The 72,089-nt window shown below is 34.9% G+C and overlaps 1 protein-coding gene across 1 annotated transcript; it reads right to left on the bottom strand.

Annotated features, from left to right (window-relative positions):
* Positions 1–16,267: 16,267 nt before the first annotated feature.
* LOC118179447 (zinc finger BED domain-containing protein 5-like) lies at positions 16,268–68,344 on the bottom strand. Its single transcript, XM_085826520.1, has 2 exons — positions 68,197–68,344; positions 16,268–17,742 (listed from the first exon to the last, which is right to left on the bottom strand). Exons 1-2 carry the CDS (start codon positions 68,342–68,344, stop codon positions 16,268–16,270), a joined length of 1,623 nt encoding a protein of 540 aa, XP_085682646.1.
* Between the last annotated feature and the right edge of the window lie 3,745 nt (positions 68,345–72,089).

Genomic DNA, 72,089 nt, shown 5'->3' with positions numbered 1-72,089 from the left:
TCTCGTGACGAAGATACCATAGGGAGAAAACTAATTTCACTCGCTAAATTCAACGGAGGGGAGAATTAGCTTAATTATATACACATGGTAAGGGGGCCCCGATTTTGAAGTAGTTTGAGTAAAAATGCTTGCAGTTTTTGCGACAGATCTGGTAAGAAAACACGATTATTTTTACGTCGTTTTCTGAAAAAACCCGTAACGCTCGGGGGGTTAAACTCCATGGCATACCGGTAAAATGTTTCTCCATGGCATACCGGTAAAATGAAAATATCTTGGGCTATTACTCGACAACAGACTTTCTTGGAACATATCAGAACATGTCAGGAATCTTAAGACTCGAATTAGCATCCTAAGCAACAACATGAGACCCATGACTTCACATAAATGGGGTATCTCATCTAAGCTACAAAAAATTTGGCATAGAACCGTTACAGAAAGAGTAATAACTTACGGAGCAGCAATCTGGGGTGGCGAACTTACCTCTCATATAAAAAGATCCCTGCTCTCTATTCAGAGACAGCAGCTACTTCAAGTATGCAGGGCATATCGTACCACGTCAACACTAGCCCTACAACAACTAGCAGGAATTTCTCCCCTAGATTTGATAGTAGAAAGGGAGGCAGCTATCGTAAGGGTTACCAGGCTGGGTCAAACTTCAACACTCTGGGGTCATAGTTATCACCACTTGGACTACGAGGATCAAAACAACTGCAAAAACTTTCATCCAGCAGCTTTTAATCTCTCCGACAATATCAGTATAAACGACATACCAATTCAGAGGTACAGTAACAACCTTTTCACAGATGGCTCCAAAACTGAGAACGGCACGGGCAGCGCCTTCTGTAGACTAGAAAATGGAGTTGTAACATTCGAGTGGAAAAGGAAATTAGGCTTGAACAACTCGGTATACCAAGCAGAGCTTCTAGCTATCAGTGCTGCAATTAGATATGCGAACACATGTCAACAGGAGAAATTCTCCATACTCAGTGATTCTTCATCAAGTCTGGCGGCTATCGCAAGAAAAAAACAGCCGGAGTCCTTTGGTATACAGAATTCAGAAACAGCTTCTGACAATGCCTATTTCGCAAAGACCCACTTTAAAATGAGTTCCCGCTCACACAGGGATTCAAGGCAATGAAGCCGCTGATCTACTGGCCAAGCAGGCAGCCAACTGCACGGATATATTAGAAAGACCGACTAAACATCCTTGGTCTCATATTAAGCGAACAACTTTGACAAGTCTGCTACAAAATTGTCAAAGTAGATGGACAGAGGCAGAGGTAGGACGAAGGACATTTCGCTTACTGCCAAAAGTTAACATAGAAATAAAGACCCACTGTGCTAGCCTAACACAGTTCTTGACAGGTCATTGATCATTCCCAGTATACCTGAACAGATTCAGACTTAGGGATACTCCTTTCTGCGAATGCGGAGAGGAAGGCGATACGGACCATTATTACTTCCATTGTGTACATACAAGAACCTGGCACTTGAAGAAACCAGCGGACTGTGACTGGACAATGTGCACTAAAAACACACTCAAAAACAGAATAGCCCTTGATAAAATAGAGAAAATCTCAAGACAAGAGCAGAAACAACCGTGGATAATATTATAATGTTTCAAATGTTCAGAACTTAAAGCAGATAAACAGAATAACGCTTAGTGCCTTGCAGTTATCAATATGTAAAAACTGTTATTAGTATATAATATTCAACTTTGTTACTTTGGAGTCTTCCCCGCCGTGATGGTGTATAATTTCGTTTGGTTCATGTCCGTGGTCAGAAGCCATCATAGCGGTGCACTCACTCACTCAGTATGCAGATATGGAGCTGGCTGCAAGCGAAAGGTATAAGTCAGAGCCTGTCCCTTTCGCCATCGCCATTGAGAACTTGGGCAACAATAATGGAAGAGGGTTATCACGGCCAGCTTCGGACAGCGTAGGACGACCTGCAGCATCGCATACAGCAGCAAATGTGGCAGCTGTCTCAGATATGATCATGGCGAACAGGCGCAAAATGTTCAGCAAGATGCAGGAAGAGACAGGGCTTGCGCAAGGAACAGTGCAGGCGATTGTGCATGGTGATTTAAAGATGACAAATGTGCGTGCAAAGTGGGTGGACCTCGGACTACCCCTTGCTTGACAAAATGAAGGACGCAATCAATGGCCAACATTAATAATCTTCTGCCGAATTGCATGCACTTCTCCATATGTGGTGCGCCAACACCTCAGAGACTGGTTTACCAAAGCTCCTTCGGTACCTCCCAGCCAGATGATAGAATTGTATTGACATGGGAGGAGATCTAACTGATGCACTATTAGTTTTTTTTTTTTAATAAATTGTATTCCGCTTTGCGGCAGCATTTGCGCCATTCATTTCTGTACGACATAAGTATATTTAGGTAACGCCGATCCCCTCCTAACCAAAGCAGTAAATTAGAAATAGGAATTAATTATTTGTTACATATCCACCGCTCCGTCTATTATAAACAAAGCAGTTTCTTTCAAGAAGATATACAATGAAATTTAATTCTGTTTAAGCTTTCACTGATTTTAAACTACATATAGCGCAGGTGTGTACGAAAAAACTAGTGGGCAAATAATTAATTACAATTTTTTTATAATAAACAGTAAACATAATTTTGAAAATCCACAGTGTCATCGAATTGAAAATTCTTTCCATGACAGATGCAGTTCATATAGAATTTTGATATTTTTTTATTAATTTGAAGGTCTAATTCCCGAAGTAATTGGCAGTGCAATCGTTATACGTTGTATTCATTTCTTTAAAAGTTAGTAAAGTGTTATGGCAGGTTTGCTGTTATATTTGGTGAACATCAGTGATAAATGCTGATGGCTGCTTAATGCATAGTCACCCATTTTTTTTTTTTTTTTTTTCCCATTTTAGATCCCGTTTGCCACCGGTCTGGCTATTATTATGTTATGCGCCCTTGCGGCAAATATGTCATTGGGCAGGATACATCGCAAGATTACAGCGATTTCCAGGCAATACATGCGTGGAAGGATGAACAGCAATGGACGAGAATATCATGCATTTTATTCGGAAACAGAGTATTTGCGAGATTTCCTGCATGACTAAGTCTCAGTGAATTACTAAATGATTATTCTCTACAATACTGAAATAATGATTGACTCGGTGTTTTAAAAATTTAATCTGCATTTTGTTTTATGGTTTTGTTTTTAAAGTTAAATTTTTAAACAACAAATCTGTAATTGATATGTACATTTACAATGACGGAAGTTCCCACAGACCACAATTATCTTCACACAAACTCTTGTAAAAGTAAAATATTATTAGGAAAATAAAATATTCTAACAACTGTTGCAGTGCCAAGTCATATAAATAACTAATTCTATTTATGTTATTTGTATATTACTATATGTACCATTTATTACTAAATTTCTAAGTATTAATTTACTTTCATTAATTTACATTTACTAAAAACATTCTGAAAAAGAACTTCTATAAGTCTAGTGTCCGTCAAAGGCGGATTCAGAAACGAGCGCGATCATGAGCGCTTTTATCGCATTTTCCAGAACGGAAAGGTGAATTACGCTCTTTCCAGCATGAAAGTTCCTGTAGGCAAGACTGACTTTTTCTGGACGAAGTACGTAAGTGGGATGACTTATAAAGAAAGAACCCAAATTAAGTTGCAGACAATGACATATTTTTGGTTTCGGTTACTTAAATTTGAATATGTATGTATGATGATTTGAATACGCAACAAACCGGATATTCGGAGATATATCGGAATGATGTTTCGCGAATGAGATCACTTAGGAACACTAGAGCCTCATCTTCGATTCAGATAACTTGATTTTCTAAGTATAATATGATGTTCCTGTCTTTTATCTAACAGCTAAATGGCTAAATGTGTAGGAAACTCGTGAACAGCTAAGCGAATAATCGCTTTAGTTCATGAAAAGAGACGTAAACTGAAGATGTGTTAATTACCCTTTATTCTTCAAAATATGAGTGCACAGTCAGCCCCTTTCTCAGAGCGTACAACAAAGCCTCTACTTGGGCTCAAACTCAAAGTAATCAGAAATAAAACTTAACTAAAAAGCTATAGCCGAAACTATTAAAATTCTAAGTAGTTGGCACCGAAATACCTAATAAGCTGGCGAAGTACTAAAAGGCCTGCAATATGGCCGAGCTTAGTAACAGCTTAGAGAGAGACGCAGCCAAAGAGCGAATCTTGCAAGTCAAACTCTGGGGTTTTGTAACGAAGTCAGTGGAATTTCCACTTAAATAACATTCTTACTCATTTGCATTAAACGCAATTCTAAAAACACATTCTGGTAGGTAAGCTAAAATCACGAAAGACAGGAAAGTATCTTTAACTAAAATTAACTGTTAAAAACTTGGGATAAACCTTCGATAACAATTAGGAAGAGTGACAAGATAAAAGGCTTCTATAGCATACAAAAATTGGATTTTCAATGAAATGTCACATAGAACCTTTATATTAGGACAGTGATTCTCACATTGCGCTATGGAGACAAAGAGTAATTTTGAAAATTAATATTTCTCTTCAGCTTCGCTTAGGTCTCCTTCATACTTGCTTTGGTCCGCCAATTTCACGCCCTTGTTTTGATTCTTCGCTGTTAACGCTGCCTTTACATCGGGAATCTAGGCAGCTCTGATTGGACCATGTCCATATCGGGTTGATGTGGCTTTATTTTAAATTCTAACTGCATCTACTTCTAATATAAATCTTTAAAATATGTTGAACTAGAGTATAATGTAACAAATAAAAGAAATTTTTGTTATTGGGAAAAAAAATTCTAAATTCCCTTCAAAGCAATTGGAGATATCAGTAGAAATCCTGAAGTTTCACGATTTGAATTTTTAGCGCTTAGCGAGTGAATTAAAAAAATTCAGATAAACTGTTTTTTTTTTTTAAATTTCCGTTACACATGGTGCGTAATGATTCATTTTTAAATATATTTATATGTTTTATTAATTAAATTTGCGGGGATAATATATTTCAATATCTTTCTACTCCAGTCTGAACCTTAAATGTAACCAAACATTGCCTTAACAATAAACATTGCCTTAACAATGAATCACAGCTATTAAATATTACTTACATTAACTTTGATAAACCTATACTTTAATTTTGGATAACAAAAACTGTGTTGAATAGTTAAACGGATTCCATACTTTTATTACATAGTTAGACATTTGTCTATGTCCATTTTGCGCGACCCATTTCTTTTTCAAAGAACTAGATTCTAAGTAAAACGTTTACTTTGATTGCCTGCGAGTGAAATCCGATAGAAGGCGGATCTGTTCATTTGTTGACGAATAAAAGCTAAGCATTCTTTTAGCAAATTAAAGATGTAAATCTTGTTGTGTACATAAAAACTTCTTCGAAGCATAACGTGACCGATTTAAGTCCTTGAGCATTTTTAATAACCAAAAACACTGGTTTACTTCCAGCTGAAACCTTCCGTTGGAAACTTTAAAATAATTTTGAGTTTCGGAAGCGGATAAAAGAATTTCACATTTAGAAAGTTGGTTTGCGATAACTATTTATATGTTTCACTAACACTTACATTTTGATCTAGGCAAGTCACATAAAATTAAACTCAATGTGGCATAAATCAAAAGTACTATTTTAGCTCAGTTAGAGAAGTGTCCGCCATTGCCTCAAGATAGGTAGTTACTGCTATATTCAACTCGGAGAAAAAATTACACTCTTGTCCATAAATGAAGGATAATTCGGAGTCACGCGGAAATCGAAATCTAAAATAAATATATCACCTGTAAAATCACTACACACATCTTCAAGAATCATATGCAAATTTCAGGAAATAACCAGATGACACCGATGGTACGTCACAATGACGAGAGTGTAAGAGAGTGATATATAAGGAATACAGGCAAAGAAGTAAAATTGTTTGCAGGCGCTTTATAAGAATTTCAGTGCAATAACCAAATAGTTATGACACAAAGAACGCATTTGGATGATTTTTTACGTGGTAGAATTATCGGCTGTCTGGAATGTGGGCGTACCCAACTGGAAGTATCAGACGAACTTGGAATTGCCCAGAGTGTCATCTCCAGGCTTTGGCAACGATTCCAAGATGATGGTAATGTGACTAGACGTTACAGCACAGGTCGCCCCAGAGTTACAACGGCGAATGAGGACCGGTATTTGGCAGTTACTGCCAAAAGAAACAAGCGGAGCACAGCCTCAGACCTGTCTCGTCAGCTCTCTTCAGCCACTGGAGCGACAATTTCAAGGCAGACCGTGTATAGAAGCTTAGGGCAGATTGGTTTATATGCTATGCGTTCCACTTACTGAAACTCACTGTTGCCTGCGGTTAGCCTGGAGTAGAAAGCATGCAGTGTGGACACCGCAGCAATGGGCTTGTGTGATGCTTTCCGACGAGTCCAGGTTTAGCTTGCAGTCTGATTCTCGCCGGACATTCATATGGAGAGCTCCAGGTACCCGTTACGACCAAGAAAACATCATTGAACGACACCGTTACGGTGGTGCAGGAGTGCTCGTTTGGGGTGGAATTATTCTGGGTTCCAGAACTGATCTGCATGTTCAAATTGGAACGATGACAAGCCAAATCTATCGGGACGTCATTCTGGAACAACATGTACGTTTGTTTCGGGGCGGCATGGGCGCACAATTTGTGTTTATGAATGAAAACGTGCGTCCTCACCGTGCAAACATCGTAAGCGAATGCCTTCAATCGGAGGATATCACCCGTATGGACTCGCCAGCATTCTCACCGGACTTGAATCCAGTAGAGCACGTGTGGGACATGCTTGGCCGACGTGTTGCAGCCCGTCAACTTCCTCCTACATGTCTACCAGAACTTCGGAGAGCATTGCTTTTTGAGTGGTGTATATCCCCCAAGATCCAGCATGCCTAGGCGTTGTACGGACTGTATTGCATCGTCTGAGACACATACAATGTATTAACAATCATACCAACCATGTAATATTGGATTTTTGTAAATAGGTATTTTTTGTAATTTGCTCCAGGGAGAAAAAATCCCTAATTATTTTAATAATATAAAACATATAACATCTTTTTTTGCTCTTTACCTTTTGTTTAATAAATAAGCTTTACAAAAATGTCAAATTTGTTTTCCTTCTAACTCTTTCTTTGCCTGATTTTGCATTATCCTTAATTTATGGACATGAGTGTAGATAGTGCCTACGCACGGGTTACTGGCAATTTCAAAAAAAAAAAAAAAAAAAAAACTCACGAGCTTATGGATATGGTTTCCCAATCAGATGTTTAAATTTGAATTCAACTTTATGTGTAAAAATATTTAAATAAAAGTAGAAAATAAATCGGCCTTATCCTTGTCACACTTTTATTACAACAAGTCAACTTTTTATATTTGTGTTGTATTTTCGGTTATAAAAGGCTTAATAAACTTTAATTTCGATCTTTCACCAAACTTGCCTTGTAATTACAGGCACTAATGTTTAAGAAAATTAGATAATTTTGAGTGTTAGTTGTTGAGGCTGGGTTAATATACAAATCTAACAGATAATCTCACAGATAGTTCAGCTTTGTAATAACGTTTAACCAATTCAAGCGAGCGCAGATTTTAAATTAGGTTCCAATTCTGTTTGTTATATTTGAGTCTACAAAGTAAATGTTGATGATACAACATAATAGAGTCCATGTTATATTACATTGAACCTAGTTTCATAATTATCATTTCATAGTAAGAAAAACCACTAATCCCATAAGCAAGTTGTCTTGAAGTAGAGGCCATCGTAGCAATCTTACGTGAAAAGCGAATACATTATCCCTTCATTTAATTAGAATTAATCTGACATTAATTGTTATGGCAACGGTTTCTAGAAATTTTAATGCTTTAATGGCTTTGTGTTCAATTTTACATTATTTTGATTAACGAACATTAAACGAACATGAATAGGGGCCCACCAGCGGCCGAGCGGTAAAGTCGCTAAACACTGGTAGTTCGGTCCGAGGTTCGAATCCCGCGAACGGGCTGGCTGCATGGGCGTTTTCGTGGTTTTCTCCATGTGTAACGTGTATACGAGCCAGTTTCCCTTAGAAAGTCCTCCACGAAGGCATCCCTCCCCTCACGCAGATAGCCCTAGTGCGCTTTGCCATAATTAAATACACCACCACACAACACCGAACATGAATAACGCTTCTCAAAAATCTGCAAGCTGTGATATACACCTATTGAAAGATTTGAAGATAGAGATTTGCTTATTTATATGACTGAGAATCCAATTTTTATTAGAAAATTTTATTTTCATAATTATGTTTTACTTTTATCGCAACTTTTATAATGACGATTGAAGCTTCAGGTTTTTTTAGGCATTAAATCAGTAAGAAATTTGATTACAGACAAGTTGATTAAAATTAAATTCAAGAAAAATGTCTTATAACAAAACGCAGATCAACTTTAAACGCTCGGAATCAATTTTCCGTTCCAATTTGAGACACGTGAAGGAAGCTTGTAGAGATTAACAGTTAAAAGTTATAATTGTGATTTGGTCTCAGGAAAGTACTTCATTTCTGTTCCTTAACAAATGTATGATATTATCGTTCATTACTGTTGATCAATACCAGTATTTATCTGTGATAAAGTTTCAAGAAACTCTGTGATAACAGTTTACTTAATTTAAAAAATGAATGCAGCTTATATAGTTTGGATTGTCAAATACTTTGGAAATTTAGTTCTTCAGATTCCAAAACATTTCAGATTTCTTTCGAAATGCATTTGACTTCACAACAAGTTTCGAGTCGATGGTGCCATGGATATTTTAAATCATATTTAGCGTTCCAGATTACAATATTTATGATAGCAAGTACAAAAAAACTTGGTACTCACCAGTTTTTTCGTACACTGTTGTCCTTTATGTATTTTAAAAAATAGAAAAAACGCCGAAAACATCCATATCGTTGTAGAAACTTCTTTAATCAAACTGTTCTGCGTATTTTAAGCAGAGCGGTGGCTTTTATATTAATTGATGTTTCGCTACTTTTATTCTTTTATTTTTTTACCCTGTTGTTTACCGCCAAGCACTTTAGGAAATATTTCGGAAACTTGAATGAAAGCGCATGTTCCGATGACTGTGCACTTGACGTAAACCTCACAGAATTTAAAGAAGTTCTAAAATCCTTAGGAGTGCTTTTCCAAACCCCCACAAGAGGTAATTATTAATTAAAGTATTTAAATAATAGTTTAGGTTTGCTGCTAAACTTTCAAATATTAAAACGTGTTAATTATCTATATAGTTGTTCTCGCAAATTTTCTACATTTTTTTAACCTTTTCGAAGATACGTTCTTTTTCATTTTTTGATTAGACCTGGATCAAATTACTGGAGTTCAGAAGTTTACCCCCCCCCCGCTGATGATAGGTCCCCCACTATAAGGAAAAAAGAAATAACATTTAATTTTCACCTACTCCAATAATACACGAAGCTACATATATACTGTGACAATTAATCAAAGAAACATAAACACTCAGATACTCGCTTGAATGTAGGCTTTCAACAGTTATATCAAAGAAGCTGGTTTTTCTTTGAAGCTTTAATGCTTTAATTGAAACATCTTCATGAGTATATGGCACAGGTAAGGAGTGCAACCGTTTACCTTCCCTGCGCCATATACTCATGAAAATGAGATATTTTTGGCTACACAGCTATTTTCCACCAATAGTGGGAAATCGTGAGCTCCCAAATAAGCGAATCACAAAATTGTGTACGTTTCATTCAAAATCCTCGGAATGGCTGAATTTGATTTCTGAAAGAATTTTTTAAAAAAGAATTGTAATGGTTTAACTACTTAATTCCAAATTTCCTCAAAGTGTACTATAAATAAGAGTGCATATCCAGAAAATTTAAGTGAATCAAAGATTTACTTGATTCAAATGACGAGTTTGCGAGCAGCTGTAAATGCACCGTGGTACGTCTGAAGTTCTGGATCTGGATCGTCAGTTTCACTTCTGGCCTCTGCTACAAAAGAGTATACTATACCAGTAAATATCTTGGCTCTTGGACTGACTGGCTGACTGGCAGGTTATTGCCGGCGATGCAGTCTTGTGAACTGCGTATCCGGCTCTATCAAACTAGCCACAATGGCGACATCACGATAATTCAATCGTCACGTTAATACAGCAAATAGGAAGTGGCAAAAAGAGGGGACCGGTATCATTTGGTCAAGAGGGTCAAGGTTATGCACAGAGGTGGAAACGTTGCCATATAATGCAATACAAACTATCTACAAATATATACGAAATTTATCAAGTGGGGAAGTTTGAGTTACAGAGGTGGGCCGCGAATAGACGTAGGTCTATATCCTCCATTAATATGACTTAGTTGAAAGTCTGGAAAATATTCATGTGATCACATTTAAGTCCCTTATCATAAAAGTGCCTATTAAGTTTGCGTATGTGCTCCTCAAGTGTATCCAGCAGCAAGTCATGATGAAGAGTTAAGTTACTAACATACACATGCTCGTTAGGTAATAGTACGAAGCACTGTATTCTGTATTAGTTGCATCCTTTTAATATCCATTTTACCTATCGTCGACCAAGCAGGCGATGCATATGTGATGATTGGCCTAATAGTAGAAAATTAAACACTTTCTTCTTAGGTCAAGGTTTGAAATTTTCATAGAAGGGGCTTTAAGCTATTAATAACATGGAACGCCTTTTTGCGAACATGTGTGATGTGGTCCTTCCAGGTAAGTTGTTCATTAATTACTATACAAAGATAGGTGACTTTTCGAACTTTTAGGACTACTTCATTAAATAATGTAATATTCTCCTGCATAGGCGACTTGATATGTTTTCGTCGCACTATGAGCAAGTTAGATTTTTGGGCGTTTATAGATATTCTCCACTTTGTGCACCAGTTCTCAATGCTAGGCATGATGTTCTGCAGCTTACGAATAGCAAAATTTGCTTTTGCGGACTTAACAGCCAAGGCTGTGTCGTCCGCGTAACATCCCAGGAAGAAATTTTTATCTAGCTGCGACATAGGAAAATCTGCTACAAACAATAGATACAAAATTGGACCTAAATTGGATCCCTGAGGGACCTCCGCATTTATTGGCCTGATGCTGGAGTGATCTTTTCCAATAGCCACCTTAAAATTTCTATCTTGGATGAAGGACACAATGAGCTGAATTAGCTCTCTCTAGATATTATAATGGATTAATTTGTAGATAAGACCCTCATGCCAGACGCGGTCGAAAGCTTTCGCCACGTCTAGCATGAGGACTGCCACATTCTGTTTCTTATGAAGTGCGTCTCTGCAAAACTCTGTAAGCCTTACTAACTGCTTTGTGGTGAACAACTTGCTTCGAAACAGGAATTGCTCCGGGGTGAGGACGTTCAAATAAGGCTTTAATCTGTTAAATAAATTAATCTGTTCTGCTCTTTCGTAAGTGTTACCGAAGCCTGAAAGCAGACTGATAGGTCTGTATCCATCAGGTTTTTTTTATCTTTGCCGGGCTTTGGAAGAAGTATGACCTTCGCATGCTTCCATTTGACGGGAAAGTAACTTAAATTTACACTTGCATTTATGATGCTAGTATACATCGTGATGCAACTGACAGGCAGATTTCTAATAGCCGTGTTACTAATCGTGTCATAGCCAGGTGCCTTTCGTCTCTTTAATTTCTTTAATATCCTGGTCCTCAGATGCAAATTTTGGGAGATTTCTGACTGTTTATCTAGTCGCGTAGATAATAGCAAACTTCGTAGGTAACCTCAATATTGCGTGGGATGTGGTTTGGTATAAACTGCTGTTCTAGGTATACAGACAGTACATGTGCTTTTGCGTTGTTAGTAGTGGCAATGTTGTTGTCAGTATAAATAAGCCTGTTGCAAGTAGCAGTACCTTTAAGGTTTTTAATAAACTTCCATAGCGAATCGTCCTCTGGGTTTAAATTCAGGATCCTTTCTTCCCAAACCTCATTTCTATGCTCAGTAATTTTCTTTTAATGAGACTGTTTAATTGATTTAATTCTCTCTTAACCAGAGGACTCCAAGTCACTTTTCCTTAGCCGGTTTCTATCTTTAATTAAGTCCCTAATGCTCTACCGGCCTCAAGTCCCTACCGACAAATTGCTCCTTATTAACCTGACGAGAAACTGCAAGTGTTATTAACTGCAGTGTTTATGCTGTCTGTCAAAACATCAGTGGCTGAATCTATATCATTTCTGGTCCTTAGACTTCCAATATTTGGGGGGGGTCACCTGCAAGATGTCTTTGAAAAGGTTCCAATCAGTAAGATTAATTTTCTCGCAGCTTCTTTCTTTGGCCATACGAAGTGTAACGAGGACCGGCAAATGATCAGAAATCAGTTCATGCACAACTTCAGTGAACATCGGAATTGAGGTGTTAGTAACTAGCAGGTCGAGGATATCTGCCTGATGAGGATTATCAGTACGATATGTAAATTCTGCAGGCGCTTCCAATTTAATTGGGTAATTGTTCAAAAAGTCATACAGGGTTTATCCGTTTTTATTTGTAGAACGACAACGCCATTCTCTGTGCTTAGCATTGAAATCGCCTGCTAAGATAAACTGGTTCTGTTCAGGACAAATATTCTTAAGAATGTGAATGTCCTCCTTGAATTTCACTTGAGGAGGATTGTAGAAGGCACTAAAATATATGGTACCCAGAAAGGGTATTAAAACTGAAACTGTAACTAACTCATGGGAGTTGTTTCTATCCTCGGCGATTAAGCATGACCGAAGGGAATTTCGAACGTATACCGCAACTACTCTCCCTCTGTGACTCAGCCTGTCACAACGATATACACGAAAATTGTTGATCCTTAGAGATAACTTAAATATAAACAAAAGTTTCAAGAAAATTTGTGATACATCTTTATAGTAACGGCCACCAAAATTTAATTGGAAATCGATTGAGATGTAACATGCATCAAAGTAGAAGAAGAGCACGTGGCAAGATATTAATCTTTATTATAGCAGTCCCCTAAATTTAATTGGTATTCAACTGAGATGTAATATGCAGCAAGGTATAAGAACACACGACAAGATTTCAGGAAGATATTTCAGTTGATTAGTGATTTAGTCTTTGGGGGGGGGGGCTGCTGTAAGACCGAAATACCAAAATTGGTTACTAGATTTATTTTATATTATTTTCTGTATTATTATTATTACGTTTAATTTTACAAATGTAAACATGTTTTTAGAAACAACATTACAGAAAAGTTCCATTTTAATTAATGTGAATGCTGCACTTGATGTATTGATGCACTTTTTTAAGTGTTCCGCATAAAACTGCTTGGTTCTTATTAGACTACTTCATGCGAAAATGCTCAACCTATTTCTTTTTTTACATTGAAAATTTTCATCTTGACTAAAGAGTACATCTACTATGTTAAAAAAAAGAGAAACTCTATAACATTATATGATAACTTTTATTTTGGAATATTTCTCTTTGATAATATTTAATTCCCAAACTCCCATTTTCTTATTCTCATTTTGAATGAGACTTCTGCTTGAACATCCTCCTTCAATGTAATCAACTCTTCTTGCATCATAATATCTAGATCAAATATATTGCAATTCAGAGGTTCCATGAGCCACTGACAAATTTAAATTTTCAATGTCTTGGAATTTTTAAATTTACAAGCGTTTTGTATATAACAATACGTTTTCTGAGAAAGTTTGCATTCTTATACTTTTGGTTGTGTTTTATTTGTTCCTGCATTTATTCTTTTATGCGGTACTTTTGCATAATTAATTTATACATTTTGAAAATGTAATTTTAAACTTCTATTAAGTAATTTTTTATGTATTTTCCCCTTATATTTATTTTGTATGATTTTCTTCCTTACCACATGTGTAGTTTTATATCAATAAACGATTAATTGTACATTTTTTATTCAATGGGGGCTTGATTATTCTTATAAATTGTAGGTGCATATTTGCTATCGACCCTTTTGATCCTCATTGACCTCTGGGGGTTCAATAGCAACGTTCTTAAAAACCAGCTATTCTTAAAAACTATAAATATCTAGTTATGGCTATTAAATGATTCTTAATTTTAATATGTAGCTTCTGCCAACAACGTTTGGCTACTCCTACCTGCATACATTAAGTGTGATGCCAAGTTCAATCTCCATGTTAGTACATTTGTTTGACACACTGCGATTTTACATGGACATTTTTTACATAGAATTTTTAGATGTTTCTAAATAAAAAGATGGCTCTTAATATTAGAACTGCTGATGATAAATAAATATATACTTCAATCAAGAAAGAAAATCTGCCATTTTGATGAATCATTTGCTTTTATTTTAAGTAAATCAAGACCTGTTTACTGAAAAAGGCTTGAGAATCCTCATTCACCAATTTCAAAAGCAGAATGCAATAAGGTTTAAAATTTTTAGCAGGAAGTATATCTTGAGTCTACATAGTCACAAGTTACTTACATATGTAATATATTGCTTGCATCATATGTTTCTAAAAGCTTCTTTTATTATAGAAATGTAGAAAACATTTAATAAATTATACAGCATAATTACCAGCTTTTAAATCTTAAAAAAAGGAAGGTTTTTTTTCATGCTCTGTAGCAACACCATTTCAATGCAATTTGCCTAATTTAAGTTTCATTAACTCAGTAAATTTCATTTATTGCTGGGAAACGTTTTGCTTACTAAAGACAAAAAATTAAAAACAATGAGTTTCAATGATCTACCAGGAGATTGGGAGATGTAATGAAAACCTGAGAGAGATAATAGCTACTATATACAGACACACACACACACACACTCGCCCCCAAAAAAACTGAGTTACGAATTTTTAAAACCATGACAAAGAATTTATAGTTCTGTTAACTACTTTAAACAATATTTTGGCACGTAACGTTTATGAAAGTTGGTTCAAAATTGATGTTAGGGAGAATTTAAGTTTTCTTATTCAGTTTTCACTGATAAAACTTCATTAAAATACATGCTTTGCAGGCTCTTTGTATGGAAATGTATGTCACACTTCTCACCATATTTTGCTTTGAGGATCAATTGATTCAGCTCAACTGGCTTATGCTGTACAGGGTGGTTCAAAACTATATGTCAAAAATGTAAAGGCAAGTAGAGGGTACCTAAATAAGCAGATTTCGTATAGGAAAATGTGTGCAGTAATGCCGCATTGAGCCGGTAGAGATTGCTGATGATTACGGCGTATAAAAGCGCTATCCTAACTGGATTCTGTATTTTCCGTATGGATCTCGAACAGCATGCATCATTACACCAATGCAGAGCTTGCCGACATGCATTTCATGTATAGGGCTGCACAAAGAAATGAATTAACTGCTCAAAGAATGTACAAGGAGCAATTTTAAGGGGATGTCTTACTTAAACCAGCTGTTCACAGACAAATGTGGTTCCAGCATGATGGAGCCCCAGCTCACTTCAGTGGGAATGTCAGGAATCACCTGGACGCTGTCTATGGCCAGCACTGGATAGGATGGGGAGGAATGCGTTCTCCTGATTTAACCTGCTTGAATTTCTTCTTTTCTGGTCATATTAAAGGCTTCGTGTACAGGAGCCCAGTCACATCTGTAGAAGATCTTGTTTCCCACTTGTCTGTTGTTGCTGGACATATGCTCGACATACCTGAAATCTTTTCTAAAATACGCTGATCCATGTGTCGCCAATGAATTTTGTATCTCTGTTGGTAGCCACTCTTTCAAATGCCTATTGTAACTGTTAATAATTTTTTTCTTTCGACTTTACTTGTCTTTTCAGTTTCCGGTGATTCATACTGCTTTACGTGCTAGTGCTTTAATGCGACATTACCACACACGCATTCCTGTATAAAATCTGCTTATTCAGGTCCCCTCTGTCTGCCTGTACATTTTTGACATATAGTTTTGAACCACCCTGTGTATGTACTCAGGAAAAGTTGTAATGTAACACAAGATGATATTCTTGTTCTAAAAAATTACCAAACATCACAGAAATTGTTATATTGCCTATTTTTAAAAAGACGTACTTTACAAACATTGATATATTTATTCTTGTATAGCAGTGATTCTCAGCCTGTGGGGAGCGTCCCCTAGGAGGGCGCGAGCACACTAATGGGGGGAGCGAGCATATCCAAGAGAAAATGTTATTTAAAAAAATATGATTAAGTGACTGAAAGGAAAGAACACACACATACCAAACAAAATACATTTCGACATATTTAATAATTAACTTATTAAATTAAAACAACTTAATTAAAAACAAATTTAATAATTATTAGTGACTTCCTTGGGCCTGTCTTGCAGAGCAAAGTTTTTCGAAGGAAGGTTTAATATTAGAAACAGACACTCTCAGTTCTTTTTCTATATTTAACTGAGATCTATATTTTGTCTTCAAAGAAGCCGCCGCAGAAAATCCAGTTTCACAAAGGTAAGCTGTTGAAAATGGTAGTAGAACGCGAAATGCTCTTGTTTTTAGTGCAGAAAACTCATCATCCACTCCTGTCCAAAATTCAAAGAGTGATTTCTTACTAAATTGTCTTTTGGTTTCACCGCTTGCCGTGAAGTCTATGAAGGTTTCTTCCTCTTCAATTGAGAGTCCTTCGGGAGTATTTTGAAATGGATCCCTCACCCACTTGTAACTTGATATCAGTTTGTCGTCAGCAAGAAAGTACTTTTTAAAATTCTTTGCTAGCATTGCTAAATGATTTTCAATGGTTACAAAAACAACTTTTACATGTTGTTCTTCAGCCTTGTAAGTTTTAATATAATCATTCAAATTTGCAAACATAGTTAAATCTTCTTGCTTTAAATTTCTGCTCCACAATTCACGTTTCCTACAAAAAGCATTAACTTTATCACTCGTATCCAATATATGCGTATTTGCTCCTTGCAGTTGAAGATTCAAGTTATTTAATTTCTCGAATATGTCGACCATGTAGCTCAATTTCATCACAAATAAACTATCACGAAAATTCTCAGCTTCCAGTCTGTTTTCATCTTGTAGGAAAACGGCGATTTCTTCTCTTAATTCATAAACACGTTGAAAAAATTTCCCTCGTGATAACCATCTTGCCTCGCAATAAAATAGTAACGCTGAATGTACTGCACCCATGTCTTTACAAAGTGCGGAAAAGATTCTTGATTTCAGGGGTCTCATTTTTATATAATTTACTACGGTTAGAACCGTAGTTAACATAATATTCAAACCAGGACTCATTTCTTTGGAAGCCAAAGCTTCTCTGTGGATCATGCAATGTGTCCAGACGCACTGTGGCGATTTTTGTTTCACAAGTGCTTGAATACTTTGGAATCTTCCGGACACAGAACGAGCACCATCGGTGCATATTCCGACGCAATTTTTCCATTCTATGTTTTCCTTGTTCATAAAACAATTTAATATAGCAAATAATGCGAGTGCTGTTGCTTTGAGTTCTATTGGTTTGCAGAAAAATAATTCTTCTACTACTGACAAATCATCACAAAATCTAACATAGGCAATGGAATGAGCATCTTTATTACTATCTGTTGCCTCATCGAGTTGTATTGAAAACAATTTGTCACGTAACTTCGGCAAAAACTGACACTCTGCATCTTCAGCTAGATCAGAAATTCGACGGGCAACAGTATCATTTGGAAGAGCTATAGACTGCAATTGTTTTGCAAAATTATCTCCAAACATAATTTCTACAATCTCAATTGCGGCTGGCAAAATAAGCTCTTCACCAATGGTATGAGGCTTTTTACATCTGGCTATTTTATACGAAACTTTGTAAGAGGCAATTAAAGCTTTTTCATTCGCAAAGTTTTTTTAAACAATGATTTTAATTATAATTCGAAGAATTATCTGTGTTTGTTTACGTACTCACTATGAAGCGTTTCCAAATGTCGTTTAAGTTTATTAGGTTCCATGCTGTCTGCCGCCAACATTTTTGAGCAAATGATACACAGGGGCCTTTTTTCTTCATTTACTTAAGTACTAGTGAACCCAAAATTCAAGTATTCTTGAGAATATTTTCTTGATTTTATTTTCGGAACCACGCTCGTCTGTGCACTTGTTGATGCTTGTCTATCGTCTAATGCTCGCTTACGCCCGCTTAAAAATTTATCCATAATTCTGCTGCCTTGAATATTTAATACGGTGAATTGCAATTACACGAAAATATATATAACATTCAGAATAGATTCAATAGGATCGACTCGAATGAGATTGTCTGGAATTGAAATTAGCGTCATAGAACTTTCTCCTTCTCCCTATGAGAAAACATTTGTTCACATCTGCGCACGCTCCTAACGTAACTTTTAACTGATCAGACAAATTCCAGACAAATCGAAACTTCTCGCGAAACCGTGAGAATGCCCGACATGGCGGGACGCAAGAGCAATAAAAAGACATAGGATTCTTGTTTTTTCAATGCTGAGGATAGGTGTTGCAAAAAGTCAATAAATTTCCGTATTCTTGGTAATTTTTAGAGTTTAAAATTAAGGTTGTAGTGTAGGTTTAGCGCCAAAATACTCAAAATACATTATTATTGTATACATTTTACTGTATGCTGTGGGGAGGGGGGCGCGATGAAAATTATGATTGAAAGTTGGGCCGTGAAAACTAAAAGGTTGAGAAACACTGACTTAATATGTTACGTAAATGACTTGCCAGTGGATATATTGAATGGAAAGATAAAAGAAAAGATACAAACTTTATTTGCAGCCCTAAGTATATAAATGTAATCTAGTAATATAACCTAGTACAACCCAGTAATTAAAATGTTCTCGTCAAAAGACTTAAAAGCTAAATGAAAGTAAATATATATATTTTGTTTACTGGTGTAATACACTGCTGATCGAAAGTACACACTAAATGCAAATTCGAAACTTAAAAGTCCTGGAATTTTACTTGTCGAAGCTCAACTGTGATTGCAGAAACTTTTGGGTTCGTGGGAAATGTACAGGAAAAAAAATGAAATAACTGTTAGTAAGATAGGTGATACCTGCCGAAGAATGATGATTTGACAGGAACATAAATAGACGTAAATTCTGATTAATTTTATAAATAGCTGAATATATTTCTTGGTTTCTTGTTATCGTTCACCCCAGATAGGTTGCCGTATTTTGTAAATATACAGATGCGTCACTTGCCTATATGTCTATTCGATATACGATACATTCTGTTATGAGATTTCCGAACTAATTTCTTCATATGTTGAACAAATATCTCCTGTACCAGGTTTCTGTGAATCCCTTATAAATCGCTTAATTACTTCTTATAAGTATATCCAAAGATGAAATATTATGCTGCCTATAACCACTTTTGGATTAATTTATAATGACTTTGTGTGCGAATGGATTTCTGATATAAAAAATATTTCATGATTTGTACCATCGATCTGTTTTTTCCCTGATAGCATGTTAAACATTTTACAACATATATATATCATTATTATTATTATCATTGTTCTGGTATGTGTTTTGGAGTTTGACTGTCTTATGGACCGCCCAGCGTAATTATTGCAAGTAGTAAGTTAATTGCTGTGCTACGGCTACGGCAACTTTACTGTTATATATGTAACTGTACCTATTACTGTTATTAATCATAACTGTAATATAGAATAGTAGACTAGCAATGTAGAAAAAAGGATGTTTGTGTACATCTCGTAATCATCATTGAGCACTTATCCAACATATAAAAACGGTGCATTTACTATGACCGAACTATTGCACAGGGCAACTTTGTTGGCTCCTTGAACTAAAGCCCTGAGGCACGTGACATAGTAGAATTTCAGACTGGGAATCTCATAAGGAAACATTGGAGGCAAGGAGGATAGAGGGAAGGGGGCCACAACCGCGCTGGGCGGAGAAAAGCAAGACGTCTCTCTGCAATGCCGTGCCATATGTCGAATACTAGCTGCGCTAGTATGGCAGAGCGTCATTATTCATACATCACATGATATATTCCCGAGATGAGAGACTGCAAGCACTGCTCGCTCACTTGGGAAAAACCTGTATTATTTTATTTTCTGTATAATATTCGTATTACGTCCATATCGCATTACATTATTCCAACATTGCAGATTCGCAAAACTGAAACTTTACTTACGACCTAAATTTTCTTAGCGCCTTCGCCTTAGGGCATGCGGCGCATACAGGGCATTTCTATAAATATATAAATAGGTAGTTATGTATTAATAAACTGGTATGCACTATTAAAATGTATCAATAAAATACTTATTAAGTACTTTTAATCTGTAACTGAGCACTGAATAACTGAATAAGAGATAAGTCACTCTTAAGAGTTAGGTACTCAAAACGAAACGAGTTGGCGAGGTATCACTTCTTATATCTTTCTACCCATCCCTCATCGTAAACGGACTGTGCATGCTGAAGATCGTCAGCATTCAGGCGACGCAGTATTTAAACAACGGACAAAGCGAATTCCTCACTTTTCCTCCGCAATGCGAGTGATTGAAAGAATTTCATTCTCCAGCATACTAACACGTCATAACTACAGGGGAAGAATATTTCGTAGTTCTTCAAAATTTAACATAATTTCTTGCTACTTAATAGGACATTAGAGGCAAGTTTTCTGTTTCGAGGTTTCCATTGCACAAGGCATTTAATTTAAAACTCTATTAGTACCCCTTACAAGCTCCATATGATAATGTATTATTCTGCAGAACTAAGGATTTTTTTTTTTTTAATCTGAAGCAGCAAACACAAATAACGAAAATTAGCCGGTTAGTGGTTATCATGTCAAAGAAAGGAACCTTCTATCGGTGTCCTTTTTATTCTTCAGTAGTGGCAGAACAAGTGCTTGGAGTAAAGATGAAATAAACAAATTCCCCACGTTAGCAAAAAAAAAAATAATTGAACACGCGCTAATTATTGCGCACGAAATTTTTCCTGGAAGACTCTGTATAAAGTTGCCTTGCAAGCATCAGCGCCGGAATATTCCACCATGGGCTACGTTACGTGTGCATTCCTATCACAGAGGTTATGGTGGAAATATAAATTTGTTATTAATATTAAAATTTAAATTAAGCAAAGCACATACTTTGCCTCAAATCTGGAGCGTTGTTCCAGAAGAAAAGATGCCTTGTCCTTACTACCCTCGATATTCACTGCGCATTATTCACAGCTTTCTCCTCCTTCAAAATGCTGTTTTGTCTGTACATTTTAACAAAAGCGAGGCTAAAACGCCCTGGATAACTAATTAATATCTGATTGTGTTTATATTTTAGTTCACCACAGATGAGTAATATTGATGATAAATGTATAAATTGATCGATAGAGTTCCTTATCAGGTTTCTTTCCCCTAGTTTGTCATAATTTATGTGACTCAACTAGGTACGAAAATTTGATTCGGAATGTAAAAGAAATATATGTATTCTGTAACATTATTTTTTGTAAAGTTTAATTTTTTTTAATTAACAAGATCTGTAACCAATGTTTGCACTTATTTAATGCACGGAGTTCCAAGCAATTTCACTCATCATCCTACAAGCTGCAATAAACACAAAAACACAACTCTGAAAATGAAATATTCTAACAAGGATTGTAAAGCCAAAGGCATATAATTAGTCTCATCTGTATGCTCAGATCATTCAATATGATTTCTCTCACAGCTTATAGATTTTCAGATGAGTTACTCACGCTCGTTTTAATGGTAATCAAAATAATGTAAAACTGCAATTAAAAAGATTAAAATTTCGACAAATTGACTAAATGAAAAATATATTCGCTGGTCGCTTAAAATTGCTTCAACGGTACCTAGTTCCAAATTGCAAGACGGGTATTCCACACACGGATAATCGAGAATTAGTATAACATTCTACAGCAAAATAATGCAAATTCCTGGTTTTTTTCATATAATGCATTCATGCTGTCAGATTTATTATGTCTAATCTTATAATATTATTGTAGAATTACTGCCGGTAGAAATCATTCCTTGAAAATGAAGGCCCCTTGCCACCTTCTTGATGCCTAATTTCAAATGGATAATTCAAACGTGGCCAAAGGAGAAATATTAAAATTTTCAAAAATTCGTGTTTACGGTTTTTTATTACCTAGATTTACCACTGCTAACTAATATTATGATATAATAATATATTAATAATTAGTCAAATGAAATTTATGTGGCTTCGTGTCAACCACTTGGTATTTTTAACGCTGTGTTTGAGCAAAAACAGAATATTGTTTATTTAAGCTATAATAAACATCCTACAGTAACATTTAGTTATTGTACATTGTTTTTTATCAGCATTTACGAGCTGAAGTTTCGTCTTCGTAAACTATCCATATTGGTGTTTTTCATGCTCCTATATTGTTTTTGTATATAATAATGGAAATTACAATTGGGATGATCAGTTCCATAAAACTCTCAGTATTCTGCAATCCTAACCACATGACCAATGGTGCCCCAAACATACAAGAAACAAACAGGTATTTACAAGTAGGAATGATTTTCGAAACGTTTGCTTGAACAAAACTCAAAACAAAATAAAACAAAAGGGTCGAATCAAAATGTTAATGCTTCATAAAAGTGTGCAGGATAATGTTAGATGTAAAGCCAGTTTTCGTTTCCCTGGCAGACGTACTAGGAAGTTTCATAAATGAAAGTTTTCTCTTTTGGTGGGATAGTGGCTGTGACCTATACATCGAGCATTCATTGCTGGACAGTACGTGTATAATTATAGATAGATAGAGATAAGTAATTAATAGAGTATTTGACATATATAAACTCATCATTCAGATCTTCGAAAGTGTTCAAATAGTAAAAACACGATACCGTATGCTTCCACCACTTCACTTATGATGTATACTATGCCCATATGAGGTACTTCTTCCTGTTAGAGTTAACTAAATCTTAGCTATTGAAATATAGCATTTTCAAATTCTTTCCATTTGAATTTAACATGAATAATTTTACTCTGATCTCTCTCTTTCTTTTCTGTTTGTTTCTTACTTCTAGCCATCTATATCCAGTTCTATATCTTCTACTTGTGCCTCTGATATTTAATGTAACGGCATTTTGCTTTAGAGTAAATAGATTTAAAATAATTAAAAATTACATTCCTATTTTCAAAATACTTTTATTAATATTTCAAGGTAAACATTTTGATATTCGTCAAATGAAACTCGAACCTAAAATTTAATTTTTATTAAATCTTTAATCTATTTCCAGCACTATGCATAAAAATGCCCATTCTTGTTAAAATAACGAAACTGATTTCAGATTTACTAGTAACGAATCAAATTGCAAATTGCTTAGATGACATTTTTCAGCTCTCAGAATACATTCCATTTAACTATGCAGTAAATCGAATGATTGTTTGCAGTTAACAATATGTAAAAAGCTGTTTGGGCCAGGTCGAGAAACATGTGGTTTACATCTGGAGGAAACGAATGTTTGACAATGTCTATATACTATATATAAACTAATAATTAGAAACTTCCGCGTAATGCCCTTATGAAATAATTCACTGTATATTAGAAAAGTACGAGAAACAGACGCATATTTTTTCGAATGAAAAAAATCGAAAAATTATCTGCTTACTAAAATCACAAATCTCAGGCGAACAACATATAAGGCCTTGTAAGGCCTTATGTGTTGTTCCTTATAAGTTATGTGAATTTCCTTATAAGGCCTATTAAATTATACACACTTTTTGCTGCTGATCATTTAAATTTATTTCTTCGAATTGCTCTTTCAAACTTGAATACCCGATTCCTAAAAGAAAGTTGCTGATTTTGAAATTACGTATACTGCACAATTTTGGTCGTGCGTTTATGAATTTTTTCTAATTTTATTTCTTTATTAGCGGAAGTACCCGATGTCAATTAAGTTAGATTGAAAGCAGTGTATCTAACAACAGAGAGAACGATACCGTTGTAATCCTTCTCTAACGATGTAAAAAATACGATTCATAGTTATACATTTTTCAGTCTGGTGCGATATGCAACCCCACATAAAACATTTCGATAGAAAAATATAATTCTCTCTCATTGTATCGGAAGCAATGTCACTCAGCTTTTAGTGATTTTCGTCTTTCTAATCAAATGGCCATAACAGCTCAAGTTCCACCCAATATTTCATCTATATTCAACTTTAGTCGATTTAATGTCGCAAAATATTTATCATAATTGATCAGAAATCAATAACGCAAACAAACAAACACACAAACAGACATTCTTCTTTATATATATAGGTTATGTAAAATTTACAAATTTTTTTATTAACAAAATGTACGATTTGCAAGCGAGCAGTAGCAACACTTTTCGAAATAAAACAATTCTATCTCTAACACCCGAGACTGTTACCTCTAGGAAAAATGAGTGCGAAAATTAGAACTTTCAGAATTTTTAATTAGTATTTTCGTTCATGAAAGTGGTTAAGATGAGAATAGTCGAAATGGCTTCCCTCGAATTTTCGGAATCGGGAATAACGTATTTAATGTTTGGGAAAGCTATTTTTATTTCATCTTTTATCTATTTTCGTATTTTAACAAACTCTAGGATTTGAAAGAGAGCAATGGTAACAACTTTCGAAATAAAGCAGATTTTCGTCTCCAGCGTGCGAGACTGTGTCCACTCGGAAAATGAGAAAGAAAATTATCGTTTATGCGAGTTTTTAATTTATAGCTCTGATTTTAGCTACTTTATTTTTTTTTTTTTTTTTTTTTTTTTTTTTTTTTTTTTTTTCAGAAAAGTGACGTCGACCTAATTGTAGAAAGTTTGGTGGTGATAGCTATAGTAGTGACCGAGTTATGAGAGGACAAACACACAAACTTTCTTTTTTATATACTATATAGATAACAAGTATGAAACTTTCCCAAATGTAAGTATACGAACCGCGAGACTGTATTAAAATTTGGATTTACTTATTTGTCAAAAAAGAATTTTTTTAAAAATTTGACATCGCCAAAACATGAATATTTTCGTGATTTAAAAACATTTCGATAACTGGAAGTATATTACTACAAGCAACGATTGCAAACATAAAGGTCGTGTAGGGACTTTTAAGCCGGATAAAGGATGTTGGTGTACATATACGTGAGCATATACATATACGGTTGGTACAGCTAACCTGCAATATAAAGAGAGAAGCAAGCCTACTCTTTAGAAAATTTCAATATTCTTCGGCTAATCGTTTTTGAGTTATGCGAGATACATACACACATATATTATATCTACATACATACAGAGAACACGAAAAAATCCCTTTTGAATGCATTATAAAATATACTATGAAAAGGAAGAAGTCTTTATTATGTCCGTATGAGATGTCGCACAAAAATCATCCAAATGGATTCAGATATGGACAAAATGGATATTTCCACTGAAATGTGATACTTGAAAATTTTCGTAATTATAATACTTCCTTTTTATTGTAAAATGCAGTAATAAAATATTACCTAAATGGGAAATCTTAAAAAGATGAGAATTAGTACCAGAATTCCACAGCTATACTTTTAAGAAGTGGTCGTAAAAAAAAGTGGTTCGCTGAGATCTTCGTTCTAAAAGTTCAAGCAATAACTAAAACATTTTCGAATAAATTGTGTGTGAAAACTGTATGTCCCATCGTTCAAAAGTAGTGGACTGTAAATTCACTTGATGTTCCCTCAGTGTAGAACCCAAGAAACCTCAGAGTCATAATGTTGACCGAAACTACTTTATTGGCTTTCAAACATTAAGTTGGCTGAGGAACGGCGAAGAACACTTTGAAATCTCCGACTTCAGTAGCGGCTCACCAAGTAAACTCAGGAGAACCTCTGCTTAGTTGAAACTCACCGCAACTTAAAAGCTCTAAACCCGAGCTTTACGATCCTAACAAATTTGTGTCTGCGCCTCTCCTCGGTACAAAGAGAGAAATACAATTTGCGTAACATAGAACTAAAATATTTAATCCTTTGCGGCGCACTGTACGTTAAAGTCGGAATTTCAGCAAGAAACGTTGTATTCAGTCTATTTAGTCCTAAATAAGTATACAGGTAAAATGTTGTAAAAATTGCACTTACCGTTTTAATTCTGTGGGTGTTCCATGAGGTGGAACACTGCGCCGCCAGAGCTTTTAAAAGTGCGACTAAGCGAGCATTGCAGTGAAGCACGAAAATGAGTAGAAGCGTTTGCATAAGAATGAAAAAACTCTGTATTAGGGCTGTATACATGGTTTCCTGGATATACACAATATTCTTGAATATATACGGATAAATGAGATACATATCTATATACACAAGTCCTATATACAAAAATGTTTATAAATTTTCCTATTTCTTAGCTTCGTGAAATTATTCAAAGCAAGTCACACCTTTTTGATGGAAGCACAAACCAACTAAGATTAAAATAATTAACTACGATTAATATTAACAAAAAAGAAAAATAAGCTTATAATATATAGATACACGAAAAATATCTACACAATTATTGAAAATAAACGGGAATGAGACTAAAAAGACAGCAAAAAATTCGCGTAGGTCTAAGTAAAGATGAGTCAAGCTACTAATAAAATTCCCGCCTAAAAACTACCCCCAAAAATTTCGAGATGCCAATATTAATGCTTCCATAACACAAAAACCACCTCGGCCCTCAATGCTGCTTTGTTTGAATTCATTCCCTCCCCAAAAAAAATCAACGGAAACAGAAAACGAAAACAACGGATGTTCTCTCCTAACAGCACAGATGTTCTGATTAGTAAGAGCATGAGATTGCTAAAGGCGCAGTGTTCCCGCTAATGGAACACCTGGTTTTATTCAATGATTCTGCGTATGATTTTTGTATGAAAGATTAAAAAATAATTTGGAGTGCAGCCAGCAAAATTATGCCTATTTTTTCTCCATATAAAATTTTTATATCATTAAAAAAATAGAGAAAATTACTTGAAAAAAATGGATTTTAATAACACATAATAAATTAAAGTTATGTGTCTCCTTGTGATATGCTGCTATCTACGGTTTAAAAAGAAAAGTTCAAAGTATATTATAAAAGCATTTTTATCTATTTACGGTTGAATTTAGAGGCTTTCGAAGCGATTCAATTTGGGTGTTCCATGTAGTGGCACACTGAGACACAAAAGCTTAACCATATTTTAGAATCATTTATAAAAATATATAAATGTAAAGTTAAATATAAAATATTCGTTTCAAAGCGATCGTTGACGATTCCATATCTCTTTAGTCTTCCGTTGCATCTTAGAGAGACATTGTGAAAAACCTCGACAAGAGGATTTATTGTACCTATATTTTCTTTTTGTAAAATTCTGCGTTTACATTTTCTAGATCTAAATTTAAATTTGATCTTTCTCAAAAAAATAGTGTGAAAATGAATGCATTTCCGTTAATAATCTATTCCGTTAATAACTCTATCTGGCTGCAGTGGTCCAGAGGTAAAGTCGTTGAACGCTGGTAGCTAGACCCAGCACAAAAACACGCTGCTTGAGAATTTTGTGGTTTTTCTAATGTGTAATGTGCGTACGAAACTTTTCCTGAGAAAGTCCTCCCCAAACGCTTCCCTCCCCTTAGGAAAAGAGCCCTAACGTGCTCTTCCAATAATCCAATAAATATAAATACGGTACTGAAATATTACGTAGTTTATCCTGACTTGTGTCATCACAACTAACGAATCGCAACATGCAAAGGATACTTATATAAAAGGATTACTTTGAAGTCTTAATTTTATTAAAAGAACATAATATTAGAAATTTCAGACATGCATTAAACTTTTAAATACATTTAATCTAAAGTAAATGCTCCTTTTCCCTTTTTTAATTTTTTAAAAATATATTGTTCATGAAGAACTGCCAATACAACTTTATGAAATGACTTAATTAAATAATAACGTTTAATAGTTCAGTAAATAAATTTAAAATTCTCTTAAAATAAAAAATAAAAAACTGCGTAGTATTCCCATACGTATCATTAATTTTCTACTTCCTTTCAACTTTTCAATGCAAGAGTTCCTTCTTGGATTTTTAGCAAAAAATTATTAATGAAAGGAAATATATGAAATATAGAGGTAAAAATATTCCTCATTCTTACTCGCACCTAGAATTCATTACTCGAATACGCACCAGCACCTTTTAAAAGTAGAAAAGATATATCTGCAGAATAATCGTCATGCAATTATTTTATTTACTCTCTTTTATAGGAATATATTTTCCACGACGATATATTTAAACTGCGAAGTTTTGGAACCGCTTTCTGTTCTTCGTTGTTTTGTACCACGATTGTTTTCTTCGATGATGTTTTAGACTTACGATATGTTTTCCTGCCTTCTTTTCTCCCACATGTTTTCTACAACGAAGTTTCCGTCTTACGTTGTTTTCTCCGCTACGTTTTCGTCCGCGATGTCTTCGTCGGACCTCCTAGAATTCACTCGCAAGCAAGCGAAGTAATCGTTCCATTTATACTCTTGTCCTTCGAAAAATAATACCTGGCCCATTATGGATTTATGCAAATGTACAGAGACGTATAAGATTATGGGGTTCATTTAAAAATGACTTTTCAGTCCACTTTCATATTAGTTTGATTACCATTAAAAACGAACATGAGATAGGTGTCTAAAAATTTGCGTCTTATAATTAGGAATTTTTGAATAAGATTACAATCAAATTTTTTTTCTTATGGTTGGCACTTGCCTATGTCGGCATCGTCCTGCCCTAAGGCCAGATCGGTAGTCTCTTTATCATGGAGGCGCCTAGTAGGCGGGCCATCATTGCCTCCTATGAAGGGACAGACAATTTTACATCCATGCCTTCTCCGGGATTCGAACCCGAGCCCTTCGGTATCGCACTCAGTTTTCCCTAACCACCATAACGCTAAAAAAGGCTTGCAGCTACAGATTTGATTTTATTCTTGACTTATCATTATTGTCGTTAGAATATTTTATTCTCACAATTAAATATTGTTTTTTTTTTTTAGCTTGTACAACGATGATTCAAATTTTAGTGTTTTTCCAGCATCGAAGCGGTTCGCACATTGATTACAGACATATTGTTTAAAAAAATAAAATTTACGAAAAAAAAAATGCAGATCAATTTTTTAACAGTGGGAATCAATTTTTCGTAACTATTTCAGTAGTGTCAGTTAGGTCAGACTTGTAGAGATTAATATTAAAATATTATAACTGAGACTCGGTCTTTCAGAAAGCCTCACATGTACTTTCTCTCTTTCCATAACAATGTATGTTATTGTCGTTATGATTGATCAATACCAGTATTGATCACCGGTAATTTTTAAAAAAATCTGTGATAACTCTTTACCGACTTTTAAACAAAGGAATGAAGCTTATACATAGTGAGCTGTCAGAAAATGTGTCCTTAAACGTTTAAAAATATTTCATATCTTTTAATGAAATACATCTGACACTGAAGCATGTCTCCATTCGATGATGCCACCGATGCTTGAAATTATATTAACAGTTTCAGCATGTTTATAATAAAAATTGTAACCAATGTGCTACTCACTAGTTTTCTCATATACTCCTGCGCTTTATGTACTTTAAAATTACAAACGGCTAAAACTGTGTATCTGTTCACCTTGTTTATTTAATCAAACTACTTTGTCTTTAACTGACAGAGTGTTGGCTTTATAGTAATATATACTTCTCACACTTCTGCTGCTTTGTTTTGTGTTTAAAATGTTTCTTCAGTTTTATTTGGACCGTAAACGCTTCTTCTTGAAGCGTTTACAGTAATTCAGAAATCTGATTAAGAATGTGCGTGTTGATGATTGACTGATTCAGATTCTTGATTATTTTCTGATTAGATCTCATTTGCATCTGCAAGAAGTGCCAATAATTAGGTAATAAATCTATGCAGACCTTTCGTCAGAACTCGTTGGTATGCAAGTAAATAAAATGCTTACACAAATGAATAAAATACTCCTCATATTACAATTTCGACGTTTCATATACAGATAATTTGACTAAAACCTGATAATAATTTATATTTTCTCTCTCATTGTAATGTTTCTTTATACTTTTATAAACGTTCTTCCAAATAAATGTTTCCACAAAATTATTACAATAGGTTCTCAAGCATTACCCTCTTAACCTTCTAAAACCGGGCCGAAATTCTCATATTATAGCTCTCAGACCAGCGCGATCCGAAACAGTTTTGCCTCCTCTTTGACATTTTCCTAATGAGAAAAGTCGTCAGTTCCCCTCCATGGATAAAGTATATTGACGCGAGACGAAACCTGCGTTTTTTGCAAAAATGTAGCTAAACTGATAAGAAGAGGGAAATAGTGCGTAGCCAGCGGCTACTCTGAGCAGCGACAATGGACCACCCAAAGATCTACAGATAGGCGATTCTCTAAAATGGGGAGGGCATGGATGGTACGACAGTTGTACCAATGCCGGCGTCTGAGAAAGTCATTCTCCTTGTACAACTGCTGTACCAGCCGGCTTCGAGAGGTTAATCGCATTTACGTTTACTCGGCTGGAGAACTCAGTAAAGGACTTCTTACCACAATGCCCACGGTTGGATAATCTTCGGTTTCTGGCAAGTACTATCTTAGCTGGTAAAAGGCAGCAGACCAACAATAAAGTGCTATTCACATTCAATGTTCCCATGTTTAGCTATTGTCTATTTTGCCTTTCTGCTCACTTTTCGAATATTTGATTTTGAGTGAAACGATCGTTAAGATAGTAGGTGCTTTGAAATTTATAATCATTCATCCTTTGGTATTTAATTAGGAAAATTCTCATCGGAAGACTCAGTGTGAAAGTAATTCAGCTAACAGGGAATTGTAACCAATGTGCTATATGCGGTAGAATTACATTTGCATAAAGGTATAAAACCGGCCCTTTAAAAGAGCTTCAACGTTTCCATATGAACGTGTATTTCTGTTGAAATTCAACTAGTTGCAAAAGCACAAATCTTCATAATTTATTTTGAGATGGCGGAAAAACAGTGCTGATGTGTTATCAAGCTAAAAAAAAAAAAAAAAAAAATGGGAGGACTGTGCTATATCTCCCGTTCTACTGGGCCGATTGACAAAATTCAAACTGCGTTTTTCATGTCTCGAAAGCGCGACTTAGGAATATATTAGATTTATACATAGCACTATTCTAACATAGGCATCTAACATAGGCATGTGTTGAAATCTTACTCCAGCTTTGGATTAGCGCGAAACGTGATTGTTTACAAGCTCTTTTGCGATTTCTAAATTTCTTTTGACTTTTTTGAATGTGTTTTTATTATAACATTGCAGTTTTTGTTTAGTATTTTTATCACCTGATAATTATGGAAAATTGTGAGGAAGATGTAAAAAATAAAAGATCTTCTGGTCATCGACCAAAGAAAAGAAAGTTCCAGGGAAATCAGCATAATGATACAATGAATAAGAAGTGTGGTGTCAGTTCTTCGTTTAAAAAATTAAATAGTGACACTGTTTTGCCACCAAGAGATAAAGATAACTTTAGAGCCTAATTTTAGTGGTTATAGACTATTTTATTTGGATATCCTATTTCAATTTATTGAAAATAATTTATGTTGTAAAATTTGTAATGTTCATTTAATTGAACTATTTCATCATGGTTTAAGCTCAAAATTTGAGTTACTATGCTCAAAGTGTTCATGTAAAAGAACTTTCAGAAACTCTAATATGATGGGTGTCCGAAAAAATATATCAGAGCTAAACAGAAGATTTACGTATGAAATGCGAACTCTTGGTCAAGGGAAAGCTGCTATGCAGAAATTCTGCTGCGTTATGCATCTCTCTCCTGTGATTGCACATCGTTCTTTCAAATTCGTCGTTAAATGTGACTGTAAGTGGAGACGGTACGTGGAAGACTCGAGGACATACGTCTTTGGTTGGAGTCTGTTCCGTAATAGGGTCAGAAAGCAACACAGTAATCGATACAGAAATACTGTCTTTATATTGCAAAGGTTGCTAGTCATTTCTAGGAAACGGCGTAAGTGAATACAAGGCCTGTTTGGAGAATCATGCTGGTTCTTCAGGAAAAATGGAAATGAATGGAAAGATAAACAAAACTCTCTGACATGTGTTGTAAAAGAACACCAAACACGAATGTGTTTATGTATACGTGTTCAACACTTCCTCCTACAATCAAAACACTAACGTGTTAAAAATTCAACATACCAAGACCTCATAACACACCCTAACTTCAACTCTAAACCCTGAGGTACTATTCTGAAAGTGGCTAACTCTGAAGTGTAGCGTCAGAGAGCCTAACTACATTCATTCAACCTTTAACACATATTCACCATGACTTGGTCTTTTTACAATCACACGAATAAAAAAAAATTTTAACATTACTTTCACTTTTACCATATCACGGTATTTCTTAACATTTAAAATAACAGTTCACATTGTATATAAGAACATATTAACATGCCGTTAATTTTACGCATTTGAAAACATACATTAGTAGTACATTGTTAACTTCTATTCTTTTCAAATCAAGTGCCAATTCTTCTACATTGAAATACTACATTTCAAAAAACTTTCAGACTAAAACTTCTTTCTTGCCAGAATGTTTTAAATAAAATTTATACAATAACTTTTCCAATATTTAAGTCTTTACATATTCCTATTATACATCAACTTTAGTTTTACGCGCGAGTAATTGAAAAACATAATACCAAAATCGATAACAACTCATTTCTCGCCTTTTTGGCGATAAAGGTAGACCTCGCATGACGTAAAACTGCTTGAAATCTGCCACTTGCAGTAAGAATGAAAGATTAACTTAAGTTTGCAAAGTAACATAAAATTTTATTTATCTTTGTTATATTCGGACATTCTTTTCTGAGCCCAGTCCTGGAAGGTAGCGCAGATCCTCGTTTGATTTATCCTCCTTCTTGTGCGGGGTCGCCCTTCAGTACCTTCCTCTAAAAGCTTTCTTTTTTCTCCAGTTCGGTCACCCTTGAATACCTTCTTTTTGGCCTCTGCCTGTGGTCTTGGCCGTTTGATGGCAGCTGGTCTTGGCGGAACCGGGAGACTTCTTTCGCGTTCCTGCTTGGACCTCGTTGCTGGTCGTTCAAATTTTCCTTGTAACTTTTCCTCCGCCGCTGGTGGCCCTTCCGCAGTTCGGCGACATTTGCTGCGGAGAGTCCTGTCGGATGAGTAGACCTTCCGTTTTAGAGCCGGATTATAGTTCCCGTCTTTTCTCCTGGCTCTCTTTGCATACGTCTTCCTTCTCCCTTCTTCATTCTGGGGATGTTCGTGAGCTCTCTTTTCTGGACGGTGGAACGGCTTCTTTTTCTTGTTACCTTTAATTTTCCCGCGGGGAAACTTTCTTTTCACTTGCTCCTGCCTCTTAATGGCTTGCCCTTGTGCTTGTCGTTGTTCCACCTCTGGAGCTTGTGCCCGCCGTGTCTGCCGTGCCGGATCCTGCAAAAGATCTGTAAATATTTGCATTTTATTACGATCATAGTAGGGTTTGATTTGATCAATGTTTGCGGAGCAGGTTTCACCATTCCTGGCTTTTAACACTACTACAGCGTGAGTTATTTTTTCTATGACATATGGTCCTTCAAATCGTGGATAAAATTTGGCAGTTTTATCTTCTGGTGCTGAAGAAAGTGAATGCTTAATTTTTAACACTTCATCCCCTACTTTATAAGTTACTCCCCGTCGTTTCAAGTCATAATATAGCTTTTGTTTTCTCTGTGCTACTTCAGTATTCTTTTTTGCTTCTTTAATTAGTTTTTCTATATCACCCATTTTAAATTCTGTGGCTCTTTGTTGCACATAAAATAATTTATCTAACGGCGCTATAATCTTTCTGCCTAAAAATAACTCAGCAGGAGTTTTGCCCGTTGTATCATGTTTTGCGGTCTTAAGGGCGAAAGCAAATTCATTGACATAGTTATCCCAACTTTTATGAAAATTGTTAACATAACTACGGATAATTTTCACTATATTTCTGTTTACCCGTTCCGCTATATTTGATTGCAGCCGATACGGGACCATTTTTAAATGACGTATGCCCAGTTTTTGGCACATGTCTTCAAATACATTACTTACAAATTGAGGACCATTATCCGATATAACTTATAGGGGCGCTCCGTATTTTAAAATATGTTTATTTAAAATAGAATCAGTAACTAATTTCGCGGAGGCTCGCTTTAAGGGAACAATTTCGGTCCACTTACTAAAATGATCAACCATAACAAGGAGATAGCGACTTTTATTTAACTGACTTTTTGGGAAAGGGCCCAATAAATCGATGCCAATTATTTCATTTGGAAATTCGGATTTAATACTATTTAGAAACCCGGCCGGGCGGAAATTAATATAATTAACTGCTTGACATGTCGGGCAGGACTGGACATACGCCCTTGTTAACTTTTGCAGTTCAGGAAAATAGACTGCCTCGCGTACGCGTTGGATAGGTTTTCGAATACCAGCATGAAAAGCTAAAGGGCTGTCATGGAGCTCCTGCAGGATATTTAATCTAAGACTAGCTGGGATAACAGGTCGAAATTCGTTGTTGGAATTCGTAGTTTTTGTATAAAATAATAGACCATCTATTAGTTCGTAATGGGCCGCCCTATTTCTTATCGCCACAATATCTTGGTGGCTAAAATTTTCAGGATCCTTTAAATAATCATAAATATTTTTAAATTCAGGATGCTTACCCAGTTCGGTTATCACAGTTTCTCGGGAATGTAACTTACATGCTGTGAGCATTGCCACCTTTACAGTATTACCTTCTTCATCTATTTTAATTCTGGATAGGGCATCTACTACGATATTTTCCTTTCCGGGGGTATGCTTGATTACCAGATTACATCCTTTATGATGTAATCTGGTAACCTTGTGTTGTCTCTCGTCACTATGGGCCAGGAAAGCGTTTCCGACAATGCATTCCAATAAACGATTATATATATATATATATATATATATAAACAATATATATAAACGATATATATATATATATAAACAATATATATATATATATAATCTTATAAACATATGTTACCGTGAAAGACCGAAATTGGAGAATATCGACTTTCACCGGAGAATGTCAACATTCACCAAATACGTCGACGAAAGATCAAATATTGCATTACATTTTTCTACCTTCGGACCCTCACCGGTGTATGTCGATAATCACAGATATGCTCTGGTGTAGATTGAAAAGAGCGGAGTATATGTACACACTGTTATTGCGAAAGGAAGTGTTCCACAAATAAATGCAGTTGTAAAAGCAAGGGCCTCTTGTGCAATTGAAAGTGTCATAACAGTTTACGTTGTTGCAATAAATAAGATTTGAATCACGTAATTTAGTAAACATAGCTTGAGTAAGCTCCCCGTTCCGAGTCAAGATAGTTCATGTTTCCAAAGCAAGTAAAGAGGAATACAAGTCCTGATAGTGGCGCCCGACGAAGAAGAATAACCATGGCCGAGTTTCAAGAAGAACCTGTGGTGCCTGCAGAAGCTTACCTGCAATATAAAGAGAGAAGCAAGCCTACTCTTTAGAAAATTTCAATATTCTTCGGCTAATCGTTTTTGAGTTATGCGAGATACATACACACATATATTCTATCTACATACATACAGAGAACACGAAAAAATCCCTTTTGAATGCATTATAAAATATACTATGAAAAGGAAGAAGTCTTTATTATGTCCGTATGAGATGTCGCACAAAAATCATCCAAATGGATTCAGATATGGACAAAATGGATATTTCCACTGAAATGTGATACTTGAAAATTTTCGTAATTATAATACTTCCTTTTTATTGTAAAATGCAGTAATAAAATATTACCTAAATGGGAAATCTTAAAAAGATGAGAATTAGTACCAGAATTCCACAGCTATACTTTTAAGAAGTGGTCGTAAAAAAAAGTGGTTCGCTGAGAACTTCGTTTTAAAAGTTCAAGCAATAACTAAAATATTTTCGAATAAATTCTGTGTGAAAACTGTATGCCCCGTCGTTCAAAAGTAGTGGACTGTAAATTCACTTGATGTTCCCTCAGTGTAGAACCCAAGAAACCTCAGAGTCATAATGTTGACCGAAACTACTTTATTGGCTTTCAAACATTAAGTTGGCTGAGGAACGGCGAAGAACACTTTGAAATCTCCGACTTCAGTAGCGGCTCACCAAGTAAACTCAAAAGAACCTCTGCTTAGTTGAAACTCACCGCAACTTAAAAGCTTAAACCCGAGCTTTACGATCCTAACAAATTTGAGTCTGCGCCTCTCCTCGGTACAAAGAGAGAAATACAATTTGCGTAACATAGAACTAAAATATTTAATCCTTTGCGGCGCACTGTACGTTAAAGTCGGAATTTCAGCAAGAAACGTTGTATTCAGTCTATTTAGTCCTAAATAAGTATACAGGTAAAATGTTGTAAAAATTGCACTTACCGTTTTAATTCTGTGGGTGTTCCATGAGGTGGAACACTGCGCCGCCAGAGCTTTTAAAAGTGCGACTAAGCGAGCATTGCAGTGAAGCACGAAAATGAGTAGAAGCGTTTGCATAAGAATGAAAAAACTTTGTATTATGGCTGTATACATGGTTTCCTGGATATACACAATATTCTTGATTATATACGGATAAATGAGATACATATCTATATACACAAGTCCTATATACAAAAATGTTTATAAATTTTCCTATTTCTTAGCTTCGTGAAATTATTCAAAGCAAGTCACACCTTTTTGATGGAAGCACAAACCAACTAAGATTAAAATAATTAACTACGATTAATATTAACAAAAAAGAAAAATAAGCTTATAATATATAGATACACGAAAAATATCTACACAATTATTGAAAATAAACGGGAATGAGACTAAAAAGACAGCAAAAAATTCGCGTAGGTCTAAGTAAAGATGAGTCAAGCTACTAATGAAATTCTCGCCTAAAAACTACCCCCAAAAATTTCGAGATGCCAATATTAATGCTTTCATAACACAAAAACCACCTCGCCCCTCAATGCTACTTTGTTTGAATTCATTCCCTCCCCCAAAAAAAACAACGGAAACAGAAAACGAAAACAACAGATGTTCTCTCCTAAGAGCACAGATGTTCTGATTAGTAAGAGCATGAGATTGCTAAAGGCGCAATGTTCCCGCTAATGGAACACCTGATTTTATTCAATGATTCTGCGTATGATTTTTGTATGAAAGATTAAAAAATAATTTGGAGTGCAGCCAGCAAAATTATGCCTATTTTTTCTCCAAATAAAATTTTTATATCATTAAAAAAATAGAGAAAATTACTTGAAAAAAATGGATTTTAATAACACATAATAAATTAAAGTTATGTGTCTCCTTGTGATATGCCGCTATCTACGGTTTAAAAAGAAAAGTTCAAAGTATATTATAAAAGCATTTTTATCTATTTACGGTTGAATTTAGAGGCTTTCGAAGCGATTCAATTTGGGTGTTCCATGTAGTGGCAGACTGAGACACAAAAGCTTAACCATATTTTAGAATCATTTATAAAAATATATAAATGTAAAGTTAAATATAAAATATTCGTTTCAAAGCGATCGTTGACGATTCCATATCTCTTTAGTCTTCCGTTGCATCTTAGAGAGACATTGTGAAAAACCTATATTTACTTATTTTCTCAGAAACATCGGTCATCTTAGGCTGGTAATCGACAAGAGGATTTATTGTACCTATATTTTCTTTTTGTAAAATTCTGCGTTTACATTTTCTAGATCTAAATTTAAATTTGATCTTTCTCAAAAAAATAGTGTGAAAATGAATGCATTTCCGTTAATAATCTATTCCGTTAATAACTCTATCTGGCTGCAGTGGTCCAGAGGTAAAGTCGTTGAACGCTGGTAGCTAGACCCAGCACAAAAACACGCTGCTTGAGAATTTTGTGGTTTTTCTAATGTGTAATGTGCGTACGAAACCTTTCCTGAGAAAGTCCTCCCCAAACGCTTCCCTCCCCTTAGGAAAAGAGCCCTAACGTGCTCTTCCAATAATCCAATAAATATAAATACGGTACTGAAATATTACGTAGTTTATCCTGACTTGTGTCATCACAACTAACGAATCGCAACATGCAAAGGATACTTATATAAAAGGATTACTTTGAAGTCTTAATTTTATTAAAAGAACATAATATTAGAAATTTCAGACATGCATAAAACTTTTAAATACATTTAATCTAAAGTAAATGCTCCTTTTCCCTTTTTTAATTTTTTAAAAATATATTGTTCATGAAGAACTGCCAATACAACTTTATGAAATGACTTAATTAAATAATAGCGTTTAGTAGTTAAGTAAATAAATTTAAAATTCTCTTAAAATAAAAAATAAAAAACTGCGTAGTACTCCCATACGTATCATTAATTTTCTACTTCCTTTCAACTTTTCAATGCAAGAGTTCCTTCTTGGATTTTTAGCAAAAAATTATTAATGAAAGGAAATATATGAAATATAGAGGTAAAAATATTCCTCATTCTTACTCGCACCTAGAATTCATTACTCGAATACGCACCAGCACCTTTTAAAAGTAGAAAAGATATATCTGCAGAATAATCGTCATGCGATTATTTTATTTACTCTCTTTTATAGGAATATATTTTCCACGACGATATTTTTAAACTGCGAAATTTTGGAACCGCTTTCTGTTCTTCGTCGATGTTTTGTACCACGATTGTTTTCTTCGATGATGTTTTAGACTTACGATATGTTTTCCTGCCTTCTTTTCTCCCACATGTTTTCTACAACGAAGTTTCCGTCTTACGTTGTTTTCTCCGCTACGTTTTCGTCCGCGATGTCTTCGTCGGACCTCCTAGAATTCACTCGCAAGCAAGCGAAGTAATCGATCCATTTATACTCTTGTCCTTCGACAAAATAATACCTGGCCCATTATGGATTTATGCAAATGTACAGAGACGTATAAGATTATGGGGTTCATTTAAAAATGACTTTTCAGTCCACTTTCATATTAGTTTGATTACCATTAAAAACGAACATGAGATAGGTGTCTAAAAATTTGCGTCTTATAATTAGGAATTTTTGAATAAGATTACAATGAAATTTTTTTTTCTTATGGTTGGCACTTGCCTATGTCGGCATCGTCCTGCCCTAAGGCCAGATCGGTAGTCTCTTTATCATGGAGGCGCCTAGTAGGCGGGCCATCACTGCCTCCTATGAAGGGACAGACAATTTTACATCCATGCCTTCTCCGGGATTCGAACCCGAGCCCTTCGGTATCGCACTCAGTTTTCCCTAACCACCATAACGCTAAAAAAGGCTTGCAGCTACAGATTTGATTTTATTCTTGACTTATTATAGTCGTTAGAATATTTTATTCTCACAATTAAATATTGTTTTTTTTTAGCTTGTACAACGATGATTCAAATTTTAGTGTTTTTCCAGCATCGAAGTGGTTCGCACATTGATTACAGACATGTTGTTTAAAAAAATAAAATTTACGAAAAAAAAAATGCAGATCAATTTTTTAACAGTGGGAATCAATTTTTCGTAACTATTTCAGTAGGATCAGTTAGGTCAGACTTGTAGAGATTAATATTAAAATATTATAACTGAGACTCGGTCTTTCAGAAAGCCTCACAAGTACTTTCTCTCTTTCCATAACAATGTATGTTATTGTCGTTATGATTGATCAATACCAGTATTGATCACCGGTAATTTTTAAAAAAATCTGTGATAACTCTTTACCGACTTTTAAACAAAGGAATGAAGTTTATACAGGGTGAGCTGTCAGAAACTGTGTTCTTAAACGTTTAAAAATATTTCATATCTTTTAATGAAATACATCTGACACTGAAGCATGTCTCCATTCGATGATGCCACCGATGCTTGAAATTATATTAACAGTTTCAGCATGTTTATAATAAAAATTGTAACCAATGTGCTACTCACTAGTTTTCTCATATACTTCTGCGCTTTATGTACTTTAAAATTACAAACGGCTACAACTGTGTATCTGTTCACCTTGTTTATTTAATCAAACTACTTTGTCTTTAACTGACAGAGTGTTGGCTTTATAGTAATATATACTTCTCACACTTCTGCTGCTTTGTTTTGTGTTTAAAATGTTTCTTCAGTTTTATTTGGACCGTAAACGCTTCAAGAAAGTAATTCAGAAATCTGATTTAGAATGTGCTTGTTGATGATTGACTGATTCAGATGCTTGATTATTTTCTGATTAGATCTCATTTGCGTCTGCAAGAAGTGCCAATAATTAGGTAATAAATCTATGCAGACTTTTCGTCAGAAGTCGTAGGTATGCAAGTAAATAAAATGCTTACACAAATGAATAAAATACTCCTCATATTACCATTTCGAAGTTTCATATAGAGATAATTTGACTAAAACCTGATAATAATTTATATTTTCTCTCTCATTGTAATGTTTCTTTATACTTTTATAAACGTTCTTCCAAATAAATGTTTCCACAAAATTATTACAATAGGTTCTCAAGCATTACCCTCTTAACCTTCTAAAACCGGGCCGAAATTCTCATATTATAGCTCTCAGACCAGCGCGATCCGAAACAGTTTTGCCCCCTCTTTGACATTTTCCTAATGAGAAAAGTCGTCAGTTCCCCTCCATGGATAAAGTATATTGGCGCGAGACGAAACCTGCGGTTTTTGCCAAAATGTAGCTAAACTGATAAGAAGAGGGAAATAGTGCGTAGCCAGCGGCTACTCTGAGCAGCGACAATGGACCACCCAAAGATCTACAGATAGGCGATTCTCTAAAATGGGGAGGGCATGGATGGTACGACAGTTGTACCAATGCCGGCGTCTGAGAAAGTCATTCTCCTTGTACAACTGCTGTACCAGCCGGCTTCGAGAGGTTAATCGCATTTACGTTTACTCGGCTGGAGAACTCAGTAAAGGACTTCTTACCACAATGCCCACGGTTGGATAATCTTCGGTTTCTGGCAAGTACTATCTTAGCTGGTAAAAGGCAGCAGACCAACAATAAAGTGCTATTCACATTCAATGTTCCCATGTTTAGCTATTGTCTATTTTGCCTTTCTGCACACTTTTCGAATATTTGATTTTGAGTGAAACGATCGTTAAGATAGTAGGTGCTTTGAAATTTATAATCATTCATCCTTTGGTATTTAATTAGGAAAATTCTCATCGGAAGACTCAGTGTGAAAGTAATTCAGCTAACAGGGAATTGTAACCAATGTGCTATATGCGGTAGAATTACATTTGCATAAAGGTATAAAACCGGCCCTTTAAAAGAGCTTCAACGTTTCCATATGAACGTGTATTTCTGTTGAAATTCAACTAGTTGCAAAAGCACAAATCTTCATAATTTATTTTGAGATGGCGGAAAAACAGTGCTGATGTGTTATCAAGCTAAAAAAAAAAAAAAAAAAAAAAAAAAAAAAAAAAAAAAAAAAAGGAGGACTGTGCTATATCTCCCGTTCTACTGGGCCGATTGACAAAATTCAAACTGCGTTTTTCATGTCTCGAAAGCGCGACTTTGGAATATATTAGATTTATACATAGCACTATTCTAACATAGGCATCTAACATAGGCATGTGTTGAAATCTTACTCCAGCTTTGGATTAGCGTGAAACGTGATTGTTTACAAGCTCTTTTGCGATTTCTAAATTTCTTTTGACTTTTTTGAATGTGTTTTTATTATAACATTGCAGTTTTTGTTTAGTATTTTTATCACCTGATAATTATGGAAAATTGTGAGGAAGATGTAAAAAATAAAAGATCTTCTGGTCATCGACCAAAGAAAAGAAAGTTCCAGGGAAATCAGCATAATGATACAATGAATAAGAAGTGTGGTGTCAGTTCTTCGTTTAAAAAATTAAATAGTGACACTGTTTTGCCACCAAGAGATAAAGATAACTTTAGAGCCTAATTTTAGTGGTTATAGACTATTTTATTTGGATATCCTATTTCAATTTATTGAAAATAATTTATGCTGAAAATTTGTAATGTTCATTTAAGTGAACTATTTCATCATGGTTTAAGCTCAAAATTTGAGTTACTATGCTCAAAGTGTTCATGTAAAAGAACTTTCAGAAACTCTAATATGATGGGTGTCCGAAAAAATATATCAGAGCTAAACAGAAGATTTACGTATGAAATGCGAACTCTTGGTCAAGGGAAAGCTGCTATGCAGAAATTCTGCTGCGTTATGGATCTCTCTCCTGTGATTGCACATCGTTCTTTCAAATTCGTCGTTAAATGTGACTGTAAGTGGAGACGGTACGTGGAAGACTCGAGGACATACGTCTTTGGTTGGAGTCTGTTCCGTAATAGGGTCAGAAAGCAACACAGTAATCGATACAGAAATACTGTCTTTATATTGCAAAGGTTGCTAGTCATTTCTAGGAAACGGCGTAAGTGAATACAAGGCCTGTTTGGAGAATCATGCTGGTTCTTCAGGAAAAATGGAAATGAATGGAAAGATAAACAAAACTCTCTGACATGTGTTGTAAAAGAACACCAAACACGAATGTGTTTATGTATACGTGTTCAACACTTCCTCCTACAATCAAAACACTAACGTGTTAAAAATTCAACATACCAAGACCTCATAACACACCCTAACTTCAACTCTAAACCCTGAGGTACTATTCTGAAAGTAGCTAACTCTGAAGTGTAGCGTCAGAGAGCCTAACTACATTCATTCAACCTTTAACACATATTCACCATGATTTGGTTTTTTTACAATCACACGAATAAAAAAAAATTTTAACATTACTTTCACTTTTACCATATCACGGTATTTCTTAGCATTTAAAATAACAGTTCACATTGTATATAAGAACATATTAACATGCCGTTAATTTTACGCATTTGAAAACATACATTAGTAGTACATTGTTAACTTCTATTCTTTTCAAATCAAGTGCCAATTCTTCTACATTGAAATACTACATTTCAAAAAACTTTCAGACTAAAACTTCTTTCTTGCCAGAATGTTTTAAATAAAATTTATACAATAACTTTTACAATATTTAAGTCTTTACATATTCCTATTATACATCAACTTTCGTTTTACGCGCGAGTAATTGAAAAACATAATACCAAAATCGGTAACAACTCATTTCTCGCCTTTTTGGCGATAAAGGTAGACCTCGCATGACGTAAAACTGCTTGAAATCTGCCACTTGCAGTAAGAATGAAAGATTAACTTAAGTTTGCAAAGTAACATAAAATTTTATTTATATTTGTTATATTCGGACATTCTTTTCTGAGCCCAGTCCTGGAAGGTAGCGCAGATCCTCGTTTGACTTATCCTCCTTATTGAGCGGGTTCGCCCTTCACTGCCTTCCTCTAAAAGCTTTCTTTTTTCTCCAGTTCGGTCACCCTTGAATACCTTCTTTTTGGCCTCTGCCTGTGGTCTTGGCCGTTTGATGGCAGCTGGTCTTGGCGGAACCGGGAGACTTCTTTCGCGTTCCTGCTTGGACCTCGTTGCTGGCCGTTCAAATTTTCCTTGTAACTTTTCCTCCGCCGCTGGTGGCCCTTCCGCAGTTCGGCGACATTTGCTGCGGAGAGTCCTGTCGGATGAGTAGACCTTCCGTTTTAGAGCCGGATTATAGTTCCCGTCTTTTCTCCTGGCTCTCTTTGCATACGTCTTCCTTCTCCCTTCTTCATTCTGGGGGTGTTCGTGAGCTCTCTTTTCTGGACGGTGGAACGGCTTCTTTTTCTTGTTACCTTTAATTTTCCCGCGGGGAAACTTTCTTTTCACTTGCTCCTGCCTCTTAATGGCTTGCCCTTGTGCTTGTCGTTGTTCCACCTCTGGAGCTTGTGCCCGCCGTGTCTGCCGTGCCGGATCCTGCAAAAGATCTGTAAATATTTGCATTTTATTACGATCATAGTAGGGTTTGATTTGATCAATGTTTGCGGAGCAGGTTTCACCATTCCTGGCTTTTAACACTACTACAGCGTGAGTTATTTTTTCTATGACATATGGTCCTTCAAATCGTGGATAAAATTTGGCAGTTTTATCTTCTGGTGCTGAAGAAAGTGAATGCTTAATTTTTAACACTTCATCCCCTACTTTATAAGTTACTCCCCGTCGTTTCAAGTCATAATATAGCTTTTGTTTTCTCTGTGCTACTTCAGTATTCTTTTTTGCTTCTTTAATTAGTTTTTCTATATCACCCATTTTAAATTCTGTGGCTCTTTGTTGCACATAAAATAATTTATCTAACGGCGCTATAATCTTTCTGCCTAAAAATAACTCAGCAGGAGTTTTGCCCGTTGTATCATGTTTTGCGGTCCTAAGGGCGAAAGCAAATTCATTGACATAGTTATCCCAACTTTTATGAAAATTGTTAACATAACTACGGATAATTTTCACTATATTTCTGTTTACCCGTTCCGCTATATTTGATTGCAGCCGATACGGGACCATTTTTAAATGACGTATGCCCAGTTTTTGGCACATGTCTTCAAATACATTACTTACAAATTGAGGACCATTATCCGATATAACTTATAGGGGCCCTCCGTATTTTAAAATATGTTTATTTAAAATAGAATCAGTAACTAATTTCGCGGAGGCTCGCTTTAAGGGAACAATTTCGGTCCACTTACTAAAATGATCAAACATAACAAGGAGATAGCGACTTTTATTTAACTGACTTTTTGGGAAAGGGCCCAATAAATCGATGCCAATTATTTCATTTGGAAATTCGGATTTAATACTATTTAGAAACCCGGCCGGGCGGAAATTAATATAATTAACTGCTTGACATGTTGGGCAGGACTGGACATACGCCCTTGTTAACTTTTGCAGTTCAGGAAAATAGACTGCCTCGCGTAGGCGTTGGATAGGTTTTCGAATACCAGCATGAGAAGCTAAAGGGCTGTCATGGAGCTCCTGCAGGATATTTAATCTAAGACTAGCTGGGATAACAGGTCGAAATTCGTTGTTGGAATTCGTAGTTTTTGTATAAAATAATAGACCATCTATTAGTTCGTTATGGGCCGCCCTATTTCTTATCGCCACAATATCTTGGTGGCTATTTTGTACAGCGATTATTTTTGATTCGTCTGTCTCTATTCCTTTCTGAGATATTTTGTAACCTAAATATTTTAATTCAAGTGCTGCAAATTTGCACTTTTCGACATTAACTTTTAGACCGGCCTCATTTAATAAAGAAAACACCTGTCTTAAATCCTGTACATGTTGGTCGAGATTATCACTAGTAATAATGATATCCTCTAAATAGATAAATGTGGACTTTCCATGAACAGTCCTTAACACAATGTCCATACATCGCTGAAATGTTGCCGGTGCCCCTGAAAGGCCAAACGGCATGCGCAGAAATGCATAAGTGCCAGACTTGGTTATAAAAGCAGTCTTAGGTACGTCCTCAGGCCTAATCCCTATTTGAAAATAACCAGTCGTTAAGTCTAAAGTCGTCATATATTTGGTGGATGTTATGTTCCTTAGAATTTCTTCAATAATAGGTAACGGATATACCGGATATTTAGTTATGGAGTTTAATTTACGGTAGTCAATTGCGAATCTCCACCTTTTTGGATGTGTCAATGGATAGTCGTTATTTTTCTTACATAAAACCACCGGCCTAGCATAACTACTTGAGATGGGCGTTATGATCTTTTTACGTAGCATATCGGTGATATGCCATTCTATAATTTTTTCCTTATCCTTATCATACCGGTATGCTTTGTGGCGAACTGGCATTGAATCTCCGGTGTCAATACTATGGTTAATAACCTGAGTAAATCCTGGAATATCACTAAATAACGAAGCAAATTCACTTACCACTTGTCGGATTCTTTGTTGCTCTTCATTAGGCAGGTGGTCAAGGTTTAACATCGGCGGTTCAGCCTTTTCTTCACGAACTGGTTTCATTGTCAGCTTAAGAGACGCTTCATTAAAATCTAGCGTTGCTTGTGCCTCTGAAAGAAAATCTATTCCTAAGATAATATGTGATTGCAGATTCTTTACTATGAAAAACATAACCTTTACTTGTTCGTCCTTGATACGGACATACAGCGGTAATTTACCTATACACTTACATCTTTCTCCTTGCGAAGCTAACACTGTCGTATTATCCGAATTATATATACGATATTTACGAAAATACTTCCTAAAAAAATCTTCTGCCACACAGGAACACTGCGCGCCTGTATCCAGGAGTGCGATCGCTGGGATATTATTTACCAACACTTCAATCTTCGGAAGAGTCAAATTTTTCACCATTACTGTATTTAACTTGAAGGAATAGGGGTTTTCGTGGCCTTCGGATTTTCGCACCCTCCAGTCAGCAGAAATCCGTTTTAGTTTAAATTATTTTTCATTTCCGTGCTTTCCTTCTTTTTCCACTGGCCTTGAGACTTTTTTCCTGGATTGCTATTGAACTGTCGACGTTCGCCGGCTTTTTTTTGAATGCTCGGGTTTCCTTGCCCACTGATTCGCTTTGCTTCCGTAGCCGTGTGCTTGAGTTTGCTGTAGTCTTGGCGCACCAAATTGGTTTCGCAGTTGATATTGACGTCTACTTTCAATGTCCGCCGTTCTTCTACTTCCAAACTGGATTGCTAGCTCAAATAACTTTTCCAGTGTAGTCGGATTTCTTAATTCAATAAAGTCTTGCACTTGGGGCAGTAACCTCGGCAAAGTCACTTGAATTATCTCAGGATCCGGACGGTTTCCATACAAGATTTTGAAGACGTGAATTTTTCTTAAAATACAGCTTGAGAGATTTTCGATTCTTTGCTGATATATGCTGAAAAGTTCCGTTTCTAATTTCGCACGATCCCTTAAGACAGGGAAGGCTTTTACTAGGGCAGTCTTGAAATTCTCGTAAGTATAGGTGGGACTTCCTGCTTGACCCAAGAGACTTCTGCTTATACATTTGAACCAATTAAGCGCTTGGCCCCTCAAAGCGCTGGTAGCTAAAGTAACTTTTTGAAATTCGTGCACGGGGTAGAGCATGAAGTGGTCATTCAATTTTTCCAAAAAACTGGTTACCGGTGAGTTTCCATTAAATGTTGCTTCTAGTTTCATCGAAACGCGCATGGTGTGGACGATGTAACCAAATCTTTCCAGGGCGGCAGCTGGCATTTCTGGATTCTGAGCCGCTTCTGCAGGCAGCACAGTTTCTTCTTGAAACTCGGCCATGGTTATTCTTCTTCGTTGGGCGCCACTATCAGGTTCAATGTTCCGTCTTACTTTCTTCGGGAATATGCAAGGACCTGACTCGGAACAGAGAGCTTACTAAAGCTATGTTTAATAACTGTGGGAAGTAGACAGGATACACAAGAAAGGTATACAAAACCCTTTATTTTTCTCTCTTTACAATAATTTCCGTACTTTGGAATACAAAGACCCACTACATGTGGTCTAAACGTAAGAATATAAAAATATTTAACTAAACTCTAACTTAACTTTGGAATAATAAACTTGGAAGATTGGCCTTATATTAACAGGAAGCCGTATGTAGTACAGAGAACTGTTAACACTACAATACGTTTAAAAATTATCACGAGGATTAAAACTCTGGCCTGGAAGGCAACCAGCAACTGAGTAAAACTTCTAAGGTAAGCGGTCTGCTTCGACTAACTCCTTCCTCTCTCTCGCTTGGCAAAAAGCCACATCTTAAGTACTTGGCGTTCGCCACACAAATTTTGCATAAATAAGTTAACGCTTTTAATTCTGGCCGGAAGTAGAAAATAAGAAGTGATAGTAAAGATTTAAAATAAAATAAACGTTAGTAAAACTTAAGATCCTTACATAGGTGATGCAAAACCATTTGCAGGTATAACTGACGCCAAACCATATGGTTCATTAAATATAGAAAAAATTGAGTGTGTTGGACATATTCAAAAACGAATGGGAATATGGCTACGCAAATTAAAACTTGAAAGAAAAAAAGTAAAATTAAATGACGGTAAAATCTGTCTGGGAAAGGAAGACTAACAGATAAGTTAATAAATGAAATAACTTCGTATTATGGTAATGCGATTAAAGAATATAATGAGTCTGTTAGTGGTATGAGAAAAGCCATTTGGGCAATTTACTACCACAAAATATCGAGTGATGAAAAGCCGATTCATGACGTTTGTCCTACAAATGAAACCACATGGTGCAAATACAATAAAGCTAAGAAAAATAAAGCTGATTATAAGCATATAAATTCTGAACCAGTCGCTGTAATGGAGGCAATAAAGCCAGTTTTTATAGATTTGTCACAACCTTCGTTATATAGACGTTGCCTTGGCGGCAAAACACAAAATAATAATGAATCATTTAATTCCTTAATTTGGAAATTTTGTCCAAAGACATGTCGTGCTGGTAGTAGGATAGTTCAAATTGCTGGAAATGAAGCATTAATTGCTTTTAACGAAAGGTCTGTTGGTAGACATTCTGTAAAAAATGAGTTACAGCTTTTTAGAAGTAAGTTTTCTATTGAAGGATTTTTACAAATTGATAACAAGAGAATAGATAACGCAGAAAAGAAAGGCTTGTCAGAAACAAAACAACAGCTAAGCTTGAAAGGCAGCAAAAAATGTCAGAAGTGCAGGCCTCCATAAAAATGATGGGGATGTTTATTGTGCTGGTGCGTTTTAATTTGTAAATAAAATTTTAGCAGTTTAGCATACAATTTGAAGTAAGTCGTAAAAGATTTTTCACCCATGTTAAATAATATGTATATTATACAATATAATACATATCATATGCTTAAATGCTTGAGTTTATTTAACTAAAGTGGTTATGTAAAAATAAATTTTTGTGCAAATATGCCACATGTATTTTAATATACGGCTATCATTCTGTCATGGTAATGTATATAGCAAGGTAAATTTAACGTGTTTCATACTAACAAAAGCTTCTGCAATTTATTAGGATTTATACTTTTTAAATATATTTTGAAAATAAATATACTATGCACTTTATTATTAGAAAGTTATATACTGAAGTATTGGCATTAAAAATCAAATTTCTTAAAACACGGTTTTTCGCAGTTGTATAGATAGCATTTAAAGTATGCTAAAGTTACATTGTGGAAGAACTATTAAATGTTTTATATGTTTGATATACATTAATATATTACAGAGAACTTTAGCTAAGACATTTGGCTATAAGTAAATTCTTATTTGTAAGGAAGTTTTAGTTTTATCATTCTTAGTCGATATGTTATACTTCGATGAATGTAGCAGTTTAGCATACAATTTCAAATAAGTCGTAAAGGTTTTTTCCTACTTATGTTTAAATAATATTGCATAATATGATACATATCATATGCTTAAATGCTTGAAAGTACTTAACTGATGTGGTTATGTAAAAATAAATTATTTGTTCAAATATGCTACACGTATTTTAATACACGGCTCTCATTCTGTCATGGTATTTTATATAGTATGGTAATTTTAATGTGTTTCATATTGACAAAAGCTTATGCAATTTATTAGGATTTATACTTTTTAAATATATCATTTTGAAAATAAATATACTATGCACTTTATTATTAGAAAGTTGTATACTGAAATATTTGCATCAAAACTCGATTTTCTTAAAATGCATTTTTTCCCAGTTGTATACATAGCATTTAGAGTATGCTAAAGTTACCCTGTGGAAGAACTATTAAATGATTTATATGTTTGATATACAATAATACATTACAGAGAACTTTACCTGAAACATTTGCCTATAAGTCAGTTCCAATTTGTAAGAAAAATTTTAGTTGTATCATTGATAGCGTACAAGTTTCAAATCATTTTTAGTTGATATGTTATACTTTGATGATGGCAGCTTATTTTACATTAATTATGCTTATACCAACTATTGGAAATTGTATAATATTACAATATCTCTCAGAAAATAAGCATTTTATATATTTTATAACAAGAGAAGTATTTAAAAAAATATTTACATTAAAACTTGATTATCTCAAAACATAAATTTTCACTGTTGCGCGCATGATATTTTAAAAACGGTTCTTGGTACACACTTTAAATTTAATGGACTTCTTTATATGAGTATTATCATCTAACTGAACCAAAAATATATTGAATATTTTAATAGTCAAAAATTTTACGCATGGAAATATTAAAAATTTTTTATTAAAATGCATTGTATAAATTTAGTTCTAAATAAAATGAGAATTTAACATGAAATTCTTAAGATTTTTGTTTCACAGTAGTCTTTAGATGCTATACAAGCTGTATATTAACTATGAAGTTAAAATATATAAGAGAATATTTTAAATTGTGCACGCAAAGTGGGAGTATTACGTGAACATATAAAAAATTACCTCACAAAGAAGATTAAATTATAAAAAACATTTGTGGCAACACAAACTATTTGCTTACTAATTCAGCTGTGCTATGTAGTGAGCTGTAAAAAACTGGAAGTAATAGCTTTAAAAATAAATATGTTATCCCAATTCTTACAACAGGATCATATTCAGAGGTTTTGAGGGTTTTAAGGTGTACGAGACTCCTTAACGTAGTTCAATGGAGAACGTGATGCAACCACTTCGCATTCCCCAATGACTTTAGGTTTGGCACTTACGTTTCAACCGTCACCGGAATGGCGGCCTTGATAATTCAACGAAAGAACATATTATTAGTACTCATTTCGTGCTCTTAACGTTCTTAGCATATTTCATAATGCCTTACCGGAAATTTCTGTTTTCAGCTATAATCCTGGAAGGAAAAGTTCTGTTCATGCCGGTTCTATCATCTCGACTTGAGGTTTTGGATGATGGTAAATTACTCATGTATCGATTGTTATACTAAGGGAACTCTATTTGTATGCCTCATGATTGAAAAGTCCATTATGGCCACCAACCATAACCGAAATCTGAAAGCATTTTATGTGGGACTTCTCAATATCTGGCAATCTCTGGCAAATTCCGCTCAACATCCACGATTTGTTTTCGTGACTTCTTGCTGATTAGCAGCATTATCTTCTGTGTCCTAATGTGTTCTGCAGTTCTTTCGTAAGTGTTCATTACCACTGCAGTTCTAGCATACTAAGGTCGCTTTCGTCTGACGTCTGTTCCGCCTCAAGGCACTTACTTAAGTGGGTAGACTTCCTGGACGAGCTGTCACTTGTCCACTAGCTTCTGGATTGGAGTAGTTCCGATTGGGCAATGGTGTGTGCAAGTTTCTTAAAGGACTGCCACGTTTTTCATGGCGTACACTCTAGGCATTTTTTAAATCCTTGAGATCCACTATTCGCAGTTGTTTCTATACCTCAGGTTCCCGTATGCCACCGAGGAAGTATTTCATGGATTGTACTTCACGTATTTCTGTTGAGCAGTTAAAAAAGGAGAGATGGGAGAGCATTTCGATATCAGGGCGAGCTTCTGGATTATTTTGGTGAGCTTCTGCTATCGAGATATTAACTGCAGCCTTCTATAGCCTTTTAAACACTTCTTAGTAGAGCTTTCGCGTACCGGGTACAGCATCAAAATCTAGCCTCTGGTTTTCTAGAAGAGTGGGACCGATATCGTCTTCTTCTATTCTCAGAGAAGCTGCGAAATTACAGGTTTGTCTTCGGAATCCTACCCATTTCCATTTGGAGCTATACAGAACTGAGCCTTGTACATATGCCAAATGTTTTTTCCATCACACGTGGAAAGCATGAGAAATGGGTCGGAAAACATAGGTACCACTTTAAAGGTATCAGAATCGTCTCCAGTTGTCATTATGAATGTGTTCAAGCTGTCAGATTCTTTGGCGACAACAGCAGAAACTCTGTCATCGATTTGTTGTTCGACATCAGAAACTCTTCCTTTGATTTGTAGTTTGACAGCATTAATTCTTTCTTTGATTTGCTGTTTGACAACAGAAACACGTTCTCCAGTTTCTCTAACTCTCCTTTCGACCATGTTATTTCTGCTTTCAAAATCCTCGAAAATCTTCTACTGTTGTCTTTTATTTCTTCTTGACAGGCTTAAGTATCAATTTTGGATAGATTCCATCTTTCCTTGAACTGGTATTATTTCCCCTTTCCCTCTTTGGTTGGACGCATTTATCTCTTCTGTAAAGGAATCAACCTCTCCTTTTATATCTTCCTGGAACGCAGCAAAGACTGTCACAAGCTGCCTCAGATGATCCTTAATTGTTCTTGTCACTAGCATTCTGTCCTACTTCTAACACCCAAAATTGTTCCTGGCATAAAGGTTCGTAAAGCATGCGGAAGAGCTGGTAGCTTGTTAGAATTTATTTGTCCCGAAAAAACACTAAACAATTCTGGAGTTTTTCGAAAAGTAGGAGTAAAAAAATATAATTCCAAAAATATGCGAAATATAAAGGAACACTGCTAGCAGTTATCACTTTAAAATGCTGAGGATGATGAAGAAAATACGATGAAAAGCGCACGTAAGGAGCGAACATAAATCTGTCAATACTCCTTACTCTATGCTGAACTGCAAAGTTCAGAACTGAAGTTCATTCTGGTCTTATCTCATTTTCTCACTCTCCATAAAAAAGCCCGAAACTGACAAAACTGTTGGACGTTCGAAATTTTGGAAGAGAAAACAAATGAAGCCACAAGGAAAAATCTACATGGCTTATAATGATTGTCACATTAAAAAAACTATAAACTGTATTTACAGTGGTACCTCGATATACGAGTGCCCCAACATACGAGTGTTTTGAGACAGGAGCTACCGAGCGAGCGATGTTTTTGCTCTGAGACGAGAGCAAGATTTGAGATACGAGGAATTGCACACTACACCGTTGTACACGACCGCAACATGCGCGCCCATGTAGGTGTCGTGTGCAGCGTCTAACAGTTTTTCCCACCTCAGACTAGTCCTCAGTCTGAGTGCTTGTTTCCCTCGTTTTGGAAGCATTTTTAATAAGTTGGGTTCGCGTTTTTTGCTTTTTGTACATTTAGAAAACATTATCATATTTATTTTTATAACCCTGGGTCCAAAGAAGATGATGATGTCTATTGAATTAAAGCGTTAAATAATAGAAAACCATGAGCAAGGTGTGCGAGTAATTGACTTGGGGAAGACGTACGGGCGTAACACATCAATGATATTTACTGTGCTTGAACAAAAGGAGTTGATAAAGTATAACGCCAACTAAGGGCGTTACAATAATTTTTAAGCTCCGACCTCTCTCCGTCAAGACATGGAGAAACTACTGATGGTGTGAGTGAGAGAGAAGCAGCTTCAAGGAGGAACCTTAACACAAAGCATCATATGTGAGAAGGCACTATTACGAGTTATTTACGAGCGATTTACGGTTATTTTCTAAAGAAGCCCCACACACTTCTACAAACGTGGAAACGGAAGACTCGTTTAAAGCCAGTCGGGGCTGGTTTGACAACTTTAGGGAAAGGACCGACCTTCACTCCGTCGTCAGGCATGGTGAGGCAGCAAATCCGGATGTAAAGGCAGCTGATGTTTACATCAAAATGTTTTCCGAACAGATAGTAGCCAAAGAATACATCCCCCCCAGCAAGTCCTCAACTGTGACGAGACAGGGCTTTTCTGGAAAAGGATGCCGAATAGAACTTACGTAACGGCTGAGGTCGTGTTTTGGGAGCTGGAACGGATTAATGGCATTTCGATTACTTTCAATGCGGAAAATTGCTCGAGATACGAGCAAGGTTACGAAACATATTAAACTCGTATGTCGAGGTACCACTGTACTTAATTATATAATCGTTAGCAAGCAGAGAGTAATAAATAATTTTAAAACTGTGCTGCTATCAATATACAAATTATTTTGACTAGTATAATTAATTTAGAATTATGCGAATACATATAATATAAGATGATGTATGTTACTACAGATACGTGTTAATATAATACATATATAAGTCTGTGCATATATATGAAATCATAATTCTATTTATACCAGTTAACAGTTAGAATTACTGAACAACCATGAAAGGTTCCCCAAGAATGAAATAATGGTGTAACAATGAACACTTAGTTTAGAAATTCGATTCTATTATATATTGTTGTAAAAGTCATTGTAAGAGTGAAAATTCTTCATTCTGCCTTAATGCGATTTTTTGCGTTTAATGCTTTGTTTGGTGATTTTATGATCCCGAATTATATTGATGTGATATATTAATACTGCATTTGTAGATATACGTTTTTTGAGAAACGAGTCAAAGCGATTGATTTTTTGTAAAAATTTGGATTTATCCTTATTTTATTGACGTGCAACAGCACTGAATTGAGAATGGCTTGTGCTATGCTTCGATGGATGAAGAAGCGTTTGTAAGTAATGAATATTATGAACGTTTGAACATATTTAAATGAATAGTATTAAAAGTATATATTTACTTATATCATATACTAATAGTTTATGGTAAATTTTTCATTATAAATCTCATCACAGTTTCATTTCTCATTCCATTGCATTTCTATAGCGGTACATAAATTTTGTGGTTTACATATTGTAGATTGCATCAGTTTTGCAGCGCAATTTATTCCTCGGTATGTTACTTGTAGTGTTATTAGAAATTCCATTATTTTTGTATTTTTTCTGCAATTGGTAGTATCTGATTAGGAAATTTATGTTTTATTTCAAGATATATATGAAGTTGGTTATATCAAGTGTTAAATAAACGTTGTTATTCGGGCAATAGCGTTAGCTTTATCGAGATAGATAAATGCAATTCTTATTTCTTAAATACTCAAGATATAAAGACACACTCGAATAGTAGATTCACTCACTTTACGTTTTTTAAGGGTTATATATATATATTAAGGGCGTGTTCAAAACAACCATTGACGAGTAGTCTTGGCGTAATTCGTATTCATACCAAGATTATCCATTTCTCAAGGCAATAATTTTTGTTATTTTTGCTAAACCGTTTACGAAAATATAATTTTCCGAATCCTGAACTCTTATGCATGGAAAGGCAGATTTTAAGATATTTGTTTTGCAATTTGATGCAAAATTCGTATTTTTAAAACACTGATGTATATGTTCTTTTTTTAAAATTCTGCCAGTATATAACATTATATAACATTCTTGTGTTATCACCATTTATAGTTGTCGCTTGCTGTACAGCCTGCTGAATACATTTTACTTTCTAGGTATCTACAATTACATCGTGTTGTTTCGGTACGAACAGGGGCGAAGTATTCATCACTTAGATACATTTAAAGATAATTAATTAATTTTTTCTGATTTTGATATCTATAATATATAGACAGGATTACTGATAAGAAATTTAAGAAAATAGTAAATGAAGAAGTAAATAGAAAAGTTAATTTCAGGTATTGTGAGATGTCAATATAAACTTCATACATTATATAACATTCTTGTGTTATCACCATTTATAGTTGTCGCTTGCTGTACAGCCTGCTGAATACATTTTACTTTCTAGGTATCTACAATTACATCGTGTTGTTTCGGTACGAACAGGGGCGAAGTATTCATCACTTAGATACATTTAAAGATAATTAATTAATTTTTTCTGATTTTGATATCTATAATATATAGACAGGATTACTGATAAGAAATTTAAGAAAATAGTAAATGAAGAAGTAAATAGAAAAGTTAATTTCAGGTATTGTGAGATGTCAATATAAACTTCATACATTTTACTAGGGGGCTGTTGACAAAGCAAAAACTTTACTATATATGTCTACGAGCTCTACGTATACAGTGTGTTGCTCAAAATAAACTTCCTGCATTGTGAAGAGTACTACGTGTATCTCGTGATGCGTTCATGCGAAGCTTGTTTCCTCGTATGAGCTCTGCCTCTTTGAACCGAAATTGTCCGTAATCTGCAGCGTCTTGAGTTGTTTATGCAGCTTCTTGAGCTGTTCTGGTATTTCCTGTCGAATCTGACGATGACGCGGACAGTCTTGCATCCTTCGTTTACTTGCGACTTCTTCCCGTCATCGCGCATATTCTTTTGACGTTCCGCTTGCCTAATGGGCCTCCGTTTCGCTTCTGCTTACCTTTCCGGAGCACGCAGTGATTCTTGGTTTTCTGAATGTCTTTTGTTTCTGCTACTAGTTTCTGATACAGTTTGAGCAAGCGAAGTTTCTTGAGTTGTTGCTTGTCTTCTGGAACTCCTATTCGTTTCTTCTTCAGTTTCTTGAATGCGTAACCTTTCTTGTCACTATGCTTGCCTGCTGAGTTTCTAGTTGTATCTTCATTCATTTTTGAAGCATGCAAGTTTTCTTGTACTTGCCTGCTGAGTCTCCTAGGGCTTTTCCTTCATTTTTTCTGTAGCTCGCTGTAACATTTGTGCTGTCTTCTTGCGTTCAGACATTTTAGTAAATTGAAAAAAAAAAATTATGTAACTGTAGTAAAGTAACATTGCATCTAAAATATGTTAAATACCTACAGAAGTTTAAACTTCTACTCAGAAAGGATTTATACAATAAAAGAAATTAAATTTTTATAAATAAAATTAGAATAGCATAAAATGCATAGAAACATTTTATTATGAAGAAAATGTATTCATTCTTTCCAAGCAACCAGCTATTCGTAAATAAAGTTTTCTTGCCAAGTCAGGAAACAAAGAACTTTGACACTTGGGGTAATACATTTGAAGTTATGATTTAAATTTATTTTAATATAACAAATTTGCAAAATCTCAATAAAAGAATTAACGTAGCGATAGCATATCGTGTCACGTATCTAAAGGTGAAACATAAGAGTTGCCAAAAGCAGCTATTCATTTAAAATACTGAAATTAACGAAATATTTTTCGACATACAGTGACGTTATATGGAATCACGTGCTTTCTTCAACTCAGAATATAACCGTAAATAATAACAATAAGTTTCGAGTTTGGCAATACTATTTATTTCATATTTTTTTAACTTAAAAATGTCTCTTAAACAATACGATTTGAGAGTGAGAAGAGCCATCATTTTTCTAAATAAAGCAATTTGATCTCCAGCGCTTTCGGAAATTTTATATAACATCTCGAGTGATAGTCGTAGGAAGATAACAATAGTCGAAAAGTTTTACCAAGAATTTTTGAAATCCGAGGTTACCTCCTTCTAAACTCAAATCTCCCCCCCCCCGTTCCGGAGGATATGATGTTACGAAGGAAAAAAAAACAAAGAGGCAAAATCCCACAAATATTTAAACTGCTGATTCCTGTTTACAATATTCAATTGCCTTTAAAAACATTAAGCTTCATTTAAATAAAAGGAAAATAAATTCACACATTTTCCCTAGCTTTCAAGCTTTTATTGTATTTTTAAATATTCTTTTTGTCACTGTTGCGCAAGTTTTCCACGGCGTCATTAGGAGCCGTAGGTCGAAAACATATAAGAATCATTGCTGTAAATAATGATCATATGATAAATTGTATACATATGCGATTCTTTTGATTAGAATTTGAGTACAATTCTTTATACATCAGCTACTATGCCCCTTTATGTAACGACAAGGATTATTTTCAATGATTATCCGATGAGAATGATTCGTTACAATGATTATTTGATGACAATGATCATTTGCAAAGAATATTAAAAGCCGATGACTACGATTACTTAAATAGAATATACATGTCATACGATGACAACGATTATTTCCAAAGAATCTTCGATCACGTCACTATTGTATATCGCTATACTTCTGGGGTTGGGGGGGTTGTGTATTGTACTACGGCCCTGTAATTAAGCGTTTTAAATGACATCAAAAACGTTAGTAAAACTTAGGATCCTTACATACTACCCGCCAGAGTTAATTATTTTGAAACTGAGGTCTAAAACGACCTTGTTGAAAACTTTTAGCTCTAGAATCTAACGCGAGGCCAATCTTTTACAAATATTTCTCTCTAGAAACTAGATATTAAAAAGTCGTTTTTACATTATCATCTCTATGGACAAGTATTTTCATCTGTACTGCATCTATAAACAGGAGTTTCTTAGTTGAAATCTGGTTCCTTATGGAAGGAAAACTAGTTTAATGAAATGTTACACAATCAAATGGCAAGTAACATGAATATTTATATTTCTCCTTTAAAATTCTTATTCCATTCATGACGTTATTTAATTATCTCCCCGTGCTCTCTGACTTGTGTTGTAAAGAAAAACTTCAAACACGAGCGTGTCTATGTACAAGTGTTCAACACTATCGCCTGCAATCAAAACACTAACGTGTTAAAATTCAACATAACAAGACCTCAGAACACACCTTGTATTCATCTCTAAACCCTGAGGTACTATTCTGAAAAGTGGCTAACTCTGAAGTGTAGCGTCAGAGAGCCTAACTACATTCATTCAACCTTTATTACATATTCACAATAATTTGCTCTTTTTACAGTCACACGAATAAGTTAAAATTTTTGGCATTACTCTAATATTTTTACTTTTAACATATCACAATATTTCTTAACTTTTAAGATAACAGTTCACATTGTATATAAGGACATATTAACATGCCGTTAATTTTACGCATTTTAAAACATACATTAGTAGTACATTGTTAACTTCTATTCTTTTCCAAGCAATTGCCAATTCTTCTGCATTGAAATTCTACATTTCAAATGTCTTTCAGATTAAAACTTCTTTCTTGCCAGAATCTTTTAAATGAAATTTTATACAATAATTTTTACAATTTTCTTAGGGTACCTTTCTCAAAGGTTGTCAATGCTTTTTCAAAATTCAAGTATTTACACATTCCTATTATACATTAATTTCAGTTTTACTCGCGAGTAATTGAAAAACAATACGAAAATAGGTAACAACTCCTTTCTCGCCTTTTTGGCGATGAAGGTAGGCCTCACATGAGGTAAAAATTCTTGAATTCTGCCACTTGCAGTAAGATTGAAAAATTAACTTAAGGTTTCAAAGTAACATAAAGTTTTACTTCTCTTTGTGATATTCAGACATCCTTTTTTCTGCCCAGTCCTGGAAGGTAGCGAAGACTACGGTCTGGTTGATCTTCCTTCTTGTGCGGGTTCGCCCTTCGGTTCCTTCCTCCATGAGCTTTCTTTTTCTTCCAGTTCGGTCACCCTTGACGACCTTTTTTTAGCATCTGCCTGTGGTCTCGGCCGTTTGATGGCAGCTGGTCTTGGCGGAACCGGGACAACTGTCTCTCGTTGTTGCCTGGATCTCGTTGCTGGCTGTTCAAAATTTTCTTGCGTCTTTTCTGCAGCTGGTCTTCCTTCATCAATTCGTCGACATTTGCTGCGTAGACTCCTATCCGATGGGTAGATCTTCTGTTTTGGAGCCGTGTTATAGTTGCTGTCATTTCTCCTGGCTTTCTTTGCATTAGTCGTACTTCTCCCTTCTTCATTCTCGTGGTGGTCGTGCCCTCTCTTTTCTGGTCGGTGGAACGACTTCTTTTTCTTGTTACCTTCAGTTTTCAAACGGGGGAACTTTCTTTTCAATTGCTCCTGTCTACTAATGGCTTGCCCTTGGGATTGTCGTTTTCCACCTCTGGAGCTTGTGCCTGCCGTGCAGGATACTGCAAAAGATCTTGAAATATTGGCATTTTATTACGATTATAAAATGGTTTTATCTGGTCTACGTTTGCGGTGCAGGTTTCACCATTCCTTGCTTTTAACACCACTAAGCCTGAGTTACTTTTCTATGACATATGGTCCTTCAAATCGTGGATAAAATTTGGCAGTTTTATCTTCTGGTGCTGAAGAAAGTTAATGCTTAATTTTTAACACTTCATCTCCTACTTTATAAGTTACTCCCCGTCGTTTCATATCATAATAAAGCTTCTGTTTTCTCTGTGCTACTTCAGTGTTCTTTTTTGCTTCTTTAATTTATTTTTCTATATTGCCCATTTTAAATTCTGGGGCTCTTTGTTGAACATAAAATAATTTATCTAACGGCGTTATAATCTTTCTGCCTAAAAATAACTCAGCAGGAGTTTTGCCCGTCGTATCATGTTTTGCGGTCCTAAGGGCGAAAGCAAATTCATTGACATAGTTATCCCAGCTTTTATGAAAATTGTTAACATAACTACGGATAATTTTCACTATATTTCTATTCACCCGTTCCGCTATATTTGATTGCGGCCGATACGGGACCATTTTTAAATGACGTATGCCCAGTTTTTGGCACATGTCTTCAAATACATTACTTACAAATTGAGGACCATTATCCGATATAACTTATAGGGGCCCTCCGTATTTTAAAATATGTTTATTTAAAATAGAATCAGTAACTAATTTCGCGGAGGCTCGCTTTAAGGGAACAATTTCGGTCCACTTACTAAAATGATCAACCATAACAAGGTCCGGTGAAAGTCGATATTCTCCAATTTCGGTCACGGTAACATATGTTTATATATATATATATATATATTGTTTATATATATATATATATATATATATATATATATATATAATCGTTTATTGCAATGCATTGTCGGAAACGCTTTCCTGGCCCATAGTGACGAGAGACAACACAAGAAAAATAGGGTACGAACATTGTAAAGATATTTGTTTATTTTCCTTAGCGCAGCGGAAACCAAGAAATAAGAAGAAAAGCAGGGGATCGCCATCAAAGAAAGTATTCGAAAGTTCCTTCGGAACGTATCCTAAACATGGGTTTGGTAGGGATAGTCCAGTGCATTGTTCAGCAAGATCACGAGACCTAACTTGCATTATCAGTTCGTCTCGGGGTACTTCAACACATAAGTGCACGAAACCCCAGTTAGAAGTCCAACAGGAACTTGTGGCACATATTGTGGCAGGTGCTGGGAAAGTCCTGGGGATGCACGGTATTTTCCAGAACATCTCATGTTGGATGTGCGAGAGATGGGATACCTGTAACAGGGTGCAGGTCGTAATTTCGAACACCTTTTTTGAGGTCCATAAGTGTCTAATTTTGTTCCTACTTTTTAATTTCTCTTGTGCTAAGCATAACTGGTGTCCGATCTTTCTTGTGTTTTGTGTTGTTTGCACCGGCCAGGAAAGTGATTTCGGCCATGTTTTGCCATTTAATTTTTCGTCATCGTCGTCTCTCTCATATATGTGTATAATTACTTATGACTCAAGTGTTGCTACTATATGATGACATTTGCAAACACGGTGTTTAAAATGCTACATATTCCCATCCGAAAATATCTTTTTCTTTTCCTCTTGCCCTTCAAATAAGATATATGTGTCCTTCATTGCAAAATTTCCTGGAACTTTAATTTTTCTTTTTTCGAGGACAATGGAGAACATATTTCAGTATAGGCAGCTGTCAATACTCAAACATCAAATTGTAAAAGCCATTAAAGTGTGGCCGAAGTGATCAGAAGGGCTAAATTCGCATAAGCATTTTGGAAATACATTTTGAAAGATTTTGTAAATTTTCCTTCAATAAATTTAATGGAACAGGCAAAAGAAATTACAGGGAACAATAAATATAGGAGAAAACAGGTATATCTTTTCCTAATTTACTTTGATTTCATTGATTTCTTTCTTTCTTCCTGTATAAATAAATAAACTTTAAGAATGCAACTGAAGAATGAGAATAAAAGTTTCAATTGAAAACAAATGGTGGCAAAAATCCTAGTGCGGCTCTGCTGGACGACGAAAAAGACCAGCAATATGATCCGAATTTGGAATAACGAGGGAATAACGAGCCAGCGATGCAAAGAGACATGTTAAAATACAGGTTTTGCTGATTCAGAAAGAACGTTACATGTATATCTTCTAAAATGCTTTTTCCATCCTTTGTTTGTAGTTGTTTCCCTTTTCATTTCAGTTTCCTTTTTTCCTTCTATTTTGCAATTTTCGTCATTGTTTCCCTCTGTTTTTAAGCCAGCTGTTTATTATATCTGTTATTATTATTGCAACTTATGTAAAAATTAAGTAAGGAAAAGTAAGGCACTGAAACTTTGCAAATTATTACGCTCTACGTGAGATTCATGGAGGCCGCTTATTGCATACAAATAACGCAAAATACTTTAACTTATCTGCTTGGCTTTAGGTCAGAACAACGAAAACAACAAATTCACTCTTTGTAGAAAACAATTCTGCCAGGCAATAATCTACGGGGAGTTTTTGCCCTATGAAACTGGGCCAAAAGTGTTGTATAATATCTAAATATGGAAGTGGTGTACATGTTAAACGTGATCGTCATTGCATTCATTACCTTCACTATTTTACTACTGAAATAAAGATATACCGATTTTTTTGTAGATTGGAAAATCCTCCTTGTGATCATGAAAAGGAGCAAAAACTGGAAAACGAGAAAGAACTGGAAAACGACAAGGAACTGGAAAAGAAGCGAGAACCGGAAAAGATGCAAAAACTGGAAAAGAATCAAAAACTGAATAAAAAGGAAGAACAGGAAAAGAAGGAGAAACTGGAAAAGAAGCAAGAACTCAAAAACAAGAGAAAACTGGAATTGACACAAAAACTAGAAAAGAAGCAAGAACTGAAAAAGAAAGAAAAACTAAAATAGAAAACTAAAAAGATACAAAAACTAAAAAAGAAGAAAGTACAGGAAAAGATACAAGAATTAGAACAGAAGCAAGAACTGAAAAAGAAGCAAAAATTGGAAAAGAAGCAAGAACTGAAAATGAAACAAGAGCAGAAAAAAAAGCAAAAACTGGAAAAGAAGGAAGAACTGAAAAACAAACAAAAACTGGAAAAGCAACAGAAACTAGAAAAGAAGAAAGAACTGAAAAAGAAGCAATTACTGGAATGGATTCAAAAACTAGAAAAGAAAGAAGAACTGAAAAAGAAGAAAATACGGGAAGGAATACAAAAACGAGAAAAGAAAGAAGAACTGAAAATGGAGAAACATATTGAAGAGATGCTAAAACAAGCACACAAAAATGAACTGGAAAGGCCAAAGTTGAGGAAAAAATTGCAAAAACCAAAAAAGAGAGACCTGAAAATGAAGAAGGAACTGGAAAAAATGCAAAAACTGGAAAAGAAGCAAGAGCCGGAAAAGATGCCAGAAATGGAAAATATAGAGGAGTCTGAAAAGACGCAATACCTGGAAAAGAAGCAAAAAACGGAAAAGATTCCAAATCTGAAAGACAAGCTGGAACCGGAAAATAACTGTCAAACCCGAAAAGGAAACCGGTTGAACTGCGAAAAGAGCCAGAACTGGATACCGACTGTAGAACGATTGATTTAATGACCAAACGAAGCAAGACTCGGAAAAGAAAAATAGAACAAATAAATCATATACCTGCTTCATTTTACCAAAATTTATTATCAACAACATTTTTATTATCAAGAACTTTATGGTATTCTTAGTATATGGACGGCATTTGATAATATTTTGCTCGGTAAGTGTAACTACTGATATATTATCAGCTAGTAATTAGTCATGCTAACTTTAAGATACCGGTATTATTTTAGCAGCAACTAAGTACACTCTTTCGTAGTTCAGATCTATGTTTTCAGTGCCTTTCATGGCTGCGAGGTCTTCCGGGTTTACCTGGAAAGTCACAGTTTATTGACTTTTTTAACACATAGCTTTACACATGACAATATGTTTCAACAATAAATTTATGTTGTGCTACTGGCTTTAAATAGTGCAAATAAATATTGCACGGCATATCCTTCATAATTGAACTCATGAAATTAATTTATACAAATTTCATTTTAAAATTTGTTTGACCCTGAGCTGTCTTATCCAACTGCAGATATTCATAGAAATTTATATCAAGGTTCAAAGAAACGTTCAAAAAGGAATGTTTATCCACTTTTAATTATGTGTTAATCAGCATGATTTGCATTACTAAGATTGTAACTCTAAATAAATTAAAAGCTATTGTAGTATGTACATTAGCTTTTCATTTGCTTTCACCTTGTTTAAATTCAGTTTGACATACCACAGTTTCCGTCTCTACTCAGGATTTTTTCAGTGTAAAAATTCAAGATTACAAATTGAAATGAGCGAAAGAAATAACTTTTAAAATGTGTGTATACATTACATCAGAATCATAATATAATTAGATAAATAAACTGAATAATATGTTATAAAGCGAATTTATATCAATTTCGATTTCTTTCAAAATAGAGATTGCTTCGCACCTCACAAATCTCACAGAAACTCTCGGTTTGTGATTCGTGAGCTTTAGTTTTTTATATTTGGAATTTGGCAGCAATATGATTCACTATTACGATGCAAATTCTTGCTCACAAATTGGTTATCTAACTAGAAAATTTTATAATTAAAATAAAATGAATATTATTAGATGGAAATGTTGGTTTCCTTTGCGTTTATCTGAATGGTATCGTATATATAAACCTGTTGGAGACGTTTTTTTCCCACACATCGAATAGAGACACATAGTCACATAATACAAATAATATGAATACAAGAATATAGTGTAAGATGAAGCTCTACCACATTTCTCTATTACTTAAGACTACGAAAGATTTGTTAAAGCATTACAGGATCATACTCTGATGGATCTCGCCGTTCTGTTTCATTTTCTGCCCTCGAAAACACATTATCTTAGTACAATAGATTACTTTTGAAGGAATGGATTATTTGAAAACATTGTAACTGTAAGAATTATTCTCTGACGTTATTACTGAAAAAGCGGTTGAGAGCATAATCTTTGGCTATGCGCTTTAAGCTGTATTAAAACCATTTTGAAATGTAAGGCCTACAAACTGAAACTTAACTTTATCTTATTTCTGTACTATTCATTAGAGTTATATACATTCCCATCAATAGATACTGAATGGCTAAATATTCTGCTTACCCAAATCAGTTATTTTTTTCCTCTCTTCTTTTTCTTAATTTTAATTAGTCCGGAAAGTAAAGCTATAGAGAATTTCACTTCTTCATTAGAAATATGATTTAGAATTTTGTTTTCGGAGATAAAAGTTTGAATTCTTTATCCCTTTTCTAAACACAAAGATTGAAAAACGTAACATCGAAATTTTCAAAACATTTATACACTAATAGAAGGGAAAAAAACAGAATATAATGCTTCAGCAAGCATGTAAATATCTCTCTCACTTAAGTTTCAGCTATGTTTGTTATAGTATATTCAGGCGTATAAGGTGCACTTTTAAAAGAAAATGCAAGATGGAAATTTATGGGTACGCGATGTACGCCAGCTATAAAAATGTTATGTGAGCATACGAAAATTAGATTTCTGCGTGTAATTAAATGCTTTTTATTTAAGAGAAATAGTTTATGTACTTAAAAATTTTCGTTATCGGATTCTGTTTCATTTTCACCTTCACCTCTGATCCATACTTGCATAGACAGATCCAAGTTCCTCATATACGTCTCAAGCTATAACTTCAAGCACATCATCGAATTCTGTTTCAGTTTTGCCGTTACTTTTACTCTGATCCACACATAAATAATCATCTTTCGTTGCATCTAGACCGTCAGATATACCACATAAATTAAACAGGTTTAATTTTATTCCGTGATTTTATTATCTACTGACACACTATTTATGGACTGGCATGACGTATTTGGTCTCCATTTGTAATTGTTTTTTTCACCTTCACTTTTGTTCGAGTATTCCACTAACGTTTAAAATATTCTATAGATGATTTATTGACATATATGTCTAATATCTGAACTAATGGCAATAATCCGCCTGGATAAACTGTCATATCTGTATAACACTCTTTTAACAACATATTTGTGTTATCCGTTAGATGGAGGCTGAACATGTCCCAAAGTATTAGACTTTCTTGATTATTTGAGGCAAAAGGAAGCTTTTGCCAAATATTTCTTATCCACAGTTTCACAACATTTTTCTCCGCCGATCATTTCTCGTGAATACGGATGAAAACACTTTCGGGAAACTGCACTTCAGCAAAGTCTTTCTTTTCAAGATATCGATGAGCTTTTAATTTCGTACGGTCGGCTAAGCAGGAGATCAGTACGGTGAGGTGAGATTTCTCGTTGGACTATTGATTTTATGTTAACCGTTATTTTTCTTTCATATCATTGTTTCTTTATCTCCTACTATATCAAAACTACAGGAATGACATCCATATTTGCAACACGTGATAGTAAATAAATTTTTACACATTTTTAAAAATTCATTAAAGTTTTATCTCTATATTTTCGAAGCCTTTGAAAAAATTTTATCTCTTTTTCTCGGTGAACTGAATTATTCCGTGAAGTAAATCGAATACACAACCTCAGTTTGCTTTAGAGTTTTCACTTCCATTTGCACTCCATTTTTCTATTTTTAAGGCAAAGAAACGTACGCTGTTTCTTGTTACAATTAATCCATTCTAGTGATGATGGGGATTTTCTACGATGCAGTTTCCAACACTTTTGCCGACGGTAAGCTATTTCATTACTTCTTTATGCAATACACATTTATTCTTTGGCGCCATAATCATTGTAAAATTTCATGCTTCTTCCACTCGTGTACGAAGCATTCACGAAAACCAAACTGCATGATTTCCATTTTCTTTCGCAAACTGAATGACTTAACATTTGAAACTTGCATTGTGTTTGTTTCGTTCGGCGAAAGCCATTACTACTGCTGAAGAAAGCACTGGATGAACTACACTTCACTAAAATCAAATGTGATATCGTTAATACTTTGATGTTCACATCAGAACCACGGCTTCAAATCACTACAGAAAGAAGAAACATGACTCCTAATTCCGCAAATTCACTTTTGTCGAAAGTGCACTCTTATCCAAATTATTTTGCTTATTTCTCGAAGTCCTAGAATAACATTCTCTTCCACATCCAGAATGAATACAAATCACCTCCTACCTTGCAGAAATATTTTCCTCGATAATCAATTCTCCTGCGCACCACCTTATCGCTTGCCAAACTGCAATGTTTCCGCAATTGACATATTTGCTCGTGTTTCCTAAGGTATGAAATAATCAAGAAGAGCTGTTGCGGGATATGATGTTTTTGGTATTGCCAAACCACTATGTGTTTTATTCCTTTCTTTATTTACTAAAGATCTGATGCATTGTAATTAAGCGATATAAGAACTTGATTTATATGCGATTACCTTTTCTTATACAAAGTGTTCCAACAATGTGCTTATGCGTTGTAATTTCATTTATTCAAAACTCAGTCTAGTTATATTTATAAAATTTTCAATAGCAAACGAATGTTTTAAGAAAACAGTTTAAACGTTTTGGGTCAAGATACTTTTCAAAAAAAGTCTAATCCACAAATTATTTATATGAGAAATTTTATGTAAAAACAAATGGCGCACATTTTTACGTTTGAAATTACTGGCATATTCCATGACAAATTTAGTAAGTGATTTCAGGTTTTTACCAGCTATAGAAAGTCAAGGATTTCTAGAATAATTTACAAAGTCAAGGACGAGTTCTGTCTATTGTTAATTGGTATTTTCATTTCCAAAATAGAACGTTGAAAATTAAATTTTGAGAGAAGTCCTTTTAATTTTTTTGGCACGCTGCATAATGAGTTCATTTCAAAAGAGCTGAAAATAAAAGTATCAGTTTTCTACATTTTACTAATTATTCTTTCCTCCAATACCTAGACGTCATTTCGGAAACTTTCCTTTTGGTTATAATAAATAAATCACAAAACAATTGACTGATGTCAATCGAAATCAGACGGAGATACTTATGTTCAAAATTATTTCATAACGAGTGCAAACTTTTTCTCATAAAATTATGAGTGTCGGAGAAACATACGAAGAGCCAGGCTTCGTAATTTTTACAAAATTTAAAAGTACCAAAGCGCAAACATTTACGTTTTTCAAAACACATTTGTACTTGCAAGTCAATGCCTACCACAAACGACCAAGATCCGGTCTGAACAGTGGACAGTGCACAGACATGCGTTTCGAGTACCTTTCATTTTGGTTATTTGCGTATGCCATGTAACCTTCTCAAATATTCTCATGCTTGTGACTCAGAATTGAATTATCATTTTAACTGATATTTTTATGTGATGTGTAACAATAATTTTGTTTATTTTTCAGGATGAAGATTAAGGCCCCCTTTGCGCATACCGACTGTAATTTGAATAGCCAGTTTACAATAACAAGCTTAATAGTAACCGACCGTCATAGGGAGACGCCCGAGGCTTAAAGGAACGCGAATCTCTATCAAAGTTGCAACTTGTGTAAATGCAATTTTGACTTTTAAATTCTTTTATTTTCCCTTTCTCGTGTCAAAAATGTTTTTCTCTTCAATTTCTCAAGTTTAACCCATTAACTGCCAAATTTTTATTTCATCAATTTTTATTTTATTTCTGTTAGTTTTCATCTAAATAATAAGAAAAACATGTTTTTCTCATAAATGCGTCAATTTTTTTTTCAGGAATTTTAAATTTAAGTCCGATCCCCAAATGGGGATCATGGCTGATACTATCTACTTTTAATGCCAAGTCTACGTGTAATCCAACATTACATTTTCCACATTGTTTTCTTGCATTTGTTTTGCACACTGCACATTTTCTTTGTTTACCATTTTCGGTGCGTTCAATATAATGATTACCAGATGTTCTGATAACAGTAGGAACACGATTAATTAATCCTTTAGTGAAAGAATTCCTTCCACTCTTTTTTGCATCTGAGAGTTCTGAAGATAAAGCAAGATATCCTCTAGCAACCATCCTCCTAAAATCTAGCAATGGAATTTTATCACTTGAAATACAATACAGTGCGTGGGCGTTAACCAGTGTTACGTTGATGGCATTAGTAAGCAAAGGAAAACACCATTTTCCCCCTTATTCTGATTCTGTACTTTTGAACATTCCAATCCATCGTGTCTACTCCACCCATGTATTTGTTATATTCTGATATCAGTTTGGGTTGTGGTACTTGAATATCTTTCTTCTCTGTTCTACTCCATGGCTTCACCTCTGATATTGGTTCGCTAGTTTCATGATTAGACAGAAGCCTTTCACAACTCTTATCATTCTACGTGACAGCTAAAATTTCATTACGGGAATCAAATCTGTAGTCATATGCCCCGCATTCTTTTTTCCTTATCTCTCTGTCTGTTGCAATAGGGAATTTATTCATTCTTTTGAATCGAACAGTTCCTGTTGCTCTAACATCAATGTCCTGCAAATGTTTCATCAGAGAAAATCCTGTGAAAAAATTGTTGAAGTAAACTTTATGAGCATTTGGCGTCTGAAGAATAGATACCATATGAAGGGCAACAAATGTCCCAAGCCCACTGATGCTTTCATCATCTCCTAATTTCTTTGATTTGCCTTCATACACTTGAGTTTTATAACAATATCCAGTCTGTGAACAACAGATAGTCCATTGTTTGAACCCAAACCGCACTGGCTTACTACGCATAAATTGTTTGAGGTAATGATATCCATAATAACGAACCATTTGTTCGTCAATGCTCAAACTTTCAGAAAACACCCCCAATTGTTGAAATTTGTCATTCAGCTTGTCAATCAATGGGAGAATCTTGAAGAGGTTATCACGTTCACCTAGTGGAATCCTTTCTAATTCAGAGTTATCACTGATATGTAAGTACCGTTTAATTTCCAGATACCTATTCCGACTCATACATGCTCTAACACACAGAATGTTCATGTCTTCATCTTCACACCAATATAATTGTTCTTGCGAAAATGAATGATAGCCAGTGAAAAGAAGTATTCCAATAAATTTTTTAGGCAGTTATTAGAAAGCTGAAATTGACGATTGTTTTTCTGTCTGTCGTATATTACAGACTGCTAGACAATATAGGTGACAGTTTCATTATCAAAAAGTATTTCAAAACACTCTACCGGGGATTTTCCCCTGAGGTTTCTAATGACATCATTTTGCCTTGTCTCTATAACGTCAGTATTTTCATATAGTTTCGAGTACTTAGGGTGCTTCTTTTTCCAATTGGAAGTCAATACTTCTTTTCTCTTTTTAGCAGGTGGAAGCCGGTATCTTTTTTTACTTCATTTGCTGAAGATTCAGTTGCATTCACTAAAACATTGTCCTCAAATCCTGCCCATCATCAATTACGTTGTCATCCATATCCTCATTATCTGAAATCTCATCAACCCACTCTGGTGGAATTTCAACAATATCTATGGGGCTATTATCGTCGTATCGTCAGGTGCAAAAAAATCATCAGCATTTGCAATTTCTTCTATTTCTTTTAAAGAAAAATATCTTTTCGCGACATTTCCTGGAAAAAAAGAAAAACAGTTTTTTGACAATTTTAGTCAGTATCAGCCATGATCCCCAAATGGGGATCGATATATCTGGGTTCATTGTACCCATCCAAATTACAGTATGAGGATAAATAATATATAAATACATTAATTACTTACCAATGATCAAGGAAAATTCAGTACAACAAAAATAATTGTTCCTAAGTATCTTTTTTGTGCTTTGAAAATAACTGTATTATTTTCTCGTGAAAAGTAACGAGAGAGCAGAAAAATAAACTCGTGAGCTCAACTAACTGAGTCCACGTGTTTGTTTAAGATTTCTACCCTTAGTTTCACTCTTCAGGAAAGCATGACCACCCGTAAGGGACCACCCAGGTACAGCATGACGTCACAATGTATACAAATGTAGGTGATCCCCATATGGGGATCATGGCAGGGAATGGGTTAATAACGTGAAACTTTAATTTAAATTTTTCTTTTCGCTATTTTTACTTTAAAAAGATTTTAAGTTCTTTCATTTTACAAAAGTAATACTGATTTTAAAAACTATAAATATTTCCTTTTGGTTTTTTATTTAAAAAAATTGCTTTTAAATGTTCACTTTATTTATTTTACAGAAATATTATATACTCTTATAAGCTAAACATATTTCTTTTTCGTATTTCCATAAATGCCATTTTTTAAAAATATTTTACTCCTTTTTATTAAGGGGTGTTGGAAACCCTATAGCAACAATGTTGAATTGGCCATTTTTGGATTACCTTTTCTGAAAATCTGCTGTTCTTACAGGTTTGAAGGTTTTTACGTAATTAAAGTACATCTATCACCTCGCGCTCTTTCAACCACGAGGTAGGTTCGTCTATGCACTCGCCATAGTAGGAAAATAATCTCTATCTTTGAAATTTTATCCTCTAATTTATTACACATAACGGTACACAATATACAATAAAACAAATATCACTAGTATAGTATACATTTAATTAAATACATAATATAAGGCGTGCAAAACATGTTTTAAGTAATCTCAACTATATACATAATATAAAGCGCGCAAAACATGTTTTAAGTAATCTCTTTCCACACGGCATGGCTGCCGGTCCAATCGCTGAAGTACCAAGTCTCGTATTCACGCCACCAGCCTGCCTCGATCGGTTTTTCCGAGGAATCTCGAATTCTTTTAATACGGTGTCTTTAATCATAATATTGTTATTTCAATCCATTTCATCGAGAGTCGCGATAAAACTTTTAACTTTTGTTTTTAAACTCTGCAAAATAATTTTCCCTTCTTCAGATATTTTATAGAGATTAAGAATCACTTCAGCATGATGTAAAATGAACAGCCATTTCTCAGCTTTCGATGGTGGGTCAAACATAACTCCTTTCATTATTTTCAAATGTTTCAATAATCGTTTCCCTTGCTCTAAGAATCTCTAAGAATCTCCTATATCTTGATAAAAATAAGAACCTTAATTTCTCATTTCCATATAAAATATACTTTCTCGGTGTCTACTGGCTTTAACGCCTGACATTCGAATCATGTTATTAACAGACATAAAAACAATTATAATTTTCTAAGTTAATATGGTTAATATATAAATTTAGAAGGACTTATCTTTGATCCCGATAGTGAAAATATCGAACGAAGAGCACAACTTGACGCTGTTAACTTTAATCATGAGCACACTGCAGTGGCACGTAACTTGACATGATTACAACACGGTAATTCACATTACCCCTGATTTAACTTTTCACGATTTCACTAGGATGATGAACACTGATGATCCCATTTTACCACTCACTGGCTGTTAACTTTTTAGCACATCACGCTTTCACAAATCGGATGAATTTATTCGCACACATGGCCCTAAACGCGCCATTTTCTTTCGTCATAAAAGTCTTCTCTCATCGTAGATCCATTAGTGAACTATCACCGAATTTCATTTTATAACTTTCAGTAACTTTTTACAACCATATTTATTTATTATTTTCGCTATTTAGTGATTTCCTTTTTCACAATCTTATCCTATCGACTGCGCCGATTTGCACCTCGCGCCGGTTCAACTCCGAGGCGGGTTCGGTCATTTCTCATCCACTCGCCATAATAGGAAAATAATCTTCATCAGCTTTGAAATTTTATCCACTAATTTATTAAACAATACACAATAAAAAAAATACCACTACTATACATTTAGCTTAAGTTATCTCTTTGCACACGGCATGA

This window comes from Stegodyphus dumicola, chromosome 11 (assembly GCF_044657685.1).
Source record: "Stegodyphus dumicola isolate Sdum_Otavi_A_Nest chromosome 11, ASM4465768v1".
NCBI lineage: Eukaryota > Metazoa > Arthropoda > Arachnida > Araneae > Eresidae > Stegodyphus > Stegodyphus dumicola.
The sequence above is the reverse complement of the archived record's forward strand: the minus strand, read 5'-3'. Positions and strand labels throughout refer to the sequence as shown.

Coding starts and splice junctions, on each gene's coding strand:
- LOC118179447 (XM_085826520.1), bottom strand. CDS start 68,344: ATGGTTGCTAGAGGATATCTTGCTTTATCTTCAGAACTCTCAGATGCA. Junction 17,743..68,196: donor TATTGAACGCACCGAAAATG/GTAAACAAAGAA, acceptor CGTATAAAATAG/CCAGATGTAAAAAGCCTCAT.